This window comes from Apodemus sylvaticus, chromosome 2, assembly GCF_947179515.1.
Source record: "Apodemus sylvaticus chromosome 2, mApoSyl1.1, whole genome shotgun sequence".
Taxonomy (NCBI): Eukaryota; Metazoa; Chordata; class Mammalia; order Rodentia; family Muridae; genus Apodemus; species Apodemus sylvaticus.
Genome location: NC_067473.1, coordinates 166,926,074 through 166,998,162, shown reverse-complemented (window position 1 = coordinate 166,998,162; position 72,089 = coordinate 166,926,074). Strand labels below are relative to the sequence as shown.

The window sequence follows — 72,089 nt, the reverse complement described above, 5'->3', positions numbered from 1 at the left end:
CTTGGTGAGAAAATGAGTAGATTATGAAATAGGAGGAAATATTGCTGGTGGGAACGAGTGAAGGCTAAGGGTGATGACTACAGGCTGGCTAGAAGTTAGTAAAGTAAGAGAGAAGCAGGAGGTCACCTCTAGCCTTGTCACGTGGAAGCCAGGACTGTCTTTGCATCATCAGCTCCTCTTCTGTTCCCCAGCCCATTCCACAGCCGCCAGCCCCCAGTGCTCCATTTATTTTTGTCACTTGATTTGAAGAGCAAGTTAAATTTGCCTTATCAAAAACAAGCCAGTAGGCTTGAAAAACTGCAATCAAATTAACATAAAATTTAGGAAGAGATTGAACATATTCTGACAAGGGTTGGCTCACGGCAACACTCTAGAAATCAAATAGTCTTCCTTACTCCCTTTTATTATTGTTATATTACTATTATTGCTATTATTATTGTTATTGTTGTTGTTGTCATTTTATTGTGGTGCTTGGGCTCAGACATGCACATCTGAAGCAAGGCCCTTCTCTGAATCATACCCCTATCCTATTTGTTGTATATACAGACACACCAGAAGAGGGCATCGGATCCCATTACAGATGGTTGTGAGCCACCATGTGGTTGCTGGGAATTGAACTCAGAACCTCTGAAAGAGCAGACAGTGCTCATAACCGCCGAGCCGTCTCTCTAGGCTCATACCCCCATCCTAATGAAGTTTCTAAAATCTTCAGCATTTCAGTGTTAGATTGTGAGGCTGCACTGGCAGTATACATAGCAAGAGTTTTGGAATAAGACCTTTTGATACAAAAAGCAGCTTTTACCTTAAAAGGAATACGAAATAGTTTATTTTTGAGCCATTTTGAGTGACTATGACTCCATGTTCCAATATGGAAGCAATTCCAAGAAGATATTCCAAGGGCATCAGAGAATATTCTTATCTTTCAGGATGGTGACAGTTTAGTGGTCTGCTAAGTTAATAGATTTCAAAATGTTTTCTTCTATTAGGCACAGGATGTTAGGTTTGACACAGGTTAGCAAAGATTGTCTATTTAGGGACCTAGAGCTAGCCTGGGGTAAGGCAATTAGATCCTGGATTTACAACATTCCAGTTTCAACCTATAATGTTAAACAACTTCATTCTAGTTTAGTCAGTAAATCAGTCTTCTTTTCAGGAAGTCTCATCACAAACTCACAGAGGAAAAGATCACTTTATGTCTTCTCTAAAGAAAACAGTTGTGAATATCTTTATATACAACTGGTAGACTATAAATGAACTAGAGCTTATGTGATAATGTATATCAGTTTCTTAAATGTGTATCTGCTATGATCCCATGACTTCATCCATAAAATGTCTTTGTAAGTATATTCCAAGTTTATTCCATGTAGTTTAAACTAACAACAATGAAACAGGGGCAACAACTTAAATGTTCAACAGTATGCATTACATAATTAATTTATGCTGTATAAAAGTGATTAATAATTATATATGGTTTAAAAATCTTGTAGGTCAGTATTTATAAAGTGTAGAAATGTTTATTATTTATTATAAAAGATCAATCAGAAACAGGGCACACATTGGTATGGTGAAATACAGCTATAATTTCTTCACTGAAGAGAGTGAATCAAGCACACTGGGAGTTTGAGGGCAGCCTGGGCTACATAGTTTGTAATTTGAGACATAACAACTGTCTCAAACAAAACAAGACAAAACAAAACAACCAAAAGTTAACTAAAAACAAAAACAAAACAAAAAGATTGCCAAGTGTAGCTCAGTGGAAGAGTATTTGCTGAGCATGTTCACTGTCTTAGATTTAATATGCCACAAAACAAAACCAATAAGACAACCACTTTTGTAGGGATATCAATATTCACAATGAATATTATGAATAAAAACCTACAGGGATATACAGCAAGAGTTTCACAGTGGGCATATGAATGTTTTGAAGGCATTCCTAAAACACACTTTGCTGCTATAAACATAATTTAAAAACAAGAAGTAATTTTTTTCAAATAGTAACAGAATATTTCCAACAGCCTATTACAAAGCTAGGAACCTAGAAACTTCAGTCCCCTCTTTTTCCTAGTGGTTTTGCTAAGGACACTGGTTGTGCTTTCTCTGCAGGAGTGTTCATCTTCCTGGTCTTCAAATATTAATTACAGTCATTTATTGCAGTACATGGCATGATACATTGGTTCTGTAATTTCTGGCAGAGTCAACTTTCATTATACAATTTTCTCTTTTTTGTTTTTGTCAGGAGGAGGGGCAGAAAATCATGAGCTGTACCTCACTCAAAGGTAATTCAATTCTGCCTTTCCTCTTGAAGCCTCTTAGGAGATGCAAGCCAGGAAAGGCCAACTCCTCTCCCAATTAGTGGGCCAAGTCCCTCCACTAGAATAACTTTCTTATTGAGACATAGGTAACTACTTTTATTATTTTTTCTATCACATGATCATACATACTCTAGAGGATTTCTATAGCATGGTGTGCCTTGAAAGTAGAATACATGGGGATGCCATGTTGATTGTGTTAGATTGAATTAACTCTGGCAGCATGAGAAAACAGGAGTTTGGCACTGGTTATTTTCTTTGGGAGTATGCTGTGACTTGTGTTGTGTGCTAAGAAATTAAGGTAAAGGGATCTATGGAGTTCCTTACTTGTTAACTGGGTCATATGTTTATATAGTATCCATATTGAAGAAGTTATAACACAGGCCAGGTTAGATGTCTTAGTATAAAAACATACTTGCTACTCAAGCCTGACTGACCAATTGAATTTGATTCCTGGAACTCACACAAAGGTGAAATGAGAAGATTCAGTAGTTAAAGTTGTCCTTTGAACACAAGTACACCCTCTTCCTCAATAACAATAATATACACTAATTTAAAAAAATACTGTAATAGAAAGATTCCTTTTCCTCAACACATAAGGGAAATTTTGAATAATATTAAAAACCTTTATAAATTAAATAACTAGAAAGGAATGGTTTCATCTGAATTTTTCTATATTATCTGTTGATTATCATTTGACTTATTAATATAAGGGGAAAGTCAGTTACAAATATTTACTGTTTTATAATATATTGGTATGTGTTATCAGATGATATACTTTATGGTCATTAGCTAATGACTACATAGTGGCAAATTTATTTTTATACAGGCAGCATCATATACTAGAATATTATATGTGAAATGATCATGTACATAGGATAATTTGGGGATTAGATTTCAGGTTGCAATCTACAATGCCCCTGTCTACTGCTCCCATACCCCATCTCTGCAAAGCTCCTTTTCTACATTTTTCTACTTTTTTCTACTGGTTGTTACAGTTACTCCAGGTTAGGTAGAATGTCTGCATACTTGGAGCCAGGAGCCTCAGATGCAAGAGAATGTGTGGCCCTTGTCTCTCTCAGTCCGTGTTACCCTATTCAGTAGAATATTCCCTAGTAGTATCTATTTATCAGGCCCAACCCTGCAGGGGAATGTATAGAATGTGGCTGGGTGGAGGAGTTCACTATCCCAGCTGTTTAGAGCTTTAATACACACAAAAGTTATTTATTTATGTGACTTGGATCTCCTGCAGTATTAACTTTCAAATATTCTTTTGAAGTTTTTTTTTTTTCTGGGAAACTGATAGCCATGTATAACTGAAATGACTGCCACGGCATTTTTATATTTATGTGTATCAAAATGACTAAGTAATTTTAAAGCAAAGATTCTTATTCATAAATCTTCGAATTTTTGTTGTTTGAATTGATAGTTATAAAGTTTTTTAATGATTTGTGGTGGTACCGATTTTGCCTAACACTTTAATATATGTTGAATATTTTGAACAAAGAGGGTACGTCAATAGAATTCTCTGTATTTCCTAATGATAAGAGGTGTGATCATTAGAAGTATAAATGAATTTAATGGAAATCTGCAAGGGAGCTTTCTTCAGTTAAAATTAGGGGGTCAGTCCATATTAGGGGTTTTATATCATTAGAGGAGTTAGCCAGACTCAACACCACCAAAACCCTTTGAAACACTGGATCCAGATACCTTTCTGGAGGAGACATTTTAACTTTATCTTTAGAAATCACCAAAGGAGGGGGGAGAAATCACCCAAGGCCATGTTTTGTTTTTACACCCCCCAATCCCCCCAAGGCAAGATTTCTTTATGTAGCCTTTCTTGGCTGTCCTTGAACTCAGTCTAAGGCCAGGTTTTAACCTTTAGTAAGCATACTCCACTTTCTTCCTAGACGAGTCATCACAAGGTCACTTATTCGATGGTGAGATTTCATAAGTCTTTGGAGTTGCAGAACCCAGTGAGGATTAATGAGATTCAAGGGCCCATATACTCTGGCCACAGGTAAGTGTTTTAAGTGTCTAAATTCACCTGTTTTGTGCATTTTAAACTTTGACTTTTGAAAACAATATCCTACTGGCTTCTAGTGAAAACAGTAATCCTATTTCTAGTTGTTAGCTGATAACAAAAGAAAGCAAGATGGGCTGAGTAGAACAATGGGAAACAAGCAAGAAAAAGCTCTTGAGAATGGAGAAGTGAGAAGAGAAGCATTCTGCCACATCTGAGAATCCATCAAGAGGGGTTTCGGTTTGTTTTTGTTTTTGTCTAGTCAAGAAAAATTCTGAAACCTTTAAAAATAACAGAGAAGCTAGAGGCTGAAGAAACACCAAATGTTCTAGAAGATAAAATGAAAAGTGTGCGCTAGAAGCAATACTCTCACATTACTCTAGCATTAGGTGTTGTCATTGTCTTAAACATCCCTAGCATATAATGCAACAAGGCAACAACAGTCGTTATTCAGAAGAGGAAGTGTCTTTCTGGGAAGAAAGTCACAGAGGAAGAGAGAGAACATGAGAGAAGGTAGTGGGGATGGGAAATACCCCACTGTGCATTTTCTAAAATGTAAATGAGGAATTATGTTTATTTATTTATTTTTTGTCATTATATCTTTTTTTATTCGATATATTTTTTTATTTACATTTCAAATGATTTCCCCTTTCCTGGTTCCCCACTCCCCGAAAGTCCCATAAGCCCTCTTCCCTCCCCTTCTTCCCCCATTCCCCCTTCCCACTTCCCTGCTCTGGTTTTGCCCTACACTGCTGCACTGAGCCTTTCCAGAACCAGGGGCCACTCCTCCATTCTTCTTGGACATCATTTGATATGTGGATTAATACTTGGGTAATCCAAGTTTCTAGGCTACTATCCACTTATCAGTGAGGGCATACCATGATTGATCTTTTGAGACTGGATTACCTCACCTAGTATGTTGTTCTCCAGCTCCATCCATTTGCCTAAGAATTTCATGAATTCATTGTTTCTAATGGTTGGATAGTACTCCTTTGTGTATATATACACCACATTTTTTGTAACCATTCCTCCGTTGAGAGACAACTGGGTCCTTTCCAGTTTCTGGCTATTATAAATAGGGCTGCTATGAACATAGTGGATCATGTATCCTTATTACATGCTGGAGAATCCTCTGGGTATATGTCCAGGAGTGGAAGAAGACCTCAGAAAATGGAAAAATCTGCCATACTAGCCGATTGGCAGGATTAATATAGTTAAAATGGCCATCTTACCAAAAGCAATATACAGATTCAATGCAATCTCCATCAAAATCCCAACTCAGTTCTTTATAGAATTAGAAAGAGCAATTCTCAAATTGTCTGGAATAACAAAAAACCCAGGATAGCTAAAACTATTCTCAACAAAAAAAGAAATTCTGGGGGAATCAGTATCCCGGACCTTAAGCAATACTACAGAGCAATAGTGTTAAAAACTGCATGGTATTTGAACAATGACAGGCAGGTGGATCAATGGAATAGGATTGAAGATCCAGAAATGAACCCATACACCTATGGCCACTTGATCTTCGACAAAGGAGCTGAAAACATCCAGTGGAAAAAAGATAACCCTTTCAACAAATGGTGCTGGTTCAACTGGAGGTCAGCATGCAGAAGAATTCGAATTGATCCATCTTTATCTCCTTGTACTAAGCTCAACTCCAAGTGGGTCAAGGACCTCCACATAAAACAAGTCACACTGAAACTAATAGAAAAGAAACTGGGAAAGCTCCTTGAGGACATGGTCACAGGGTTCCTGAACAGAACACCAATAGCTTATGCTCTAAGATAAAGAATTGATAAATGGGACCTCATAAAATTACAAAGGCAAAGGACACCATCAAAAAGACAAATCGGCAACCAACAAATTAGAAAAATATCTTCACCAACCCTACATATGACAGAGGGCTAATATCCAATATATACAAAGAACTCAAGAAGTTAGACCCCAGAAAACCAAATATCCCTATTAAAAAATGGAGTACAGAGCTAAACAAAGAATTTTCACTTGAAGAACTTTGGATAGCTGAGAAGCATTTTAAAAAAATGTTCATCTTTAGTCATTAGGAAAATGCAAATCAAAACAACCCTGAGATTTCACCTCATACCAGTCAGAATGGGCAAGATCAAAAATTCAGGAGAAAACAGGTGCTGGCGAGGATGTGGAGAAGGAGGAACACTCCTCCACTGCTGATGGGGTTGCAAATTGGTACAACCATTCTGGAAATCAGTCTGGCAGTTGCTCAGAAAACTGGGCTCATCACTTCTGGAAGAATTATGTTTAATAGTGAAGACAAAAGAAATATCACTTTTCTCCTTTTCTGCTCATTCAACACACACTGTCAGAATTGAACTCTAAGCTGCGACACTTAACTTATTTGATTTAGTGGTAATTGACAGCTTGATTTTACCATTTGGAACACCTTAGACACAAAAAGATGTTTAGTATTGTGTAGAGAAAAATAAAACTTATGGAAAAACTTCTGGATTTCTAGGGCCCCTTAAGGATAGAGCTGATACAAATTGTATTCAGACCAGCCATGGTTCCCTATTCTGAAGAACATCCATCACTCTTTTCTTCCTATCCATCCTCAGTTATGCTGTCTTGGTGGACTACATGATCCCGTTTGGGGTCTTGTACTTGGACTGTGTCTGTGTTCCCAGTGCTCTATGAAGTATGCACTTTTGATTCTGTAGAACTCGGTAAGAGTACATGCCTGTCATCTAGCTCCTTCAGGACTGAGTTGGGAGGATTCAGAACACAAGGCAAGCATCCTGTGATATACATGTAGTATTTTTACACCACTTGCACTTTAGGCAGAAATCTACAATTTTCATACCCAGAGGATTCCCCAGCATGTAATAAGGATACGTGCTCCACTATGTTCATAGCAGCCCTATTTATAATAGCCAGAAGCTGGAAAGAACCCAGGTATCCCTCAACGGAGGAATGGATACAAAAAATGTGGTATATATGCACAATGGTGTACTATTCAGCCATTAGAAACAATGAATTCATGAAATTCTTAGACAAATGGATGGAGCTGGAGAACATCATACTAAGTGAGGTAACCCAGTCTCAAAAGATCAATCATGGTATGCACTCTAATAAGTGGATATTAGCCTAGAAAACTGGAATACCCAAAACATAATTCACGCATCAAATGAGGTACAAGAAGAACGGAGGAGTGGCCCCTGGTTCTGGAAAGACTCAGTGTAGCAGTATAGGGTAAAACCAGAACAGGGAAGTGGGAAGGGGTGGATGGGAGAACAGGGGGAGGGAAAGGAGCTTATGTGACTTTCGGGAAGTGAGGGGGGGCTGAAAAGGGGAAATCATTTGAAATGTAAATAAAAAATATATTGAATAAAAAATAAAAAAGAGAAAGCACATTATTTTTAGACAGTTTGTGTCATGGACTTGTGCAAAATATCCCCTTGTGTCCATGTACACAAATTTGTAATTAGTTTTGACATGTGCCCTTTTTATGGTGATGATGTTCTTGCTTTTTGTTGTTGTTGTTGTTGTTGTTGTTTGGTTTTTTTTGTTTGTTTGTTTTGTTTTTGATTTAAGAGTATTCAGTTCCAAGGCTGGTGAGATGGCTCAGTGGTCGAGAATACTGACTACTCTTCCAAAGGTCCTGAGTTCAAATCCTAGCAACCACATGGTGGCTCACAACCATCTGTAATGAGATCTGATGCCTTCTTCTGGGGTGTCTGAAGACAGCTACAGTGTACTTACATATAATAAATAAATCTTTAAAAAAGAAGAGTGTTCAGTTCCTTGTCAGATCATTGTGAAAGCCTTCTCAATCCTCGGTTCACTTCTTTTTTTTTTTTTTTTTTTTTTTTTAGAAAGGTGAAAGAACAACACAGCCCCAATTCTCTTTGTATCCCTACCAAGTACAAAGTCTTGTTTGGAAGCAAGTACAGCGTGCAATGAGGCTTTTCTTAATGCAACTTATTTGTATTTACAGTAAGAGTGGAACACACTCTGAGCCAAGGGTAGTGCATCAATGTCAGTGTTTTGGGTCCGCAAATCACTGATTATAAATCAACCATTTCACCTGGGCGCTCTGTACTCAGATTGTGTCCTCATAGAACTGGGAACTTGACCTATCATGATTCTGTAGCTTAATGGAAGTTCCATTGATTGATGAGATACCCTAAGCCTACCAGATGGCCTCATCCACGAAGGAACCCAAGGTTCGGCATAGCTGTTTGAAGTTTCTAATTGTTTTGCTTTGGTCTTGAATCTAGTTTTCTATAGTTTGCTGGCAATCTGTCTAAAGAAAAACTTCATCTTTTTCCAGAGGAATTGCAGAATGAGCGGACAGAGGGGGCGGGAGCATAGTCGGAGCTGTCATTTCCTTTGAAGACAGTCCATTTTAGCAGGACTATGGTACTGAATGGACCTCGGTTCACTTCTGCAGGTAATTTCTTAGTTAGGGTTTTGTTGCTGTGAAGAGACATTAAGACCAAATCAACTCTTATAAAGGACAAATTTATTTGGGTCTGGCTTAGAAGTTCAGAGAATCAGTTTGTTATAATTGTAGGAGGAATGATGCTGGTGTCCAGGCAGGCAGACTTGGCGCTGGAGGAGCTAAGAGTTGTGCATCTTGTTCCAAAGGCAAATAGGAGAAGACTGGCTTTCAAATAACTTAGAGGAGCGTCTCCAGCTCAGTTCTAAAATCACACTCTTCCTGTAATAGGGCCACACCTCCTAATAGTACCAATCACTGGGCCACACATATTCAAACTATTACAGTAATTGTTGCAGTATTGGTAACATACCATGAGCAATTTCTACACATCTTATTTCCCTTTCTGTTTGAGTAATAATTTTAGATGTTTATTATGCAGTTAACATATGTGTCCATTGTTCTGCCTATAATTAGCAGATGAGCCAGAATCTCTGGACTTTTCATATTTTTTCCAGTGTAAAATACAGTGTAAAAGTTACATACTCCAAGCACCTGATCTTAAGGTTTTAGGACTGCAGAAAATGTTACTTTGTTTGTCCTGACATTTTTCTCTTGAGAGATACTAACCATATTTGCTCTACCAATGTTAATGAGAGACCCCAACTCAAAATTGTAAAGGTTTTTAGACCCCTAGCAAACAAGCCTCAACATGTTCAGTCAACAGCTGCCTGACTTTGAGAAAGAGCCCCTGAGGTCAAGTACACCCAGACCTAGGAAATAGCCGACCTTTGCTTAACTGATCCTGAGAGCCCTGTTTCCGGAAGTAGCTGACTAAAAAGAATGTCTGAATGACTGCCTTGTGACTATCTTTATACTGTTTAACTCTACACCTTGCCCCAAGGATGTTTGCTCCAGATAATCTCTAACCAGCTTTAAGGCATAAACTAATGACTGACTTCCTCATTCTGTACTTCCCCGTTTTGTGCAAGGTTTGCCTTCCACCCCTTTGCCTTGTGAATTTTTTCCTTCACCACTTGCCTTGTGATTTTTCCTTTTAATACCCCTGACTCCAGTTACTCGGGGTCAATCTCCTCTGACCCTGCGTGGTTACAAGACGGCTGCAGTGCACTGGTTTCTCCTGAATAAACCTCGTGTGTTTGCATCAAGAACAGTCTCCTGTGAATTCCTTGGGTGTCACTTTATCCCGAGATTTGAGTGAGGGTCTCCCCTCTTCGGGGGTCTTTCATTAGAAGGTAATCCTATCCTAGTATCTGAAGTATTATGGGTTAATGTAGTGTTTCTGATGGTTTTTGCTCACGGTGCCATTTTTTTTGTGGCATTCACTGGGTTTCTTCTTCATCAGTTGCAGATACTATCTGAAGCATGGTATCCACAGCAATAATGTTCTCTGTCAAGGACCAGACCCTGCTTGGAGAATGGGGTACTGAGAAAGGGATGTTTGGGAAGAGCAGAAGAAATGACTTGAAGTCAGGGATTGATGCAAGCTGACAGTTTTGTTTTCTGCTCAAGACAGCTCTCTAGACAGCTTATCCAGAGAGCTCAGCTCTTGCAGAGCAACACCCAGTCTTTTATTTGCATATCAGTTCAGGCCTGGACCCCAGGTTCCCTCTTGTTTATCCCACAAATCAACATTTTATGACTTTAGCCTTGTGATTCTTAGAAACAGATAGCAAGTACATTTTTTTTTAACATAGCAAATGAATTCAGACATCTGCCTGCCTTTGTGAACACAAGCAATAAGTTTACCTGAGTGGGATCCCACTGAAATCACCACTCCCACCAAATCTGAATCTAAATTTGCTCTGTCCCAGGCTGGCTTTTAACTCAGAAATCTACCTCCATTTGTAAACACCCCATTACTTCCCGATACCCATTTATTACTTGAACCATGAGCCTTGTTTTTAAACTATTCCTTTCACTCTATTGATTCATTAACATAGCTGCCTCTGTTCTTTAGGGTCCATGAAAGTCCTCATACAATTCATATTACATCCATATATTTTGCATAGTTGAGAAATCTTGTTTATATATTCTTGAACTCATATTTTCAGAGTTATTTCTCACAGCCTTAAGGGCTGTTTTGAAGGTCACAACATTGACCACCTTGGTGAGGACCAGCAAACCCATCTTTGCCACCCAGAAGTAAGCTGTTTTTAATTATCATGGAGTCATTAACCTTGATAGGGAGAACATTTCCTGATAACTTTGGCAAGGAGAATATTTCCTGGAAGAGGAAGATGAAGCAAAAATATATACATTATTATACAAATGTGGTATGCCTACCCATGGCGAAGACTTGTGGAGACCTTCCCTGTGGCTCTGCTTCAGGGAGGGAACTGTGTCATGCTATTCCTTCTGCAGTCATGAAGGACTTGACATTTCTCAGGAAACTTTCATTTAGTGCCTGGGAACATGACAGTTCTGGTTCACTTCTATTTAATAGGGGCCTGCCAGACTGGACAACTAGTTTTCAAATCTGCAGGAAAATAACTTCCTGTTTGTCCTCCAAGCACACTACCAAGCAGGTTGTCATAGAAGTTTCTGGGAAACAGATAGCTTTATAATATCTATTGATATGTGCAGACAATACATATTATTTTTATTATTTTTGCTTCCTAAAAGAAGGATCATTTTGTATAGACCATAACTGCTTTATCTGCCTCCATACCCCAAGCACTAGGATTGCTGGAGTTTGTCATCATGACTGGGTATAGAGTTAGTGAATTTATTTATAACCTACAGCACCATACAAAGTCAGAGACAGGCAAATGGTAACATTTAGAATGAAGTGCCAGGGTCTGAGATGATGCCTGAATATAGGTTAAGAGATCTTTGTGGACCTCGACTATATTACAGAACTGCTCCCTGATGATTGTGTGCTTGTTAAGGCCATATCTGAGGCTTCAGTTAAGAGATTCAGTGGTCAAAAGGCTTCTATAGGCATAGCAAGCATTCTCCGATGGAAAGTTGCAATAGCTTCTGTTCCAAGTGCTTAGTTTGCCCTCACACTCTTCTTTTTCCCTTTTCTTGGGATCCAGACACAGGAAGGCTTTGCATACATACATGGTGCTTCCCTAGATTATGTTATCAGTTTTCATCATTCTTAATTCTGAGGTATTAATTGCCTCTATAACTTAGTCTGAGATGGGTAGTATTCCTTGTCTATGATTGTATGTGTGTGTTAATGGAAACATTTCTTTTGACATAGATCTTATCACATAGTTGTTCACACCAAGGATCTATAAATTTCAACCCACAGATGGATATGTTTTATATGTGGTGCTACTCACTACTCTGATGTTAATATCTCTCAAAGGTCTTGAGAATTTTATCACTGCACAGACAAAGCAACAACAGGGAACAGTAAGAAAGACTGGTGGAAATGATGTGTTCAGCAGGATCTCCCATAATCTCTTACTAATTTGTGCATTTTCTTCCTTTTACTCTTCAGGCTCTGCACCTCTGTGGGCAGTGAAGTGTGAAGGGAAATATTTTATCAGAGCCAAGCTGGTCTATATGTGAACATTTCTTTTCAGTTTTTTTCTTTTATATGCATGGATGTTTTTCCTGTGTGCCAGGTATGAGCCTGGTCCTTCTGGATGCCACAGAGAAAGAAAGAAAACACAGAATTGGATGTACAGATAAATTTACTCACAGTATGAATGCTGGGACTTAAAACTGGGTCCCCTGAAAGATTAGGCAGTACTCTTAGATGTTTAAGCAATACTTCTGTTCACTATGTGAACATTTTTATCAGGAATATGAATGATAGCTGAGATTATTTGCATATCCAACCATTAGACACCTGTGTTTTTACTTAAAATATGCGAGAGCTATTATATAGGGCTAAACTGTAAGTTGAACCATAAATTTGTTTGATTGTTAAAATAGCTGTATTCTTAGGCTTACTGGATAGTGAGCTAGGATAAAACATCTCATCAAAATAAGAAAAAATACACAATAAAATTAAAAGAATGCTACAAGGTCCCGGATCAGTGGCACATTCTGTAATCCAAGAACTCACAAATTAGAGGGAGAAGGATCAGGCGTCCAGTCAATTATGGGCCATCTTGAACTATATCAGATTATGCATTAGAAGAAAAAATGAAAAGAAAGAGTGATTTGAGGAGGGTGAGCTGGGGCCACAGACTCCAGAGAGGATGCAGTGGAATTGGAGAGCTGCTTAGAATCTCTCCTTTGAACTGTAGAATAGTAAGAGAACAGAGGCAAAGGCTTATTTACAGATCAGTGCTTAACTGTCTCCTTCAGCCTCTAAATGGATTTTTTCCCCTGGGTATTGGAGATCCCAGATAACTGTCTGAAACCCTTTTGGGGGGCCCTTTACCATTATTACTGTGTTCCCGAAGCATCTTTCTCATTTCCTCACTTTCAGTGCTTCTGGCCCTGAAAGGACTATGTGCGTAGGCAGATAGTGCAGACTGTTAGAATAGCTGTAATTATAAGTGCTGGGACCCACAGAGTGGTAATGGGCACAGGAAATCTCAAAATAGAGCTTTTTGGTTTTCTTGCTGTAACAACTGTGAAGTTCTGTGTTGGGAAAGTTTGACCTCAGGAGAGAAGTAGGGAGAGGTGGGCAGCTTCTAAAAACTGGCAGCTCCTCCCAGTGATGTGATTCAAACCAACCCTCTCTGTGGTCTCTTGGCCACTCCAGATATCCTCCTCAGCTTGGGCACAAAGAGCAGTTTGCGGCTGCTAAATGATAAAGCTACTGCTAAAGGCTGAGGGTGTGACCAGATGGTTAGAAGGTGTGACTACACTGATGTACACAGCTTCCAGGTAGCTGCATCATAGGAAGTGAGTGGGCACACGATGTGGTTTCCCAAATAAAAACGTTTTTTGCAGCACAACAGCCTGGAATGTAAATACATACTTGAATATATATTCATGTTTGTGTGTAAGAGGATGTTTTTGCATAAAAGTGAAGTGGAAACAAAATAGTTTTTTTTTGGAGGTGGATGGATAAAGAGAACTGGGTGGGAAACAGGGCTCAGGGATGGTGATCACGTGTGGGGGGAGGACTGGGAGTGAGAGGCACTCTGTGGGTAGGAAGCAGCTCTGAGACTAGCTGGAGACCTGGAATGGGAGAGGCTAAGGGGATGTCTAAGGGGGTGACCCTAGCTGAGATTCCTATTAGTGGGGAATATAGAGACTGAAGTGGCCCCTCCTGTAGCCAGGCAGGACTTCCAGTGGAAGGAGGAGGACATCAACCCACCCACATAACCTTCAACCCATAATTTATCCTCCCTACAAGATGTGCATGGATAAAGATGGAGCAGAGACTGAGGGAACAGCTAATGACTGGCCCATCTTGAGACCCAGCCCATGGGAAAGAGCTAACCCCTGACACTATTAATGATACTCTGCTATTCTTGCATACAGGAATCTAGCGTAACTCTCTTGAGAAGCCTCATCCAGCAGTGGATGGAAACAGATGCAGAGACCATTAGCCAAACATCATTTGGAGCTTAGGGAGTCTTGTGGAAGAATGAGGGATAGAGTTGAATTAGCTGGGGAAATCAAAGACATCACAGGAAAACGTACAGAGTAAACATTCCTGGACCCATGGAGGCTCACAGAGACTGAACCACCAACCAAAGAGCATGCAGGGGCTGGACCCAGGTCCTCTACACATTTGTAGCAGATGTGCAGCTTGGTTTTATGTGCCTCCAAAACTAGAGTGGGGGCTGTCCCTGTATCTGTTGTCTGCCTGTGGATCCTGTTCCCCTAACTGGCTGCCTTGTCTGTCTTCAATAAGAGAGGATATGCTTAATCCTTCTGGTTCTAGATTTCTCAGGGTGGGTAGGGTGGTACACAAGGGGAGGGGTAATGGGGGAGGGACTTGATGGAGCAGGACTGGGACGAGAGGAGGGAGAGGGACTGCAAACAAGATGTAAAATGAAAAAAAAATGAATTATGTAAAAAAAATAAAAGTGAGGTTAGAACAAAAGAATTCAAGAAAATGAAAAACGTTTTTCAGGCTTCTCACCTTTCTGTTTTATTATCTGGTGGGGATGCAGTTCAGTCTTTTCCATTAGTGTGCTGCACTCAGAACTGCAGTATGAGTGCCAATCACCTTTATATGAAAGGACACAATCTTCTAATGTCATTGTCTTCATTTAAAGATGTTTTATTTTCCTCAGAAACTCAGAGCTAGGCAACGGACAGAATGCTGAATTTGCAGCTGCTGCTGTATTCAGTTGTCCAGCTTTTGAGATTATTTTGCCTCTTTACAAAGCTGAAAAGTCTGCACTTTGTATTGGGTTTCTGTGTAGTTTATCATCCTGTTTTGTCAAGCGCATTGGTGGCACCATATCAGTTGTCTATTCTCCTGTCACAGAGATGAAGGAAAGGATTTAGTGTGTGCTCACAGACCTCCAGTGAGAAGACACAAATAACACACAAGCATGTAACGATGTGCTCCAAACTTGCTTAGTGCTCATCCCGGGAACAAGAGCCTCCTACCAGAGATAAGGATGAAAATGAGAAAAGTGTCTCAACAGCATTGACCTTGTGGGCGGTTTGATGTGACTCTCCAGATCTTACGTCATCAGTGGGTTTTTCTAAAGCAACAGTTGGTTTCTCATTGCTGTGGATTTCCTAGGTCCTGTTTCACTTACTGTCTCTACCCTGTTCTTCAAAAACACCTGCACTCCAAGTGTCTTAAGTTGTTTTTTCCCAGTTATCACATAGGTTTTATTCAAAAACATTTCAATGTGTGTCTGCATATGCTTTAGCACTAAGAAGAAAGATATAACCATTTTTATCATATCAAATAATCCTGACTGTATGGTATTCTTTTTTTATTACATATTTGCTTTATTTACATTTCAAATGGTATCCCCTTTCCTTGTTACCCCTCTGAAAACCCCCTATCCCCTCCCCCTCCCCCTGCTGTTCTTTTTCTGTTATTATAAAATAGCAGAAATATTGACAAAAGCAACTTTGGGAATGTAGGGTTTATTTTAGCTCACAGTTCAAGGGTAGAGCTCCCCTCACCATAGGGAAGTAAGTCACTGTAGTTGGAGCTTGAGGCAGCTGGTCGCATTGTATCCGTAGCAAGAAGAAGAGAGTGATGAATAAGAAAGAGCTTGTTCTCCGCTTGTGCTTTACATCTATATAGTTTAGGATCCTAGCACAGAAAAATGGTACCAGCTACAATGGATAAATCTTCTTTTTTCAAATAATCTAGCACAAGCAATCTTCACACAGGCTGGGCCAGAGCCTAATAATGGGCCAGAGCCTAACCTAATAATCCCTGAGTGGTGTGCCCAAGGCTTGTTCCATTCAAGTCCACAACACTGTCACTCTCAGTTAACACTGTAGGATAGATATACTAGCTCACTGTGTATGTTGGTTCATTTTTGATTGTTATAACATCACAATAGACTGAGTAATTTATAATGAAAAGTAGCTTATTTGTGTTCAGACTTTTTGGGGTTGGAAACTGCAAGGTTACATGTCATCATGTGGGATAGGACCTCAGATTTGCCAACTCATGACACAAAATGAAGGGGCATTGTGCAGATAGGCAACTGTAGAAGAACCAATATGATGGATAAACTTGCCTTATGATCCCTGCTTTCGTTCAGAAGGAGGGTTTTATAGATAAGATTTCCCTTAATAGCTTTAGGTGACCTCCAACTTAATATGTAGTAAACCAAGCTGTCCTTGCTTTTTTGAGTATTCTCCTGCCCATGCTTCCTGGGATTATAGGACCGTGTTGCCATGCTTGGTTGGTCATGCGGTTTCGTTCAGACAAGCCATATTCAAACCATCATGTACGTTCTTGTTGTCACCATCATCATCCTCTCTCTTTCTCTCTGTCTCTCTCTGTCTCTCTGTCTCTGTCTCACTGTCTCTCTTTGTCTCTCTGTCTCTGTTTCACTGTCTTTCTTTGTCTCTCTGTCTCTCTGTCTCTGTCTCTGTTTCTCTCTCTGTCTCTCTGTCTCTGTCTCTGTTTCTGTCTATGTCTGTCTGTCTGTCTGTCTCTCTCTCTGTCTCTCTCTCTCTCTCTCTCTCTCTCTCTCTCTCTCTCTCTCACACACACACACAGTATAAAGTGATCCGGTAATGTATAACCCAGAACCAAGGATGATGATGCAGAAGAACAGTGTGTTTGAATCCAGTCTGGGCTACATAGTGAGTTTCAGGCCACTATTTTTTTTTTTTTGCACTTAACTAATAGTTTATTTTTCACTTCTTCCATCTTTTTTTTTAATTGATATATTTTTGTTTACATTTCACATGATTTCCCCTTTTCTGGGTCCCCGCTCTCCGCAAGTCCCATAAGCCCTCTTCCGTCCCCCTGTTCTTCCATCCACCCCTTCCCATTTCCCTGTTCTGGAATTCCCCTATACTCTTGCACTGAGTCCTTCCAGAACCAGGGGCCACTCCTCCATTCTTTTTGGACATCATTTAATTTGTGGATTATGTCCTGGGTATTCAAAGTTTCTAGGCTAATATCCACTTATCAGTGAGTGCATACCATGATTGATCTTTTGAGACTGGGTTATCACACTTAATATGATGTTCTCCAGCTCCATCCATTTGTCTAAGAATTTCATGAATTCATTGTTTCTAATGGTTGAATAGTACTCCATTGTATAAATATACTACCTTTTTGTATCTATTCCTCCGTTGAAGGACACCTAGGTTCTTTCCAGCTTCTGGCTACTACAAATAGGGCTGCTATGAACATAGTGGAGCATGTATCCTTATTGCATGCTGAAGAATCCTCTGGATATATGTCCAGGAGTGGTATAACAGGGTCCTCAGGAAGTGACATGCCCAGTTTTCTGAGGAACCGCCAGACTGATTTCCAAAGTGGTTGCACCATCTTGCAATCCCACCAGCAGTGGAGGAGTGTTCCTCTTTCTCCACATCCTCGCCAACACCTGTTGTCTCCTTAGTTTTTGACCTTAGCCATTCTGACTGGTGTGAGGTGATATCTCAGGGTTGTTTTGATTTGCATTTCCCTAATGACTAATGATGTTGAACATTTCTTAAGGTGTTTCTTAGCTCTCCGAAGTTCTTCATGTGAAAATTCTTTGTTTAGCTCCGTACCCCACTTTTTTTTTTTTTTTTTTGGTATGGAATAGTTTATTCAGGGTAGAGGATGGGAGTTAGTGGTAGAGAAAGGCAGAGAGAGAAAGAGAGAGAGAGAGAGAGAGAGAGAGAGAGAGAGAGAGAGAGAGAGAGAGAGAGAGAGAGTAGGGAGTAGAGAAACAGACTGGAGGCCGGCCATGACCACATGGAGAGAGGGGGGAGGAGAGCCCAAGGGGCAGAGAGGTGAGAGTATGTGGGAGAGCAGAGAGAGAGAGCAAGGAGAGAGAGGAGGGGCAAGTAGCCCCTTTTATAGTGGGCCAGATCTGTGGGGTGGGGCATACCTGGCTATTGCCAGGTAGGTGTGGGGTAGAGCTCAGACAGAATACCAACACCTGGTGCTTATGAGGTGCCGTACCCCACTTTTTAATGGGGTTATTTGTTTCTCTGGGTTCTACTTTCTTGAGCTCTTTGTATATATTAGATATTAGCCCTCTGTTGGATTTAGGGATGGTGAAGATCCTTTCCCAGTCTGTTGGTTGACGTTTTGTCCTTTTGACGGTGTCCTTTGTCAGGCCACTATTATTTATACGACACAACCACATCTGTAACAAAATCAAGAGATCAAAACAAGATAACCAATCAACCAATCAGCCAACCAATCAACAACAAAACTCTCAAAGAATGAGTATGTAGGGATGTTCTTGGTACAGTTCTTGTAGGTCATCATGAGGCCTTGGGTTTGAATTATTAGCATCAACACAGTGACAGCCTTGAAGCCACCTAATGTGGAATGAAATGAGCTTTCATTGTAAATATTATGTGTGGTTTAAAAAGTAGCTTAGTATACACCAAGAAAATCACAATGGAAATGTGATTTTTCTAACATGCACTCCTAGTGTAATCTAATTTCAGTATACATAATTCGAAAAAAAAAATCAATCTCTCCTCTTTTTTCCATGTCATTTGTTTATTCTTTTGAAACATCATAAAAATATTCCAAATGTTTGCTCATGCCTTTTTTTCTAGAGAGTACACTGATTAATGAGTAGATTAGTCAAGCCACTATGCTTGAATTCTATTCTTTTTTTTTTTAATTTTCTATATTCTTTGTTTACATTCCAAATGATTTCCCCTTTCCTGGTTCCCCCCACCCCATAAGTCGCATAAGCCCTCTTCCCTCTGCCCATTCCCCAATCACCCCCTCCCATTTCTCTGTCCTGGAACTCCCCTACAATGCTGCATCAAGCCGTTCCAGGATCAGGGCCCTCTCCTTCTTCTTGGGAGTCATTTGATATGTTAATTATGTCTTGAGTATTTAGAGTTTCTGGGCTAATTAATATCCACGTATCAGTGACTACATTCCATTTGTATTCTTTTGTGATTGAGTTACCCCACTTAGGATGATATTTTCCAGTTCCAAATGTTTGCCTAAAAATTTCATGAGTTCATTGTTTTTAATGGCTGAGTAGTATTCCATTGTGTAAATATACCACATTTTCTGTATCCATTCCTCCATTGAGGGACATCTGGGGTCTTTCCAGCTTCTGGCTATTATAAATAAGGCTGCTATTAACATAGTGGAGCATGTGTTCTAATTGCATGCCAGGGAATCCTCTGGGTATATGCCCAGGAGTGGTATAGCAGGGTCCTCCGGAAGGGTCATGTCCAGTTTTCTGAGGAACTGCTAACACTGATTTCCAGAGTGGTTGTACCAGCTTGCAATCACACCAGCAGGGGAGGAGTATTCCTCTTTCTCCACATCCTCACTAACCCCTGCTGTCTCCTGAGTTTTTAATCTTAGCCATTCTGACTGGTGTGAGGTGAAATCTCAAGGTTGTTTTGATTTGCATTTCCCTAATGATTAATGATGTTGAACATTTCTTAAGGTGCTTCTCAGCCATTTGCAATTCTTCAGGTGAAAATTCTTTGTTTAGCTCTGTACCCCATTTTTAATAGGGTTATTTGGCTCTCTGGAGACTACCTTCTTGAGTTCTTTGTGTATATTGGATATTAGCCCTCTGTGGGATGTAGGGTTGGTGAAGATTTTTTCCCAGTTTGTCTTGCTGTTTTGTCCTTTTTTTTTATAGGAATTTTCTCTTTTTTATTTTCTATGTTCTTTGTTTACATTACATATGATTTTCCCTTTCCCAGTTTGCCCCTCAGCATAAGTCCCATAAGCCCTCTTCCCTTTGCCTGTTCAACAATCAACCCCCTCCCACTTCTCTGTCCTGTCACATATCAAATCATTCCCAAGAAGAAAGAAGAGGAAGGAGAGGGCCCTGGTCCTGGAAAGGCTTTATGCAGCGTTGTAGGGGTTTTCCAGGGATTTTCAATGGAGATTGATTTACTATGACACAGTGGTTTATTTAGCAATGCATATATTAATATAACATTAATTCACAGAGAAGCAAAGTATCTTCATTCCTAACAATAGTTCATCTTGTGATAAGTGGGAACCTCCTGAGCCCTAGGCACTCAGACCAACAGAGTCTAGGCAACAAACGACCTTTGTGTACTGGAACCACAAATGTGTTCTCAACACAATTACAAATAAAGCTAATTTCCATGGAATTCTTTGAGGCAAATTTTAAATCTCAATGTCTTTTTCTGTGTTTAGACAAGTGATCCTCAAATGTTTCCACCCAACTGGTCATATGTCATTTTTTCTTTATATTGCCACTGGGATTTGGACTACATTGCACACAACTCTCAAACACTCTAACCCAAGACAGCCTTGTACAATGCTGTGGTCCAAGTTGCTCAGATTTCTCAAGCCTGTATGGCCTACTGAAGATTCTGAGTCTTAGTTTCTGAACTTCTTAAACATCAGGAACTTAGTTTTCATTGCTCATGATCATGCAAATGCATAACCCTTCCATGTTTACACAACCACCCACAGATATGTTAGCTCTTCTGGTCCTGATTTCAATAAAAAAACTATTTGTAACCCAGCTCCTTATGTTGAACGTTCGCTCAGAGCTCTCTAGCACATTCATGCCTGGGCGCACGCACACACACACACACACACACACACACACACACACATTTGTGTATGTGTATCTATGTCAGATTCACAAACCTCTCTCCCCAAAGAAATTAGAGTCAATAGAACACCCCATGTGTCAATTCAGCTTCATACATTTAGTGAATATTCCCACTTTGGGATTTTTTATAATGCTAGTAAAGTGGTAGATTTTAGATTAGGGATGTTTTGTCCTTTTGACAGTATCCTTTGCCTTGCAGAAACTTTGTAATTTTATGAGGTCCCATTTGTCAATTCTTGATCTTAGATCATAAGCTATTGGTGTTCTGTTTAGGAAAATTTCCCCTGTGCCCATGTCCTCAAGGGTCTTCCTCAGTTTATTTTCTATTAGTTTCAGTGTGTCTGGTTTTATGTGGAGGTCCTTGATCCACTTGGAGTTGAGCTAAGTACAAGGAGATATAAATGAATCGATTTGCATTCTTCTGCATGCTGATCTCCAGTTAAACCAGCACCATTTGTTGAAAAGGCTATCTTTTTTTTCCCATGGGATGGTTTTAGCTCCTTTGTTGAAGATCAAGTGACCATAGGTGTGTGGGTGCATTTCCAGGTCTTCAATTCTATTCTATTGATCTTCCTGCCTGTTAATCTATTAATACCATGCAGTTTTAACACTATTGCTTTATAGTACTGCTTGAGGTCCAGGACACTTATTCCTCCAGAAGTTATTTTACTGTTGAGAGTAGTTTTAGCTATCCTGGGATTTTTGTTATTCCAGGTAAATTTGAGAATTTCTCTTTCTAACTATAAAGAGCTGAGTTGGGATTTTCATGGGGATTGCACTGAACCTGTATATTGTTTTTGGCAAGATGGCCATTTTTACTATATTAATCCTGCCAATCCATGAGCATGAAAGATTTTTCCATTTTCTCAGGTCTTCTTTAATTTTCTTCTTCAGAGACCTGAAGTTCTTGCCATACAGAACTTTCACTTATTTGGTTAGAGTCACACCAAGATACTTTATTTTGTTTGTGGCTATTGTTAAAGGTGTCATTTCTCTAATTTCTCTCTCAGCCTGTTTATCCTTTGAGTATAGGAAGACTACTGATTTGCTTGAGTTGATTTTATAACCAGCCACTTTGCTGAAGTTGTTTATCAGGTGTAGGAGTTCTCTGGTGGAGTTTTTTGTGTCACTTAAATATACTATCATATCATCTGCAAATATTGATAGTTTGACTTCTTCCTTTTCAATTTGTATCCCTTTTGACCTCCTTATGTTGTCTAATTGCTCTAGCTAGAGCTTCAAGTACTATATTGAAAAGATATGGAGAGAGGGGGCAGTGTTGTCTAGTCCTGATTTTAGTGGGATTACTTCAAGTCTCTCTTCATTTAGTTTCATGTTGGCTACCGGTTTGCTGTATATTGCTTTTACTATGTTTAGGTATGGGCCTTGAATTCCTGTTCTTTCCAAGACTTTTAGCATGAAAGGATGCTGAATTTTTTCAGCATCTATGACCATGTGTTTTTTTTTCTTTGAGTTTGTTTATGTAGTGGATTGCATTGATAGATTTCCATATATTGAACCATCCCTGCATCCCTGGGATGAAGCCTATATAATCATGGTGAAGGATCATTTTGATGTGTTCTTGGATTCGGTTGGCAAGAATTTTATTGAGTCTTTTTGCATTGATATTCATTTGGGAAATTGGTCTGATGTTCTCTTTCTTTGTTGGATATTTGTGTGGTTTTGGTTTCAGCATAATTTTGGCTTCATAGAATGAATTGTGTAGTATTCCTTCTGTTTCTATTTCATGGAATAGTTTGAAGAGTATTGGTGTTAGGTCTTCTTTGAAGGTCTGATAGAATTCTGCACTAAAACCATCTGGTCCTGTTATTCTTTTTTGGCTGGAAGACTTTCAATGACCTCTTTTATTTATTTAGGGTTATGGAACTGTTTTGATGATCTATTTGATCCTGATTTAATTTTGGTATTTTTTATCTGTCTAGGAAATTGTCCATTTCCTCAAGATTCTCCAGTTGTGTTGAGTATAGGCTTTTATAGTAGGTTCTGATGATTTTTTGAATTTCCTCAGTTTCTGTTGTTGTATGTCCCTTTTCATTTCTAATTTTGTTAACTTGGGTACTGTCTCTGTGCCCTCTGATTAGTCTGGCTAAGGGTTTAATTATTATTGATGTTATTTTTATGTTTGAGTAGTTATCTTCTTTTGGGTTTGATGAAAGAAATTTACTATCTTGCTTTTCCCATTGTGTAATTTCCCTTCTTGCATTGGCATTTCCCACCTATTATCCTTTGTAAGGATGGGTTTGTGGAAACATACTGTGTAAATTTGGTTTTATCATGGAATATCTTGGTTTCTCCATCTATGGCGATTGAGTTTTCCTGGGTATAATAGTCTCGGCTGGCATTTGTATTCTCTTAGAGTCTGCATGAGATATGCCCAGGATCTTCTAGATTTCATGGTCTCTGGTGAGTAGTCTGGTTTAATTCTGATAGGTCTTCCTTTATATGTTACTTGGCCTTTTGTTTAGCACATTTGGAGTTTTGATTATTATGTGACAGGAGGCATTTCTGTTCTGGTCCAGTCTATTTGGAGTTCTGTAGGCTTCTTGTATGTTCATGGGCTTCTCTCTCTTTAGGTTAGGGAAATTTTCTTCCAGAATTTTGTTGAAGATATTTGCTGGCCCTTTAAATTTTGAATCTTTACTATCATCTATGTCTATAATCCTTAGGTTTGGTCTTCTCATTGTGTCCTAAATTTCCTGAATGTTTTGGGTTACCAGCTTTTTGAATTTTGCATTTTCTTTGACTGTTGAATCAATGCTTTCTATGGTTTCTCTGACATCTGAGATTCTTTCCTCTGTCTCTTGTATTCTGTTGTTGATATTTGCATCTATGACCACTGACTTCTTCCCAAGGTTTCCTATCTCCAAAGTTGTCCCCCTTTGTGATTTCTTAGTTGTTTCTGGATTTTCACTGGCACAGATTGGTGATGGGCTGCCTTACTCTTGGGCGTTATTGGAGCCCTGGTGTGTCTTCCCCCAAGCAATGTTATACTCGGAGTTGTCTCTGTGTATCTGGAGCTGCCTCTCCTGTCTGACTGGGAGTGAAGATGGTGGTGGGAAGCTTCTCCAATTGATGATTACTCTGCAGGGCAATCCACCCACGACAGGCTGGCAGACAGACGAACCACAGAGCTGCCCAGGTCTTGGGTGCAGGCAGAAGCCTGGCAGTCTCTGTCCCAAGTGATGTTACACTCAGGATATCTTTGTGTCCCTGGAGCTGCCTGTCCTGTCCGTCTGGGAGTGAAGATGGTAGTGGGAGCAATCTCTCCTCTCATATCTTGATATGAGACAAAATTCCTGAGAACTATTAAAAAATGAAACTGAAACCTAGTCATCCAATTTCTTCTGTATACCCTCATATTTATAAAAAAGATGTTTTAGTTATGTCTCCTAACTGACGGGTTATTTTAGTAAGACTGCATTTTAGCTAAAGATATTGGCAATATTTTCTCTAAATATATGTTCCTTTTCTTTCCATCACCAAACATTATGAAATGTGAACCTGTGACACATGAAGTGGGGATCTTTTCAAATGCAGGAATGCACACCTCATGTTTCCTATCTGTAAGTATCAGCTCTCATCCTACAAGTTCTTCTTTTCAGTTTGGTCAAGAGGAGAGGCAGAACTTTAAGAGCTGGAGTATCTTTCAGAAAGGACACTCCTCTGTGCTTCATTTGGGGCATCCAAAGAGATACAAGACTGGAAAAGACAACTTATCTCTCTTATCATTGCTTCCCTCCACCTCCATCACTACCTGGCTGGGGTACAGGTAACAGTTACTTTGATCAGTCATATTTCTCTACCACATGATCATACTAGAAAAATGGCATTCACTACAAATGTTATGCACAACAGTGACACAAATAAGAATGCACACTCAATTGATCAAATTAGAACTGTATTAATTCTGGGTGTGAAAATTGGAGTTCAGCATTCAAGAAAGGTATTTCCTCTTACCATGCTATGACTTTTACTATGTGTTATCTAAAAGAGAGCTCAGTAGAATTAATTACTTTGTAATTAATTCAAGTATTTACGTTGTTTCTTATGCACTTTGTAGAATTCTTTAAAAGAAGCCAAATTTTGCATAAGGAGTTAGGGAAATGTTTTTATAAAATTTCACCAATTAACAATATGCTAGAGGTGGTAGAAATGAGTAGAGTCCTTCAACCATCTTTCAATATCACGTGTTTATTGATACTATCTTCAAATACTCATTAATGGAAGAAGAAATGTAAAGTGTAGATATTTATTACCTGATCATTTTTGTATTGATTGCTATAATCACATTGAATAATTTATGTATATTAATTGAGCCTACTTTTAAACTTTCTTTTTTTCTTGTTTTACTTCCTATTGTTCTGTCTTTTTTGTTTGTTTGTTTTGATGCTATGTAGCCTTGGCTGTTCTGAATTTCTTTATGTAGACACTATTGGAGTTAAATCACAGAGACACTCCTCCCTCTGGCTCCTGAGTGCTGGAATTTAAGTAATGTGCCACAATGCCCAGAGATAAATTTTATTTTAATATAGACTCTTCTAGCAAAGTCACAGAGGAGATATTATTTCTGAAATGTTTATTTTTATGGAATCATTTGGCATTAAATGTAAGTGTTTGGGCTTTAACCCATAAGTGAAACTCAAAAGAAACCTTATCTCTAAAATAAAATACTATTGTGAGTATATTCACATCCCCTACTAGACTAGAGGTCATTTGATAATCTATATCAGAGTTTCTTAAATGTATATCTCCTTTGATCATATGACTTCATGCATAAAATATCTTTCTAGGTATGTTCTAAAGTACAATTCCAAGGTAAGCACATGAAACCCTTTATTCATGTTAGGACTCAGGTCACAAGCCTCCTCAATGCAAGAGGTTAGGAAAGTGATACGTGGGTCTAGGGGCTTAGTGTTTATAAAGGGGAAAAATTGCAAGCAAGGGCTTTTAGGCTTTGGTGTTACATGATTGGATGAATGGGTAAATGAATGTTAACCTTTAAACTGATTGGTAGCATTTGTCCAAGCCACAGGGAGAGACTACACATCTAAAAGGGGGCATTTTGACCTTGGAATGATGCATTTTTCTTAACTCATCTCGTTATTGTGACCAGTTTTTCTGTTATTTCATGTTGGCCACAATTCTTACATTTATTTTTGACTGCTGGGAACATTTTTTGGTCTCTTTCCCAGAGCCTAAGGGAGGGGGCCATGCCCCTCTAAGGACAGCAGCTTAAAATGGAGTTTGGAGGACAAGATGGAATCTGTCCTGCTACTTTGGCCCCTTCAGTGATATAAAGCTGTAATTCCAGCACTTAAGAGACTAACTCAAGTACATTATGAGTTTGAGGTCATCATAGGTTACATAGTAAGTATGATGTAACAATTGTTTCAGAAAAAAACAAGAAAGAAAACAACAACAACAAAAAATTTCAACCAAACCAAACCAAAAATAAATTTAGGGTCTGTGACTCAGTGGAGGAATATTTGCTGAATGTGCCCAGTGTCTTAGATTTGATATCCCAGCATCATAAAAATATCAGCAATAAGACCACTATATATGGAATGACATCAGCCTTCATAGTAAACATTATCTACAAATGAAAAACTAGAAGGGTACATACCAGAAGTTTTACGGTTCAAATGTCTTTGAAAGGTATTCGTAAAACACACAGGTACAATAAGCATAATTCAAAAACAAGAAAAAAGGGCTTGGGGGCAGCGGTGGCAAGAGGCAGCATCAGCATCAGCATCAGCATCAGCAGCAGCAGCAGCAGCAGCAGCAGCATCAGCAGCAGCAGCATCAGCAGCAGCAGCATCAGCAGCAGCAGCAGCGTGTCCAGTGGAGAGGGCTGCCACCAGCGGAACAGAGGCGACAAGGACCAGGCAGGTCTTGCGCCCACTACCACTGGCCACCGCCAACCAGCCAGACTACGTGCGGGGGAGTTGCAGCACTTTTTACTGCACTGAAGCGCCATTAGACCTCTGCCTCCTGCCAGCCAGTTACGAGAGGCACTCTGCCATCTTGGCTTCTGGACGCCAGAGAGAACTGACAGAGCCAGGTACACAGACATAGTCTGAGGCTAACATTTCTTGGGTCTAAGCCTGGCAGGCTTTTACCTGCACCTAGGCCCTGGGCGGCTCGGTGGGCCATCTGTGTGCCAACCCTGCCAGGAGGTCATTTGCCCTGCAGACTGCCCAGCACTTGCAGGGGCACGCACCGCCTTCTTGGCTACTGGCCACCAGAGAAATCTAACAAACAAAGTCAGCTAGCAGACATCACTTGGGTCTAAGCCTGGCAGGCTTTTGCCTGCACACAGGTCCTGGGTAGCTTGGTGGGCTCTCTGTGTGCCAACCCGGCTAGCGGGTCGTTTGCCCTGCAGACTCTCCAGGAGGCTCACTGCCATCTTAGCTACCTGACAGAACCAGTTAGCAGACATAGCCCGAGGCAAACATTGCTCGGGCCTAAGCCTGTCAGGCTTTTACCTGGACTCAGGGCCTGGGCAGCTAGGTGGGCCATTTGTGCACCAACCTGGTTGGGGGATCTTTTGCCCTGCTGAGGGATCAGCACTTGGAAAAGGTCCCTGCAGCATCTGCCATCATCACTCCTTGAAGGAGCAAACAGGCAACACCAGGTTCACAGAGACAACTTAGGACAGGTCACAAAAGGATCCAAGGGTACCCAAGAGGAGGGCAGCACATCAGCAGTCTGTGCCAGAGGAAACCCAGTCAGTCATCCAGAGGTGCTGAAATAGCCTTACAGGCTCACAGGAGGTTCAAACACCAGCCAGTGATAAGACCAACTAAGGCCAGAGATAACAAGATGGCAAAAGGCAAATGTAGGAGTGTTACTAACAGAAATCTAAGCAATATGACAGCATCTGAACCCAATTCTCCAACAACAGCAAGTCCTGGATACCCGAACACATCAGAAAAACAAGATTTGGATTTAAAATCACTGGTCATGATGCTGTTGGAGGACATAAATAAATGGACATAAATAAATATCTTAAAGAAATACCAGAGAAAATGGATCAAAAGTTAGAAGCCCTTACAAGGGAAACACAAAAATTATTTAAAGAAATACAGGAGAATATGAATCAAAAGATAGAAGTCAATAAGGAGGAATAGCAAAAATCACTTAAAGAAATACAGAACTTGGGTCAAGAGGGAGAGGTCATGAAAGAGGAAACACAAAAATCTCTTAAAGAATTAAAGGAAAACACAAACAAACAAGTGAATAAACTGAGCAAAACCATCCAGGATCTAAAAACAGAAGTAGAATAACTAAGAAATCACAAAGGGAGACAACTTTGGAGATAGAAAGCCTTGGGAAGAAATCAGGGGCCATAGATGCAAATATCAACAACAGAATACAAGAGATAGAAGAAAGAATCTCAGATGCTGAAGATACCATAGAAACCACGGACTCAACAGTCAAAGATAATGCAAAATGCAAAACGCTTGTATTACAGAACATCCAGGAAATCCAGGACACAATGAGAAGGTCAAACCTAAGGATTATAGGCACAGATGAGAGTGAAGATTTACAACTTAAAGGGCCAGCAAATATCTTCAACAACATTCTGTAAGAAAACTTCCCTAACCTAAAGAGAGAGATGTCCATGAATATACAAGAAGCCTATAGAACTCCAAACAGACTGGACCAGAACAGAAATTCCTCCAGTCACATAATAATCAAAACCACAAATGTACTAAACAAAGAAAGAATATTAAAGGCAGTAAGAGAAAAAGGCCAAGTAACATATAAAGGAAGACCTATTAGAATCACACCAGACTTCTCACCAGAGACTATGAAAGCCAGAAGATCCTGGGCAGATCTCATGCAGACTCTAAGAGAACACAAATGCCAGCAAAACTACTATACCCAGCAAAACTCTCAATCACCATAGATGGAGAAACCAAGATATTCCATGACAAAACCAAATTTACACAATATCTTTCCACAAACCCAGCCCCACAAAGGATAATAGAGGGAAACACCAATACAAGGAGAGAAACTACACCATGGAAAAAGCAAGATAGTAACCTTCTTTCATCAAACCCAAAAGAAGATAATGACTCAAATATAAAAATAACATCAAAAATGACAGGAAGAAATAATCACTATTCCTTAATATTTCTTAACATCAATGGACTCAATTCCCCAATAAAAATACATAGACTAACAGACTTGATAAGGAAACAGGACCCTACATTTTGCTGCATACAGGAAACACACCTCAGTGTCAAAGACAAAAACTACCTTAGAGTAAAAGGTTGGAAGACAATTTTACAAGGAAGAAGTCAAACTATCACTATTTGCAGATGATATGATAGTATACTTAAGTGACCCAAAAAACTCTACTAGAGAACTCCTACAGCTGATAACTTCAGCAAAGTGGCTGGCTACAAAATCAATGCAAGCAAATCAGTAGCCTTTATATACTCAAAGAATAAGCAGACTGAGAAAGAAATTAGGGAAATGACACCCTTCACAATAGCCACAAACAGCATAAAGTATCTTGGGGTGACTCTAACCAAACAAGTAAAAGACCTATATGACAAGAACTTCAGATCTCTGAAGAAGAAAATCGAAGAAGATCTCAGAAAATGGAAAAATTTTCCATTCTCATGGATTGGCAGGATTAATATAGTTAAAATGGCCATCTTGCCAAAGGCAATCTACAGATTCAATGCTATCCCCATAAAAATCCCAACCCAGTTCTTCATAGAGCTAGAAAGAGCAATTCTCAAATTCATCTGGAATAACAAAAAACCCAGGATAGCTAAAACTATTCTCAACAGTAAAAGAACTTCAGGGGGATTCAGTATCCCAGACTTTAAACTTTACTACACAGCAATAGTGATTAAAAACTGCATGGTATTGGTACAATGTCAGGCAAGCAGATCAATGGAATAGGATTGAAGACCCAGAAATGAACCAACACACTTATGGTTACTTGATCTTTGACAAAGGAGCTGAAAGCATCCAGTGGTAAAAAGATAGTCTTTTCAACAAATGGTGCTGGTTCAGTTGGAGGTCATCATGCAGAAGAATGCGAATCGATCCATTCTTATCTCCTTGTACTAAGCTCAACTCCAAATGGATCAAGGACCTCCACATAAAACATGACACACTGAAACTAATAGAAAAGAAACTGGGGAAGACCCTTGAGGACTTGGGCACAGGGGAAAAGTTCCTGAATAGAACACCAATAGCTTATGCTCTAAGATCAAGAATTGACAAATGGGACCTCATAAAACTACAAAGTTTCTGTAAGACAAAGGACACTGTCAAAGGACAAAACGTCAACCAACAGATTGATAAAGGATCTTCACCAACCCTAAATCTGACAGAGGGCTAATATCTAATATATACAAAGAACGCAAGAAGGTAGAACCCAGAGAACCAAATAATCCCATTAAAAAGTGGGGTACGGAGCTAAACAAAGAATTTTCAAATGAAGAACTTCAGAGGGCTGAGAAACATCTTAAGAAATGTTCAACATCATTAATCATTAGGGAATGCAAATCAAAACAACCCTGAGATTTCACCTCACACCAGTCAGAATGGCTAAGGTCAAAAACTCAGGAGATAGGTGTTGGCGAGGATGTGGAGAAAGAGGAACACTCCTCCACTGCTGGTGGGAGTGCAAGATAGTGTAACCACTTTGGAAATCAGTCAGGTGGTTCCTCATAAAAATGGGCATGACACTTCCTGAGGACCCTGCTGTACCACTCCTGGGCATATACCCAGAGGATTCTTCAGCATGCAATAAGGACACATGCTCCACTATGTTCATAGCAGCCCTATTTGTAGTAGCCAGAAGCTGGAAAGAACCCAGGTGCCCCTCAACGGAGGAATGGATACAAAAAATGTGGTATATTTACACAATGGAGTACTATTCAGCTATTAGAAACAATGAATTCATGAAATTCTTAGACAAATGGATGGAGCTGAAGAACATCATACTAAGTGAGGTAACACAATCTCAAAAGATCAATCATGGTATGCACTCACTGATAAGTGAATATTAGCCTAGAAACTTTAAATACCCAAGACATAATCCACACATTAAATGAGGTCCAAAAAGAATGGAAGAGTGGCCCCTGGTTCTGGAAAAGACTCAGTGCAACAGTATAGGGGAATACTAGAACAGGGAAGTGGGAAGGGGTAGATGGAGAAACAGGGGGAGGGAAGAGGGCTTATGGGACTTGCAGGGAGTGGGGACCCAGAAAAGGGGAAATCATTTGAAATGTAAATAAAAATATATCAATAAAGAAAAAAAAAAAGAATTTTCACCTGAAGAACTTCAGATGGCTGAGGAGCATCTTACAAAATTTTCAACATCTTTAGTCATTAGGGAAATGCAAATCAAAACAACCCTGAGATTTCACCTCACAGCAGTCAGAATAGCCAAGATAAAAAACTCAGGAGAAAACACGTACTGGCGAGGATGCGGAGAAAGAGGAACACTCCTCCACTGCTCGTGGCTTTGGAAATTGGTACAACTTCTCCGGAAATCAGTCTGGCTCTTACTCAGAAAACTGGGCTTGTCACTTCTGAGGACCCTGCTATACCACTCCTGGGCATATACCCAGAGGATTCCCCAGCATGTAATAAGGATACATGCTCCACTATGTTCATAGCAGCCCTATTTATAATAGCCAGAAGGTGGAATGAGCCCAGGTGTCCCTCAACAGAGGAATGTATACAAAAAATGTGGTATGTATACACAATGGAGTACTATTCAGCCATTAGAAACAATGAATTCATGAAATTCTTAGACAAATGAATGGAGCTGGAGAACATCATACTAAGTGAGGTAACCCAGTCTCAAAAGATCAATCATGGTATGCATTCACTGATAAGCGGATATTAGCCTAGAAAATTGGATTACCCAAGTTATAATCCACATATCAAATGATGTCCAAAAAGAATGGAGGAGTGGCCCCTAGTTCTGGAAAGGCTCAGTGCAGCAGTATAGGTCATTACCAGAATAGGGAAGTGGGAAGGGGGGATGAGGGAAGAAGGGGAGGGAAGAGGGCTTATCGAACTTTCAGGGAGTTGGGAGCCAGGAAAGGGGAAATCTTTGAAATGTAAATAAAAATATATCAAATAAAAAAATTTCGAATAGAAAAACATTTCCAACATCCTATTACAAAATTAGAAGCAGGGAACTTCAGTCACCTTCCTCACCCCCCCCCCCACTTTCCTAGTGGTTTTTTAAGGACACTTATTTTGCTTTCTCTGAAGGAGTGTCATCTTCTCAGTCTTCAACTATCAGTTATAGACATCTATTGCAGCTTATGGCACAATATCTTGGTACTTTCTTTTGCTGCCAGAGTCTGCTTTCATCATGCAATTTCCTCTTTTTGCTTTGATCAAGAGGAGGGGCAGAAAATTGTGAGCTGGAGTATCACTCAGAGCTGATTCAGTTCTGTCTTTCTTCTTGAAGCCCTAAGAGCATACAGACCAGGAAAGGCCAACTTAACCCCCAATTAGAGGATTAACTCCCTCCACCAGAATCACTTCCTGTTAGAGACACAGGTAACAGCTGCTTTTAGTTTTTTTCTATTAGGATTTTACATGGTGTGACTTAACAGCAGGATTGATGGGGAAACTCTGTTGGTTGTGTTAGATCAGGATAACCCTGGCAGTATGTGAAAATTGGAGTTCTGTGTTCCTTATATTATTTCTGAGTGTGACATCTGCTGTGAGCTAAGAAATTATGGGTAAGGATCTATGGAGTTCATTTTGATACATTTTTAACTGTGTCAAAAGTTTGTATCTAAGTCATTTAGAAGAAGCTGTAATAGGAGCCCGAGTCAGTGTGTAAAGTATATGCTGCACAAGTCTAATTGGTCACCTGAGTTTGATCCCTGGAGCCTACTTGAAGGTAGAGTGAGAGAACTCACTTGGTAAAGTTGTCCTATGGAAATACATGTACCGCTGCACAGGCAATACTACAATAACAACAATAATATCAGTTTTTAAAAAGTATTCTGTAGTGGGAAGATTCCTTTTTCTTAAAGAATCTTGGCTGTCAGAGGTGGCACATACCTCCAATCCCAGCTTCATGAGATAGGGCAGGTGGATCTCTGTGAGTCTGAGGTGAGCCTGATTTGCAGAGCTAGTTCCAGTACTGTCAAGGGCTATGCAAAGAAATTCTGTCTTGAAAACAAAGAAATAAACAAACAAAAAGCCAATCAAAGAAAAAAAGAAAGAAAGAAAGGAGGAAAGAAAGGAAGGAAGGAGGAAAGAAAGAAAGAAACAATGAGAGAGAGGAAGAAACAAGTGAAAATGTGAATAATTTCAGGAAACTTTATTAAAATCGTAGGGAAGAATCAATCATGCAGTTTGTTTTCTATTTTATCCATGGGCTATTATCTCAGTTATTAATGTAAGTGGGAAGACTAGTTATAAATATTTACTATTTAATAATATAATTATTTATATTATCAGATTGGATTGTTATGGGCATTTTCTAATGATGGCATAGTGACAAAATTTATTTTTATATAGGCTCCTTGTTTGGCAATATCATATGTTAGAATGTAATATGTGAAATGATTGTGTACATGGAATAATTTGGGATTAAATATCAGGTTATATCCTACTATTCCCATCTCTATTGCTCCCATACTCCACCCTTGCGATGATCCTTTGAACTTACCTGGTTTCTTGAGGTATTCCATATTAGGTGGTATATCTGAAAACTTGGAGCCAGAGCCTCAGATGACAAATGTGGCATTTTTCTTTCTGGGTCTGGGTTATTTCACTCAGTAGGCTCTTTCCTAGTTGCATCGATTTACCAGGTTGGCCCTGGAGAAGAATATGTAGGATGTGGCTAGGTGAAGAGATTGGACATCTCAGGAGTTTGAACTTCAACTCAAGAAACACTTATGTTTTACTCCAAATTTTAGTTATCTTCTGTATTAACATTCAAGTCTTATTATGGTTCTTTCTGGGATACTTGAATAGATATGTTTAACTGAAAGGACTTAAAAACATTTTTATATTCATATGTTTAACAAAACGTATAAATAATTCTAAAGCACAAATTTTATTTTTTAAAAATGTTTTAATTTTTTGTTATTTGAATTAATAGTTTTAAAGGGTTTTAATGATTTATGGTGATAGCAATGTTGCCTAACTTTTTCATGTATGTAGAATATTTTGAACAAAGAGGCTGTTTCAAAATTGTAGTGACTTATTAGTATTTTTAAAGTTCTTTCCATATAAGAAGATTTAACAGAAATATTCAAAGAGGTCTCACCTGTGTGGGAGGAAATCAGAGTCTACATCAGGGTATTTGCATCATTAAGGGAATTAATCATACCCCACCCCTTCCCACTCCAATGCAGGGTCAGATCCAGGTACCTTCCTAAAGATGGACATTTTAACTTTTTCTTTAGAAATCACTCGAGGCCGCATTTCAATACAAATCGTACTTTACATATTCCCAAGATGACCGACCAGGAGGTCACTTACACAACTGTGAGATTTCATAAGTCTTCGGGGTTGCAGAACCCAGTGAGGCCTGAGGAGACTCAGAGGCCCAGAGAAGCAGGCCACAGAGGTAGGTGTTTTTAAGTATCTAAATTCACCTCTTTTTTCTGTATTGTAACTTTTGATTTTTGAAAACAATATCTTGCTGGCTCCTAGTGAAAACAGTAATACTATTTAGTTGCTAGCTGGTAAGAACAGAAAGCCAGATGGGCAAAGCCGACCAAGAGGAGATGAAGGAGAAAGCCCTTGAGAATGGAGAAGTGACAGGAGAAGCATTCTGTCACTTTTGAGAATCCATCAAGAGAGGCTTTTGTTTGCTTTTGCTTTTGTTTGTGTAGTCATGAAAAATTCTGAAACCTTTCAAAATACAGATAGATTAGAGTCTGAAGAAACACCAAATGTGCTAGAGAAATAAAATCTTAAAAAAATGAAGTGTGACATAGTAACAATACTTACACTCCAGCTGAAGGAGTTTTAATTATCTTTAATATCCTCAACGTCTAATGCAACACCACAGCAAGGCATCCACTGGAAGAGGAAGTGTCTTCCGGAGAATGAAGTCAGAAGAGAAGGGATGAGATGGGTAGTGGGTATGGGAATGAAAAAACCCCAGTGCGAGTTCCTGAAAATGTCAAAGAATAATTTTGTTTATTAAAGAAGAGGAATTCTCACTTTTCTATCTTCCTTTTCAGCTCACTCTGAACACAATGTCAGAGTTGAACTCCAAGTTGAGAACAATAACTTAGTTGTGATAATTGTGATAGCTGACAGCTTGAATTTTCCCATTGTGAACACCTCAGACACACAAAGATGTTCAGTATTGTGTACAGAAAATTAGAACATACGGAAAAACAGTGTTGACCTCTAGGACCCTTTAATGTTGGGTCTGGATACAGGTTAGAGCTGGAATAGCCACAGTTCCCTAACAGTTCTCAAGAACATCCATCTCTCTTTCCTTCTGCTCTGTCTGTCCTTATGCTGTCTTGTACTTGGAGTGTGTTTGTGCCTCCAGTGCTTTCTGTAGAATGCACCTTTGATCCTGTAGAACTGGGTAAGGGCACAGCCTCTCATTCAGCTCCTTCTAGGCTGATTCTGGAGGATTTAGTACACAAGGCCAAGGTGAAAAAAACATCAACATGCTATTAAATTTCATACATGTAGGATTTTGCACGGTGGGTGCATTTTAGGTCAAAATCTACTTTTGAAAGCACATTTTCAGTTAGTTGGTATCACATACTTCTACAAAATTTTTTTAGAGACCAATATTATCTTGTTTCTAATTAATGGAAAAGTATAATTAGTATGGGAATTCGCTCTTCTTATGGTGATGATTTTCTTGGTTTGTTTGATTTAAGAGTATTCAGTCCCCTGGAAGCTCATTGTGATTGTTCTCGGAATCCTCTGTTCCCTTTTGCTGGTAATTGTGGCAGTGTTGGTGACACACAGTGAGTAACTGGTATACATATTCTTTCTGCCTAAGTGATAACTTTAGACATTAATTATACAAATACACACTCTGTCTATTAACTTGCCTACAATCAGGGGACATTCCACATAGCTCTGAACTTCATTTTTTTTTTCTGACACACTGTAGTATCCTGTTCTCTTACATACTTATTCTGTTAGCCCTAGGGCTGTTGGGAGATGTTCTGTTCTGTCCCATTTGCGATTATGTTCTTTCTTTGGGCTTGGTGATAATCTGCCTTATGAGCTTAGATGATTGCGAATATTAGGTAAATATTCTGTGAGAAACTGCTGGGCAAAGGAAACGATAACTTTATTTTCATTTTTCCTTAGTGTATATCAAGTTAAGTGTATATATGGTTAAGTAAATAGACTAGATCTGTACAGAGACATTAAAGCTTTAGTCATATTGGATTTCTTTACATCTATAGAGGAAATCCAAGGCTGTGCTAATTCATAACTATATATCTGAATACTATGCTGTCCATCTGGCCCAAGTTGAATTGTGCCGGTTCTTCATGTTTATTATTTCATATTATCAGTGTGTGTAAACTGTTCACTGAATATTTTACTTAAGAATTTATTTGTAAGTTTTGGGTGTGAAAAAACGAAGTAATTAGAAGATATGGCATTTTCACTATAATTTAATTCAGCTGTATCTTATACTTTATACTGCAATTGATGATGGAGTGAAATAGATCTTTCCATTTCTGTAGCTAGCTAATCAAAGTGTAGCTTTCTAAATGTCTAAGTAGCAATTAAAGTAATTATGTGTTACTTGACAACATGGGCTTTATCTCTAATCTTATTTCAATATTCACACATTATGAACACTTTCGGTGTTATATATCTTCTATTAATTTCAGTTGTTCAGTATGGACATGAGAAACATGAACAGGAGAAAACTCTAAATTCCCTCAATCAAGAGTACCATGTCGTGAAAAAGGACATCTCCTTAAAGGAAGAAATGTTAAGAAATAAGTCTTTAGAGAATGACAAACTCAAAGATAGTCTTCACTCCCTCAAAGGAGAAAGGAAAAGATGCTATGAGAAAACCAAGATTGTTTTAGATTGCTTGCACCACGCAGGTATGGAGGGGATCTTGAACAAAGAATATTCTATATTGTTTCTTAAATCCAAGACTTGAAGTCTAATTAGTAGCTTATGATGCTGTTGATATGTGAGCTAATGGTTTTTGTTTTCCTTGTTTCATGTAGGGACCTGGAACCCTGGAAATACCTGTTTGGATTAGGAGAATCTTATAATATCTATAACTCAGTGGCCACATTTCTTTTCTTTATTTTTTTAAGAATATAAAATGCTATTTGATTTTTTTTGATTATTTTATTTGATTCCAAAAGTTGCTCCTCTTCCAGGTTCCTGTCCAGAGTTCTTCACCCCACAACTTCCCCCACCTCTCAGAGGGTTCTTCCCCACCTATCCCCCTCACCCCCACCAGCATCCCTCTTCCCTCAGGCATCACATTTCCACAGGATTAAGTGTGTCCTCTCCCATTGAGGCCATACAACATAGTCCTAAACTACACATATGCCTGGGGCCACAGACCAGCCCAAGTATGCTCCTTTGTTTTGGCTTAGTTTCTGGGAGCTCTGAGGCATCCAGGTTAGTTGACACTGTTGTTTTTATGGATCACAATCTCCTTTCAGTTCCTTCAGTCCTCCATTTAGCTCTTCCTTATTGGTCCCTGACCTCAACCTAATGGTTGGCTGTAAGTATCTGCATTTGTCTAGTCAGTTGCTGGTAGAGCCCCTCAGAAGACAGTCTTGCCAGACTCCTGTCTGCATGCATATTATGGCCTCAGTAATAGTGTCAGGGTTTGGTGCCTGTCCCTGGGATGGATTCTAAGTTGGGACAGGCTCTGAATGGCTTTTCTTTCATTCTCTGCTTCATTTTTTCGCCTGAATTTCCTTTAGGCAGGAACAATTATGGGTTAAACATTTTGAAGATGCGTGGGTGGTCCTCTGCCTCAACTGGAGGCCATGTCTATCTACTGGAAGTAGTCTCTTCCAGTTCCATCTCCGCACAGTTAGGCATTTTGATAGCTATACCAGTTCTGTGCATATACCCAAAAGACGCTCTACTATACCACAGGGATATGTCCACTACTATGTCCATAGCAGCCTTATTTGTAATAGTTAGAAGCTGGAAACATCCAGATGTTTCTCAACCAAAGAATAGATATAGAAATTGTGATTCATTTATACAATGGAATACTATTGAGCCATTAAAAACAAGGACATCATGAATTTTGCAGACAAACTAGAAAATATCATCCTGGGCGAGGTAACCCAGACCCCAAAGGACATGCATGGTATGTCCTCACTGATAAGTGGATATTAGCCAAAAAGTTCAGAATACTCATGATGAAACTCACAGAACATAGGAAGCTTAACAAAAAGGAAGGCCCAATTGTGGATACCTGGAATGCACTTAGAAGGAGAACAAAATAATCATGGGAGGCCAAGGAAAGGAGAAAATTTGGTGGGAGAGAAGGGGGAGTAGGGGAAAAGGAAGGGAAGGATCAAGGAAAGACAGAGGGGACACCCAGAGATTCAGAATGAATCAAAATATGCAGCAGTGAGGATTAGGGGACAGGGTGAACCTCTAGAAAGTCCCAGAGACCTGGGGTGGGAGAGGCTACCAGGACTCAAAAGATTCTTGAACATTTTTTTACGTGTTTCTTGACCATTTGAGATTCCTCTGATAAGAATTCTGTTTAGCTCTGTATCACATTTTTAATTGTGTTGTTTGGAGTGTTAATGTCTAGCTTCTTAAGTTCTTTATATATTTTGGATATTAGCCTTCTGTCAGATGTAGGGATAGTGAAGATCTTTTCCCAATCTGCAGGTTGTGGTTTTGTTCTAATGATGGTATACTTTGACTTACAGAAGCATTTCAGTTTCATGAGGTCCAAATTATTAATTCTTGACCTTAGTACCTGAGTCATTGGTGTTCTGTTTGGGAAGCTGTCTCCTGTACTGATGAGATCAAGGCCATTCCACACTTTCTGTTCTAATAGATTTAGTGCATCTGGTTTCATATTGATGTCTTTGTCCATTTGTTGAAGATACTCTCCCTTTTCCATTGTATAGTTTTGGCTTCTTCATCAAAGATCAAGTTTCCATATGTGTGTGGGTTTATTTTTGGGTCTTCAATTCAATTTCATTGATCCACCTGTCTATTTCTATAGTGTTTATTACTATTGCTCTGTAGTATAGCCAGATTCAGGGATATTAATACCTCCTGAAGTTCTTTCCTTGTTCAGGATCTCTTTAGCTATATTTTTTTTGTTTCTATGTACAAAGTTGAGAATTGATCTTTTAAGATCTCTAAAGAATTGTCTTGGAATTTTGATGAGGATTGCATTGAATCTGTAGACTGTTTTTGGTATATGGCCATTTTCACTGTTAATCCTACATATCCATTAGTATGGGAGATCTTTCCATCTTTTGATATCTTCCTTAATTTTTTTTCTTCAGAGACTTGAAGTTCTTCTAACACAGATCTTTCATTTGCTTGGTTAGTGTTACAACAAAATATTTCATATTATTTGTGGCTATTGTGAAGGGAACTGTCTCACTAACTTCTATCTCAGCCCATTTATCACTTGTAGTTAATTTGTACCACTTATTTGTATCATTTTGAGTTAATTTTGTTTTTGTCCACTTTGCTGAAGTTGTTTTTCAGCTGTAAGAGTAGAATTTTAGGTTGCTTATGTATACTATCATATCTCCTGTGAATAATGTTGGTTTCACTTCTTCCTTTCCAATTTTTGTCTCCTTAATCTCCTTTAGTTGTCTTATTGCTCTAGCTAGAACCTCAACTACTATATTGAAGAGATAGGGAGAGAGTAGGCAACCCTGTCTGTCCCTGACTTTAATTGAAATGTTTTAAGTTTCTCTCCATTTAATTTGATGTTGGCTGTTAGGTTGTTGCATATTGACTTTATTGTGTTTAGGTATGCACCCAGTATCCCCATTCTCCAAGTCTTTTAAAATGAAGGGATGTTGGATTTTATAGAATACATTTTTCAGCATCTACTGAAGATGATCATATGAGTTTTTTTTCTTGCAATTTGTTTATATGATAGATCACATTGATGGATTTTTATATACTGAACTACTCCCTGCATCTTTGGGATGAAGCCTGCTTACCATGGTGAATGATGTCTTCAATGTGTTCTTGGATTCAGTTTGAGAATACTGAAATTTGTATAATTTTGTATCAATATTCATGAGGGAAATTGGTATGAAATTCTCTTTCTTGAGTCTGTGTGATTTAGGTATCATGGTTGACTGTGGTCTCATAGAATGAGTTTGGCAATGTTTCTTCTGTTTCTATTTTCTGGAATCATTTGATGATGAGTATTGATATTAGCTCTTCTTTGGAAGTCTTGTAGAATTGAAAGTCTTGTAGAATTCTGCACTAAACCACTTGATCCTGCTTTTAATTTTTTTTATTGAATATATTCTTCATTTACATTTCAAATGTTATACTATTTCCCGGTTTCTCCCCTCCTAGAAAACCCCCAACCCATCCTCCCACCCCTGCCTCCAAGAAGATGCCCCTTCACCCAATCTACTCCTACCTGCCCCCCCCCTCGATTTTCCCATGCTGGGATATCTATCAAGCCTTCATAGGACCAAGGATCTCTCCTCCCACTGATGCCCAGAAAGGCATTCCTCTGCCACTCTTTTGGCTGGAACCATGTATACCACTTGATTGATGGTTTAGTCCCTGGGAACCTTGGAGCATCTGGTTGGCCAAAATCATCATTCTTCCCATGGGGCTGCAAACCCTTTCAGCTCCTCCAGTCCTTCCTCCAACTCCTCCTTGATCTCACACTTAGTCTAATGTTTGGCTGTTAGCATCTTCCTCTGTATCTGTAAGGCGTTGGCAGGGCCCTTCTGGAGACAAGCAGAACAGGCTCCTTTTGGCATGCACTTCTTGCCATCCATAATAGCGTTGTGGTTTGATGACTATTTATAGGATGAGTCCCCAGGTAGGACAGTCTCTGGGTGGCCTTTCCTTCAGTTTCTGTTCCATACATTGTCTTTATAATTGCTCCTGTGAGTATTTTGTTTCCTTTCTCAGAAAACCCAAAGCATCCACACTTTGGTCTTCCTTCTTCTTGAGCTTCCCGTAGTCTGTGAATTGTAACTTGCTTATTTTGAGTTTTTGGGCTAATATCCACTTATCAGAAAGTGCATACCATGGGTGTTCTTTTGTGATTAGGTTAGCTTACGCAGGATAATTCATTCTTTCTTTCTTTCTTTCTTTCTTTCTTTCTTTCTTTCTTTCTTTCTTTCTTTCTTTCTTTCTTTCTTTCTTTCTTTCTTTCTTTCTTTCTTTCTTTCTTTTTTGGATTTGGTTTTCTCAAGACAGGGTTTCTCTGTATAGCCCTGGCTGTCCTGGAACTCACTCTGTTGACCAGGCTGGCCTTGAACTCTAAAATCCACCTTTCTCTGCCTCCCAGAGTGCTGGGATTACAGGCGTGTGCCACCACTGCCGGTTAGGATGATACTTTCTAGTTCCATCCCAGGAGTGGTATAGCTGGGTCAGCAGGTAGTACTATGTCTAATTTTCTGAGGAACCGCCAAACTGATTTCCAGAGTTGTTTTACCAGCTTGCAATACTGCCAGCAACGGAGAAGAGTTCCTCCTTTTCCACATCGTTGCCAGCATCTGTTGTCCCCTGTGTTTTTCATCCTAGCCATTCTGACTGGTGTGAGGTGGAATCTCAGAGTTGTTTTGATTTGCATTTCCCTGATAACCAAGGATGCTGAACATTTCTTTAGGTGCTTCAGAGCCATTCAAGTTTCCTCAGTTGAGAATTCTCTGTTTAGCTCTGTACCCCATTTTTAATAGGGTTATTTGACACTCTGGAGTCTAGCTTCTTGTGTTCTTTGTGTACCTTGGATATTATCCCTCTATTGGATGTAGGATTGGTAAAGATCTTTTTCCAATCTGTTGGTTGCCATTTTGTCCTATTCACAGTGTTCTTTGCCTTACAGAAGCTTTGCAGTTTTATGAGGTCCCATTTGTCAATTCTTGTTCTTAGAGCATAAGCCATTGGTGTTCTATTCAGGAAATTTTTCCTTATGCCCATGTGTTCAAGGCTCTTCCCCACTTTCTCCTCTATAAGCTTCAGTGTATATGGTTTTATGTGAAGGTCTTTGATCCACTTAGACGTGAGCTTTGTACAAGGAGATATGAATGGCTCAATTTGCATTTTTCTACATGTTGACCTCCAGTTGATCCAGCACCATTTGTTAAAAATGCTGTCTTTTTTCCACTGGATGTTTTTAGCTCCTTTGTCAAATATCAAATGACCATAGGTGTGAGGGTTTATTTCTGGGTCTTCAATTCTATTCCATTGATCTTACTGCCTGTCTCTGTACCAATACCATACAGACTTTATCACTATTGCTCTGTAGTAGAGCTTAAGGTCAGGGATGGTGATTCCCCCAGGAGATCTTTTGTTGCTGAGAATAGTTTTCGCTATCCTGGTTTTCTGTTATTCCAAATGCATTTGCAGATTGCTCTTTATAGCTCTATGAAGAATTAATTTGGAATTTTGGTAGGGATTGCAATGAATCCGTAGATTGTTTTCAGCAGTTTTTACTATATTAATCCTGCCAATCCATGAGCATGAGAGATCTTTCCATCTTCTGAGATCTTCGATTTCTTTCTTCAGAGTATTGAAGTTCTTATCATACAGATCTTTCACTTACTTAGTTAGAGTCCCACCAAGGTATGTAATATTATTTGTGGCTATTGTGAAGGATGTCATTTCCCTAATTATTTTCTCAGCTTGTTTATCCCTTAATTAGAGGAAGGCTACTGATTTGTTTGAGTTACTTTTATATCTAGCCACTTTGCTGAAATTGTTTATCAGCTTTAGAAATTCTCTGGTGGAATTTTGGGGATTGCTTAAACATACTATTATATCATCTGCAAATAGTGATATTTTGACTTCTTCCTTTCCAATTTGTATATCTTTGACCTCCCTTTATTTTCTAATTGCTCTGGATAGGACTTCAAGTACTATGTTGAATAGATAGGAGAAAGTGGGCAGCCTTGTCTGGTCCCTGATTTTAGTGGGATTGCTTCAATTTTCTCTTCATTTAGTTTGATGTTGCCTATTGGTTTGCTCTATATTGCTTTCACAATGTTTAGGTATGGGTCTTGAATTCCTGATATCTCCAAGACTTTTATCATGAAGGGATGCTGAATTTTGTCAAAAACTTTTTCAACATCTAATGAAATGACCATGTAGTTTTTTCTTTGAGTTTGTTTATGTAGTGGATTACATTGATGGATTTCTGTATATCGAACCATCCCTGTATCCCTGGGATGAAGCCTACTTGACCGTGGTGAATTTTTATTTTGATCCATTCTTAGATTTGACTGGCCAGAATTTTATTATTTTTGCATCCATGTTCATAAGAGAAATTGACCTGAAGTTGCCTTTCCTTGTTTGAATTTTGTTTGGATTAGGTATAAATGTTATTGTGGCTTCATAGAATGAATTGGGTAGTGTTCCTTGTGTTCCTATTTTGTGGAATAGTTTGAAGAGTATTGGTATTAGGTCTTCTTTGCAGATCTGATAGAATTACCCATTGAACCGATCTAGTCCTGGGAGTTGTTTTTTGTTTTTTGTTTTGGTTGGGAGACTATTAATAACTGTTTTTATCTCTGCAGGACTTATGGGACTATTATATGGTTTATCTGATCCTGTTTTAACATTGGCACTGGTATGTGTCTAGAAAATTGTCCATTTTATCTAGATTTTCCACTTTTCTTGGGTATAAGCTCTTGTAGTAGGATCTGCTGTTTCTTTTTTAAGTTCCACAGTTTCTGTTGTTATGTCCTCCTTTTCATTTCTGATTTTATTAATTTGGGTAGTGCCTCTGTGCCCTCCAGTTAGTCTGGTTAAGGGTTTATTTATCTTGTTGATTTTCTCAAGAAACAAGCTCCTGTTTTTTTTTTTTTTTTTTTTTTTTAATTCTTTGTATAGTTCTTTTTGTTTCTATTTGGTTGATGTTGGTCATGAGTTTGATTATTTCCTCCCCTCTACTACTCTTGAGTGTATTTGCTTCTTTTTGTTCTAGAGTTTTCAGGTGTGTTGTTAAGCTGCCAGTGTGAGCTCTCTCCATTTTCTTTTTGAAGGCACTTAGAGCTATCAGTTTTCCTCTTTGGAACACTGCTTTCATTGTGCCCTACAAGTTTTGGTATGATGTGTCCTCATTTTCATTAAATTCTAAAAGTCTTTCATTTATTTCTTTATTTCTTCCTTGACCAAGCTATCATTGAGCAGAGCATTGTTCAATGTCCATGTATTTATGTGTTTTCTGTTGTTTTTGTTTGAAATTAAAACCTACCTTAGACTGTGGTGATCTGATAGGTTGCATGGAATTATTTCAGTATTTCTAAATGTGTTGATGCCTGTTTTGTCACCAATTATATGGTCAATTTTGGAGAAGGTACCATGAGGTTCTGAGAAGAAGGTATATTCTTTCTCTTTAGGATGGGATGTCCTATAAATATCTGCTAGATCCATTTGGTCAATAACTTCCATTAGTTTCACTGTGTCTCTTTTTAGTTTCTGTTTCCATGATTTGTCCATTTCTGAGAGTGGGGTGTTGAAATCTCCCACAATTATAGTGTAGGGTGCAATGTTTGCTTTGAGCTTTAGTAAAGTTTCTTTTATGAATGTGGGTGCCCTTACATTTGGAGCAGAGATGTTGAGAATTAAGAGTTCATCTTGGTATATTTTTCCTTTGCCCAGTATGAAGCATTCCTCCTTTTTTTTTTTTTTTTTGACAATTTTGGTTGAAAGTTGATTTTAACTAACATGAGAATGGCCATTCCAGCTTGTTTCTAGGGACCATTTACTTGGAAAATTGTTTTCAACCTTTGACTCTGAGGTAGTGACTGTCTTTGTTACTGAGGTGGGTTTCTTGTATGCAGCAGAATGTTGGGTCCTGTTTTATGTATGCAGTCTGTTAGTCTATGCCTTTTTATTGGGAGATTGAGTCCTTTGATGTTACGAGATATTAAGGAAAGTTATTCTTACTTGTTGTTAATTTTGTTGTTAAAGGGAGAATTCTGTTTGCATAGCTTTCTTTGTTTGGGTTTGCTGAAAGGAGATTACTTTATTGCTTTTTCTAGCATGTAGTTTCCCTCCTTGTGTTGGTATTTCCCACCTATCATCTTTGTAGTGCTGAGTTTGTAGAAAGATATTGTGTAAATTTGGTTTTGTCATAGAATATCTTGGTTCTTCATCTATGGTAACTGAGAGTTTTGCTGGGTATAGTAGCCTGGGATGACATTCATGTTCTTTTATGGTCTGTTTGACATCTGCTCAGGATCTTCTAGTTTTCATAGTTTCTGTTGAGAAGTCTGGTGTAATTCTGATAGGTCTGCATTTATATGTTATTTGACCTTTTTTCCTTACTGCTTTTAATATTCTTTCTTTGTTTAGTACATTTGATGTTTTGATTATTATGTGTTGGGAGGACTTTCTGTTCTGGTCTAGTCTGTTTGGAGTTCTGTAGGGATCTTGTATATTCATTGGCATTTCTTTCTTTAGATTAGGGGCATTTTCTTCTATAATTTTGTTGAAGATATTTACTGACCCTTTAAATTGTAAATACACTCTCTTCTATGCCTATAATCCTTAGGTTTGGTCTTCTCATTGCGTCCTGGATTTCCTGGATGTTTTGGGTTATAAGCTTTTTGCATTTTGCATTTTCTTTGCCTGTTGAGTCTATGTTTTCTGTGGTATCTTCAGCACCTGAGATTCTTTCTTCTATCTCTTGTATTCTGTTGTTGATGCTTGCATCTATGACTCCACATTTCTTTCCAAGGTCTTCTATCTCCAGAGTTGTCTCCCCTTGTGATTTCTTTATTTTTCCTACTTCCATTTTTAGATCCGTTATGGTTTTGTTTAGTTCCTTCACTTGTTTGTTTGTATTTTCCTGTAATTTTTTTTCAAATTTTTTATTTCATTCAATATATTTTTTATTTACATTTCAAATTATTTCCCCTTTTCAGGTCCCCCACTCCCCGAAAGTCACATAAGTCCCCTTCCCTCCCCCTATTCTCCCACTCACCCCTTCCCACGTCCCTGTTCTAGTTTTGCCTTATACTCCTACACTGAGTCTTTCCAGAACCAGGACCACTCCTCCATTCTTCTTGTACCTCATTTTATGTGTGGATTATGTTTTGGGTATTCCAGTTTTACAGGCTAATATCCACTTATTAGTGAGTACATACTATGATTGATCTTTTGAGACTGGGTTACCTCACTTAGTATGATGTTCTCCAGCTCCATCCATTTGTCTAAGAATTTCATTAATTCATTGTTTCTAATGGCTGAATAGTACTCCATTGTTTATATATAACACATTTTCCCCATCCATTCTTCTGTTGAGGGATACCTGGGTTCTTTCCAGCTTCTGGCTATTATAAATAGGGCTGCTGTGAACACAGTGGAGCATATATCCTTATTACATGCTGGGGAATCCTCTGGGTATATGCCCAGGAGTGGTATAGCAGGATCTTTCGGAAGTGATGTGCCCATTTTTCTGAGGAACCACCTGACTGATTTCCAGAGTGGTTGTACCAATTTGCAACCCCACCAGCAGTGGAGGAGTGTTCCACTTTCTCCAAATCCTCACCAACACCTGCTGTCTTCTGAATTTTTAATCTTAGCCATTCTGACTGGTGTAAGGTGAAATCTCAGGGTTGTTTTGATTTGCATTTCCCTGATGACTAATGAAGTTGAGCATTTTTTAAGATGCTTCTCAGCCATCCGAAGTTCTTCAGATGAAAATTCTTTGTTTAACTCTGTACCCCATTTTTAATAGGGTTATTTGGTTTTCTGGGGTCTAACTTCTTGAGTTCTTTGTATATATTGGATATTAGCCCTCTATCTGATGTAGGGTTGGTGAAGATCTTTTCCCAATTTGTTGGTTGCCGATTTGTCCTTTTGAGGGTGTCCTTTGCCTTACAGAAACTTTGTGATTTTATGAGGTCCCATTTGTCAGTTCTTGATCTTGGAGCATAAGCTATTGGTGTTCTGTTCAGGAACTTTCCCACTGTACTGATGTCCTCCAGGGTCTTCCCCAGTTTCTTTTCTATTAGCTTCAGAGTGTCTGGCTTTATGTGGAGGTCCTTGATCCATTTGGAGTTGAGTTTAGTACAAGGAGACAAGGATGGATCAATTCGCATTCTCCTGCATGCTGACCTCCAGTTGAACCAGCTCCATTTGTTGAAAAGGCTATCTTTTTTCCATTGGATGTTTTCAGCCTTTTTGTCGAGGATCAAGTGGCCATAGGTGTGTGGGTTCATTTCTCTGAAGAAGGAAATGGAAGAAGACCTCAAAAAATGGAAAAACCTCTCATGCTCATGGATTGGCAGGATTAATATAGTTAAAATGGTCATTTTGCCAAAAGCAATATACAAATTCAACACAATACCCATCAAAATCCCAACTCAATTCTTCATAAAGTTAGAAAGAGCAATTCTCAAATTCATCTGGGATAACAAAAAACCCAGGATAGCTAAAACTATTCTCAACAACAAACGAAATTCGGGGGAATCAGTATCCCTGACCTCAAGCAATACTACCAAGAATAGTGTTAAAAAGTGCATGGTATTGGTACAGCGACAGGCAGGCAGGTCAATGGAACAGAATTTCCTGTAATTTTTTAAGGAATTTTTGTGTTTCCTCTTTAAGGGTTTCTACCTGTTGACCCATGTTCTTTAAGGAAGTTATTTATGTCCTTCTTGACATTCTCTATCAGCATAATGATATGTGATTTTAAATCTAGCTCTTCCTTTTCTGGTGTGTTGGGGTATCCAAGAATTGCTCTTGTGGGAGAACTGGGTTAGGATCGTGCCATGTTGCCTTGGTTTCTGTTTATAATGTTCATTTGCCTTTTGTGGTCTGTTTATCTCTGGAGTTAGCTGGTCTTGCTGTCTCTGACTATGGTTTATCTATCCTGCAAGCCTGTGTGTATGTAGTCCTGGGATTCCTGCTCTCTCTGTGCACACAGGTATATAGGCACTCCTGGGAGACCATCTTTTCTGTGGTTGTGGTTGTGTATGTAGCTCTGTGGCCCAGGATCACCTCTGTGCTCTCAGGCCTCTCAACAGTCCTGGGAGGTTAGATATCTCTCTGTTCTACCTGGATATGGTGCACTGTGCTCCCAGGCCTCCCCTTGCTCCAAATCCCCTGAGTGCAGCTGATTCTCAAATGCCCTGATACCGGGCGGTGGTGGTGCATGCCTGTAATCCCAGCACTCTGGGAGGCAGAGGCAGGCAGATTTCTGAGTTCGAGGCCAGCTGGAGTGAGTTTCAGGACAGCCAGGGCTATACAGAGAAACCCTGTCTCAAAAAAAACCAAATCCAAAAAAGCAAAAACAAAAAATGCCCTGAGTGCAGCTGGTTCTCAAGGGTGTATCAGTAAATGCTGTCTTCACTGTGGCAGAGCTGGCAAAAATCTGCCCCTGCAGAAAGGACAGGAGGGAGGAGTAGGGAGTCCCAGCAACCATCAAACCCTTCCCCCTCCCTGTCTTCCCTAATACCATTCCCCTTCTAGTTCTCCTGCCCTTCCCCCCATTTTCAAGTCTTAGACAGTTTTAATCAAAACCCACCTTTGTTTGATTATATTTTCCTGTATTTCTTTATATTTATTTGCTTCTTTTAATATCTCTGTTTGTATGAATTTGCCTGTACTTCCTTAAGGGATTTATTTATGCCCTCTTTTTTTTTTTTAAATATTTTCTACTTTCTTTTTTTGATATATATATTTTTAATTTATTGATATATTTATTTACATTTCAAATGATTTCCCCTTTTCTGGACCCCCACTCCCCGAAAGTCCCATCAGTCCCCTTCCCTCCCCCTGTTTTCCCACCCAACCCTTCCCACTTCCCTGTTCTGATTTTGTTCTATACTGCTTCACTGAGTCTTTCCAGAACAAGGGGCCACTCCTCCATTCTTCTTGTACCTCATTTGATGTGTGGATTATGTTTTGGGTATTCCAGTTTTCTAGGTTAATATCCACTTATTAGTGAGTGCATACCATGATTCATCTTTTGAGTCTGGGTTACCTCACTTAGTATGATGTTCTCCAGCTCCATCCATTTGCCTAAGAATTTCATGAATTCATTGTTTCTAATAGCTGAATAGTACTCCACTGTGTATATGCACCATATTTTTTTGCATCCATTCTTCTGTTGAGGGATACCTGGGTTCTTTCCAGCTTCTGGCTATTATAAATAGGGCTGCTATGAACATAGTGGTGCACGTACCCTTATTACACGCTGGGGAATCCTCTGGGTATATACCCAGGAGTGGTATAGCAGGATCTTACAGAAGTGACGTGCCCAGTTTTCTGAGGAACCGCCAGACTGATTTCCAGAGTGGTTGTACCAATTTGCAACCCCACCAGCAGTGGAGGAGTGTTTCTCTTTCTCCACATCCTCGCCAACACCTGCTGTCTCCTGAATTTTTAATCTTAGCCATTCTGACTGGTGTAAGGTGAAATATCAGGGTTGTTTTGATTTGCATTTCCCTAATGACTAATGAAGTTGAGCATTTTTTAAGATGTTTCTCCGCCATCCGAAATTCTTCAGGTGAGAATTCTTTGTTTAACTCTTTACCCCATTTTTTAATAGTGTTGTTTGGTTTTCTGGAGTCTAAATTCTTGAGTTCTTTATATATATTGGATATTAGCCCTCTATCTGTTGTAGGATTGGTGATGATCTTTTCCCAATTTGTTGGTTGCCGATTCGTCCTTTTGATGGTGTCCTTTGCCTTACAGAAACTTTGTAATTTTATGAGGTCCCATTTGTCAATTCTTGATCTTAGAGCATATGCTATTGGTGTTCTGTTCAGAAACTTTCTCCCTGTACCAATGTCCTCAAGAGTCTTCCCCAGTTTCTTTTCTGTTAGCTTCAGAGTATCTGGCTTTATGTGGAGGTCCTTGATCCATTTGGATTTGAACTTAGTACAAGGAGACAAGGATGGATCAATTTGCATTCTTCTGCATGCTGACCTCCAGTTGAACCAGTACCATTTGTTGAAAAGGCTATTTTTTTCCATTGGATGTTTTCAGCCCCTTTGTCGAGGATCAAGTGGCCATAGGTGTGTGGGTTCATTTCTGGATCTTCAATCCTGTTCCATTGATCTGCCTGCCTGTCACTGTACCAATACCATGCAGTACCAATACCATGCAGTTTTTAACACTATTGCTCTGTAGTATTGCTTGAGGTCAGGGATACTGATACCCCCAGAATTTCTTTTGTTGCTGTGAATAGTTTTAGCTATCCTGGGTTTTTTGTTATTCCAGATGAATTTGATAATCGCTCTTTCTAACTCTGTGAAGAATTGAGTTGGGATTTTGATGGGTATTGCATTGAATCTGTATATTGCTTTTGGCAAAATGGCCATTTTAACTATATTGATCCTGCCGATCCATGAGCATGGGAGGATTTCCCATTTTTTGAGGTCTTCTTTCATTTCCTTCTTCAGGGTCTTGAAGATCTTGTTATACAGATCTTTCACATGTTTGGTAAGAGTCACCCCAAGATACATTACACTGTTTGTGGCTATTGTGAAGGGGGTCATTTCCCTAATTTGTTTCTCAACCTGCTAATCCTTTGAGTATAGGAAGGCCACTGATTTGCTTGAGTTGATTTTATAACCTGGCACTTTGCTGAAGTTGTTTATCAGCTGTAGGAGTTCTCTAGTGGAGTTTTTTGGGTCACTTAGGTAGACTATTATGTCATCTGCAAATAATGATAGATTGACTTCTTCCTTTCCAATTTGTATCCCTTTGACCTCCTTATGTTGTCAAATTGCCTGAGCTAGTACCTCAAGTACAACATTGAAAAGATAAGGAGAAAGGGGGCAGCCCTGTCTAGTCCCTGATTTTAGTGTGATTGCTTCAAGTTTCTCTCCATTTAGTTTGATGCTGGCTACCGGTTTGCTGTATATTGCTTTAACGATGTTTAGGTATGGGCCTTGAATTCCTGTTCTTTCCAAGGCTTTAAGCACGAAAGGATGGTCAATTTTGTCAAATGCTTTTTCAGCATCCAATGAAATGACCAAAAAATATGGAACGCTTCACAAATTTGCATGTCATCCTTGCACAGGGGCCATGCTAATCTTCTCTGTATCGTTCCAATTTTAGTATATGTGCTGCCGAAGCGAGCACTATTTATGCCCTCTTTAAAGTCCTCTTATTATCTTTATAAGATCAGATTCAAGATCCTCTTCTTGTGCTTCAGTTTCATTAGGTTAGCCAGGATGTGTTTCAGGATAGCTGTGTTCTGATGGCTCCATATCACCCTAAGTCTTGTTGATTGTGTTCCTATGCAATCCTTTGGGTAACTGGATTTCCCTGGTTTTAGCTAGATGATCCTGATGAAAGCAGGGCTTCTTGGGAAGGTGGGCAGGCATGGGCCAGACTATTGAGGTCAGAGTACCTGACCCTGCTGACTGTGTGTCAGGCAGTCCCCACTCTGCAGGCTGTGTCCACAGTGGACCTTACTCTGGAGGCTGTGTCCCAGTTGGACCAGACAGACATGGCATACAGATCTGGCTGGGATGGGATTGGTGGAGCAGAGTTCCAAGCTTCTTAGTCTTGTGGCCACAGAGCATTTCCATAGGAAGCAGTATGTCAGGGGTCCTCCAGACTGAAGAGCAAGCCCAGAGATACACAATGGGGTTCAGGGACCATATGTAACTTACCTCTGCAGGGTGTCACAGTCAGACTGCTTGATTGTATTTTGAAATGATTTTGAGGTGAAACTAACCATGAAGCAAGTAGGTAACAAACTGAGCACTTCAACAGGTAAAAGAGCCAGGTAAACTTGCTACTCAGTTCAACAAATGGTGAATATTTTATAGAATTCTGAGTCTGATAAGGGACAATTTAGCATTGATTACCTTTCTCTTTCTGATTCAAGTAATAGTTATATTGATGAAGCATTGAGTGAAAGTGGTGATTTTGAAAATAAAAGACACTGTTTTAGAAGGGGGTGTGTCCATTCCCCTCATCCAAGTGAGAGGGGAGATGCTGTTGTTATTCAGGCAGGTTGGACTATAAACTTGGCAGCACCAAGTTTGTATCTGAGATTCAGTGATGATGATAAAGGGCCAGTGAGCATTCCAGGTCATATCACTGAAAAAAAGCATGAGCATAGATTTTCTCTCCAGAGGCCAGGCATGGGATTAGTTATGCTCCAGGGCTCAGGAAGTGACCAACAAATTCCAGGACAACCTGAGCAACATTGTGATATCTTTTTATAGAAAAGCAAAGGCTGGTGATAAAGTTCACTGGTTGACCATGGCCATTCCCAGAACCCTACCAAACAAATAATCATACTTGAGATGTTGATACAATACAAACTATACGCCTTCTAATGGATTCAATTTGATGCCTTTGGGCATGTGGGGATACATACCCTTGAAAGTCTTTCCTCAATCACAAGACTATCACCTTCAAAAAGAACTTTATTTGTCTCTTAAGGCAAGAGCACTCAACAGAGACTACAGCACAGCTCCAAGTAGAATATGTGTCACTATGGGAACTGGGCATTGCTTCATATACAGAATTCTACCCTCCATGTATTGCTTCCAGCCCATGATGTTTCACAAGCTTCTGCTTCTTAGAGTTGGGCTGGGTTAGAAACCTTATCTGAATGGTGTCATAAAGGATGGACTTGGTGCTGACATGATTCACTTTGTATGAGAGTCTCCAATTCATCCATGCTTCTCTGATGGACTTTATTACATATTTGTGAGAAAGAGAGGAGATTGCAAAGACCCTGCAGTCTCCCTAGTTGCTAGTTTCCTTATAATAGATACTGCATTCTGACACTTAGTGAGCAGCAGGCAGGACTTGCCTGGGAGACAATACTGCAAATTGGTCACATTTTGTCAGGATCTCTTTTTTGGGGGTAGGTGAGGGTTGGGTGTGAGACAGGGTTTCATTTTGTAGCTCCAGCTGGCTTGAAACTTACTATATAGCCCAGGCTGTTCAGGAATTTACTACTCAGCTTAGGATAACCTCACACTGGTAGTGTTCCTCCTACCTCACTCTGTGGGATGCTGACATTATAGCAATAAAATGTCATAGGCTTTACTTCACTTTAAAGACTAAATAGTTTTCCCTTGAGTGTATGACCTACATTTTTTTTTTCTTTTTCTACTGTAATAAACAATGATGTAAAGAGGATGGGTGGGCAGGGGTCTCTGGGCATTCTACAATCTCAATTTCTGAGAGCTGTGAGATTTCACTTACTTATAGATATTTAATAATAAACTCATCACTATGATATCAGAATATCAGAAAATAGGAAGTTTAATCATTCACCCTTTCTGTTCTAGGCAAACGAGTGAAAAAACACTGGTTCTGCTGTGGCACAAAATGTTATTATTTCATCACGAATGATCAACAGTGGAGTGGATGTATAAAGACTTGCCAGTGTTGCAGCTTATCTCTTCTGACGATAGATGATGAGGATGAGCTGGTACTATAGACCGTAACATGTTTCTTTATCCTTAGAGTCTCTCCCTAACCCTTAGAAAATGAGATATGAGCTCACACAAATGTTTAAAAAGGGTGTCCGTCAGAGGTTTTATGTGGTGTTTCTATAATGTGAGTAAAAACAGTGCAGTAGGAATTTCCTAGTTGACTCTTTCCTGGTCTCCATTTAAAGTCAGGACTCATCATCAGTTATTAAGAGATTTATTGTTAATGAGTGGGTTGGGTGTTTGCCCAAGAGTGCTTCAGAGAAGCATGCCTTTTCCTGATGAAGTTTAAGCATTTAGCTCAGTACAACCTGTGACAGTTATGCCTAGGGTTTGCTCTTTGGAACCCAGGAATGAGAATTATTGAAATGAGTAATTAACCACACAGTCTGTCTTCAAATTAGAAATGATGAGAGAACCATGCAACTAAATAGTCATATCAATTAACTCCTGGTGATTTAACTGAATATATCTATAATATTTTTTATAATATTCTTTGCATCATAAAACACCTATCTTTAGAAACTAGTATTTAAAAAAACAAAGTGGTCAAGAAACTGACATTGTCTGTTTGCTTTCATTAGTAAGGAAATCTCCACAAATATGGAGATTATAGTTTTCTGGAGAAATGCTTGCAAGATCAATTTGAAATCTTACCATTTAGAACATGTCAGAAGCCGGGAAGTGATGGCGCACACCTTTAATCCCAGCACTTGGGAGGCAGAGGCAGGCGGATTTCTGAATTCAAGGCCAGCCTGGTCTACAGAGTGAGTTCCAGGACAGCTAGGGCTACACAGAGAAACCCTGTCTTGAAAAACAAAACGAAACAAAACGAAAAGAATATGGTAGATTTATTTATCAGTTTAATACATAGTTAAGCAATTACATTATTAATACTACAGCATTATTATAATTTTTATTATTTCTTCGTGTTTTACAGTCATTATTGTCCTCCTGTTCTACCCTCTGACTATTCCTCATCCCATATCTCCTCCCCAGTCTCCAAGAGGATGTCCCACGCCATCCCCACCTCCATCCCACCAGACCTCCCCACTTCCTGGGGCCTCAAGTCTCTCGAGGGTTAGGTGCATCTTATCTCATTGGCACCAGACTAGGCATTATTATAATTTTAATATTAACTAGTGATATAAAGTTCAATTAGGTACAGTATACATAGTTAAATTTAAACCTGTACTATGTTATATATTCTGAAATTTAGTGTGACATTATGCTACATGGATATCACATGTAAGATGTACTAAATACTTCCAGGTATCTTCCCATCTCCTCCTCAAGTTCTGTCTCTTCTGGATCTGAACTATGAAAGGCTTCTTCTCTGCAGAATGGAATTTAATACTCAGCTTTTTGCATAGGAATTTTCATCTTAGTAGATTTGCTCTGAATATAAGGGGGTCACTTATAATGAACACTTCACACATGCCTTTGGGAAAAATCACTTGTATATTTTTATAAAGTGTCAGAAATTATTTAAGGAGCCAGTGTGTAGTGTATACTTGGGGTTCTAAAGCAGGAAGATTGTGAGTCCAAACCCAGCCTTATCTACATGGCAAGACTTTGCCTAAGAAACACAGTCTCAAATTGTTTAACAAACCAAGTATCATTAGACACCTGAAGCTACTATGTTAAATAGCTTATGAAACTGACATTGGTTTTAACAGAACTGAGCTACTCATGTGAAATTACTTTAGACATTTTCTCCTGCACAACAGGACATCAGAGAACTTATGGAAACTTCTAGGAAGTTTCCTGCTTGTTCTTTTATCAAACTGATGAAAATTTTACCATAAGATGTGTTGTTTTCTTTGCAGAAGTTCCTTAAGCCCCAACTTCAAGGAGACAGATACTGGATTGGATTGACACACAATAAAAACAAATGGGAATGGCAGTGGATTAACAATGGCTCTTCTAAACTGTGAGTTTCCAGAACCCGTCACACTCTAATATTGGTGCAGGAGTTGAGAGGACTGTGTGCAAAGGCTTTCCTCCCATTTCCCACAGAGTTCCCCATTTCTAATAAAGCTCACTGGTAAGAACAACCTGCAGAAAGCAATATTTGAGCAAGCGTTAGGCAAGGAGGATAAACAGTCTAGAAGCTTCCTGTGAGCGATGCAATGTTGAACACAGGTAAGGATTCTGTGTTTTAAGATGTACAAGGCACAAGCAAATCAAAGGCTTAAGAGGATATGGAGTGACAATATCATCTTGACAGATTCAATGGGTATGAGTATCTTTACATTCACCAGGTTTATTTCTGTAGTTACTTATATGCTTTTTTATTTATACATATAAAAGATATTTATATATACATACTTATACACATACATATATCTATGTTTTGTCTTTCAAGGTATGGTACTGTGGAACATCTAATATTTATGTTCATTACTGATGTGGTAAAAAAGTTTTTGTTGATTTTCTTAATAATATTTCTTTTTTAATAATCTCTTTCAGAGGCATGCCAATTGTAGTGATACATGCTTTTAATATTTGCACTTGGGAGACAGCTAGAGAGACAGAGGTAGGCAGATCTTTGAGTGCAAGACCAGCCTGGTCTGCTGAGTAAATTCCAAGAAAACCAGGGCTTCAGAAAGAAACCCTGTCTTGAAAAACCACACCACCAACAAAATGTAATATAAAATAAAAAGGAAAGAAATTTCGTATGTATACAGAATGAAATTTGATCATATTCATTCTTTTTGTGCACTATTATGATTCACCTTCACGTGCCCTAACATGTATCCCTCTAACCTGGTTCTTCTGAATTAACTGTAAATAGGTTCATGGATGTAGGCCTTCCGCTGGAGCAAGGAAACCCACCAGAGGCCACACCCTCAATAAAGAATTGAATCTCCCTTTTCTAGCACCTAACAATAGTAATTCATTAAAGGTAGAGGCCCCCCCTCATCCATACAGGAAAGGGGATTCATGTCTCACTTGGGTAGCTACAGTTGCTGGCAATTTGTGAATGGTGGGATAGCCATGCCATGTTCAGAAGGCAGCAAGCATTTCACAAAGCTTTTCATTTCTCTGGCTCTTACAATTTTCTACTTGTTCTTTTATGTTCCTTGAGTTTTACTGTTTGTGTGTTTGGGGAAGGTGGTTTGTGAAATTGTCTGCTTTAGGGCTGAGTGCATGTTCTCTTCTCATTGAGAACTTTGACTAGTTCTACAGCTCTGTGCTGCCCACTGCATAAAGATACTTCTCTTACCAAGGCTGTGAGCAGCCCAGTTTAGGGTATAAACACAATTATGAAGAATGCCGTTTGATTTCCAACCACTTAGCAAAGTTGTGGTAGCAGGTTTCATAGTAGAGCTTGTGACTTCCCCCGTCATAGATTTTGGATTTCTACTACAACACCAAACATGACATTCCTCATGTGGTAAAGGCCTCAACTTCCGTAAGAAAGTAGCTAGTTATCCTGTTGTAATGGTAAAACTGGACAACCTTTTCCTAGAAGATCAGTATGGTGGCATGCAGGAATCAGTGCTGGGTAGGACCATTCCTATCTTTTCTCTCCTGCAGTCTGCAAAGACCTGACATTTTGAAAGCCAGTCCAGGGGAAAATGATTTCTGATTGGTGTGTGATGGATTTCTCTATGTCCTGACATCCAAGTTTGTGGTGTCTTCAGCAGCAGGTTGTTGCCATGTAATTGTGGTTGACAATAAGATGGTAAGGCCAATGTTGATAGCCTATGATGTTCTGGAGGTCTCTATGTTCTCCCTGACTAATAATTCCTCTGAATGTATCCCCTTCCTTATACTTTGTGTTTCATTTAATACGTCATACTTCCTGTGGTTCTAACTTCTTTTCAAAGTTATATTTTTATTTTTAATATTTTTTCATAGACTACATTTTGATCAGTTTTCCTACCCCTTAAGTCTTCACATACTGGCCCCACCTCTCTATTTACCTAACTTCATGTTCTTTGAACTCTCTATCCCACAACTAAAAACAAAAAATTGAAAATCTAATCAAATAAACAAAAAAATAAGAGAAAAATATTGAAAACAATCAACCCCCAATCACACACACACACATACAAAATATGGATTTTTTTGTGTTGTTAAGCTCTGTGCTTACTATCTAAAGGATTTCAATAAGGTTTTTTTTTTTTATATATCCTTAGTTTTGGTTAATCTACCCTTTTTCCTTTTTTATTCTTCATCCTCCAGGACTCATCTTTATTTGATTTTTAACAATCAAGATTCCTTCTTCTACTTTCTTTCTTTTTTTTTTTTTTTTGGATTTGCTTTTTTCATGACAGGGTTTCTCTGTATAGTCCTGGTTGTCCTGGAACTCACTCTGTATACCAGGCTGGCCTTGAACTCAGAAATCTGCCTGCCTCTGCCTCCCAGAGTGCTGGGATTACAGGCGTGCGCCACCACAGCTCAGCTTTCTTCTTCTACATTCATATCACACATTTATTATTCCTCTTGTAACTGATGTTTTTAGAAATACTAAATATTGAAGTATCTCCCTAGGAATTCTATGTCTGTCCTTAAATAACATTGTTATCTGGTTATAAATTTGACTTCATAGAATTTAAAACTCATTTATTGTCTTTTGTTGTTTTGAGTTTGGGATTCATTTCAGCCAGGCAGCACTCCAGAGTCTTATGTCTCCAAGGGCCTGAGATTACAAGCAGGTGTGATTGTGTCTTGTACTATTCTTTTTCTCTTGAAAGATATCAACCAAACTTATTTACAATTGTTATGTGGTGGTGTTAGTATCTGAAATTCCATGGGTTTCTGCTTATGATGTCACTTTCTTTATGCCATTCTTTGGATTTCCTCTGCCACAGAGGAAGAAACTATCTGACCCATGGTACCCACAATGGTAACTTTCTCAGGATATTTCATTCAGTTCCTGGGAACATGGCATGTCTGTTCCTTTCTATTTTAATGTGGCCCTACAAGTGTGGACAGCTAAATTCCAAATAAGAAATAAAAATAACATCCACCTTTTCCTCCAAGAATATCCTCAAACTAGTTTTGATAGTGAATGCCAGAAAACAGGTGGTCTTATAAGTTGTATTAATATGATGAAGCCATGCAGATTAATAGTATTAAAATTAATTAATTTTGGTTTTCAGAAAGAAGGATCATTTCACCTAGGCTAACTCTACTCCACCTGCATCTATTCCCAAGCCTGAGGATTTCTGCTTTTTTCCAATGTTATTGGTCACAGAGTTTATAAATTTTTTTGTAGCCTGAGAGTAAAATTGGCAGATTGTAGCATTTGGCATGAGATGACAGGGATATGAGATAATGCCTGCATCCAGGTTAAGAGATATTTGTGGATATTGACTATGTTTTAGAACTGTTCCTTGCTGATGGTGTGCTTGATAGGCCCAGGATTGAGTCCTTAGTAAGGATGCCCAGTGGTCAGAAGTCTTTTGTAACTACCACAAGCATTTTATTGTGGTATGTATGTTGGTGTCCTCTGCTTTCTCCCTCTGAGGGTACCCAGATGCCATTGTACTGGGTGGCTTGGGAATGGGTGACCTTCTCTGAGGATATTAATACTACAGCTCTTTTAGGTGAAGGCCTTCTCTGATATTCAATGAAATAGCTCTCTTAGAGGATCTGATCTTGTGTACATACATTTATCCAGGGAGGGTTTGCATGGATTTAGGATGAACCAGGGGTATATATGGACTTTGAAGACTGGGAAGGAGTTTTGAAGGTAGATGAAAATCATTGGTTAGAGTTTAAAGTTCTGTGAATGCCACATTTGTATGGAGTGCCATTCCAGGAATCTCAGGTACTTGCTGGGTGAGTTCTTATCAAGAGGGGAGGAAGTTTGTAAGTCTGCCATGGACTACCCAACCGTCCCCTAGTAGAGGATGTGGGGAGTCAAGATCTCCAAATGTGGTCAGAGAAGGGGAGGCCCTGCTGGTAAAAGGAATTTTCCATTTGGTTCACATGAACTGTCAGGCCATGGTCGGCTGCCAGTTTAATTAGGAATGTTTCTTGACATTTTCTCCAGTGAGAAGGTACAGAAGCTTCTACATCTATTACAATGGTAGTTTCTAATGACCTACTGAATAGCTGTGACCCTAACTTGAGTTTCTTGTATAGAGTCTATGTGGGCTTCACCATGGAGATAAAGTCAACAGCTCATGATTCAGAATATGTGCTTAGTCTGTATCTGTGTCTAGTTAGTGCATGCTATGTTTTTTCCTCTTTAGTTATGTTCAAAACACTGCTTTATTGATTGTACTCATAATTATATTTCATGGTTGGTTAATGCATATTCTCATTCCCACTGTATCCTCCCTGTTCTATTTATGCTTCACAGTCCTCTTAGTTTTGTTTATCTTCTCTTTCCATTCCTATGATAAATATAAGTACTCTACTTCTCCTTGGCTTATTCAGGGCTCAAGAAGGGAATTTTTTTGTTGAAGATTTGTCTCTTTTCCATTGCATCCTTGTGAAGTTCTGTGGATTTCTTTCCCTGGTTCATATTCTCTGATACAGATTTTCAGTCTGTTATCCTGATTCAATCTCACTGTGTTGCCCAGTGAACAAATTCTGATCCTCTTGCCTCTGCCTTCCATATTCTGAGACAGCAGTTGTATGCCAGTGCATTGGTCTGTATTCGTTATTTAGTATTTGAATGTTCATTTCCATAGACTAATTATTTAACCTTTATGTTAGGATAAAGACTGTCTGCCATGTTCTGCTGACACTTTTGGAGTCTCAGCTCTACTGCATTTTCAGTCTGTATAAGACCAAGCTGCACATTTGCTACATATGTGTGTGGGGAGCATGAGGCTAGATCCCATCCATGTATAATCTTTGGTTTGTATTTCAGTTTCTGGGATCCCCCAAGTGTCCAGGTTAGTTGACCCTGTTGGGCTTCCTATAGAGTCCTAACCTCCTCAGGGTCCTTCAATCCTTCTCCCAACTCTTCCACAAGAAGTTCTGAAGTCTGTTGAATGTTTGGCAGTGGGTCACTTGATCTGTTTTAGTCAACTGCTGGGTGGAGACTCTCAGAGAACAGTTTTCTTAAGTTCCTGTTCGCAATCATAGCAGAATATCCTTAATAGTGCCAGAGATTAGTTCTTGCCTATGGGATGGGACTCAATTTGGGCCAGTCATTCCTTGACCATTTCCTCAGTCCCTACTTCATCTTTGTTCCTGCAATACTTGGAGGCAGGAGAGAGTTTGGGATGAAGGTTTTGTGAGTAGTTTGATGTTCTTATCTTTCCCCTGGGAGTCCTGCCTGTCCATATGAGGTAGCCATTACATGATTCATATCTTCATTTTAAATTATTTTTCACATGAATGAATTTTTAGTATCAATGTATCATCCTACAGAGATTGAAGAATGTTAAATACAGGGAAGTCAGTTAATCACATTGTTTCAGACCAGATTCATTAGTTCTGAGAGGGGATGGGGGAGAAAATAAACCAAAAGAACAATCCCTCTTCTGTGATTTTACTCCTTCTATACCTTTCTCTTAAAACACAGGCACAGAAGATCTGTTTGCTACACATTTCTTTCTTTTTATTTGTAATTATTGCAAAAATATCATAGAGAAACATACTTTAAAGTCATCTCTTAGTGGTACTGAAACTATGTATTATTTGAGAATTAAAAATCAACAATGTGGAAGAAATAAGAAGTTGAGTTGTGATCAAATTTCTATCTTTATTACATTTATTATTTTTGGGTGAAGATATGCACATATGTGGGTACATGTCACAGCACATGTGTATAAGAGGGAAGTTGAAGGAGCCACTTCTCTCATTCTACTCTTTATTATCTGGGGTTTGATCTCAGATTGTCAGACTTGTCTCGAATGGTCTGTATTCACTGACCCATGTTACTGGCCCAAGATTATTTTTATGAGTTTAGAGAAAATGAAAACCTTTTAGTGATACACTTACTAATTTTGTATTCTCCATACTTTAGTCAATAAACTTTAATTTAAAAATAATGTCTAAATCAGTATAAGTTTCAAATGTAAATAACTGTCCATTATTTTTGTTTGTTTTATAGTGATTTGGCAGGAATGAATTCAGTATATCGCAGAGGAAGCTGTGCATTTCTAAGTCCTATTAATATACAACATGATGACTGTGCTAAAACCTATGGCTGTATATGTGAAATGAGACCAAGTAAATTCCATATTCCAGTGAGCTATGTGAAGAAAAGGTACAAATGGGATGTTATCATCTTTGTTTGTTTCCTGTGCAGATTTGTGACTACTTAACAGCTGAATCATTTATTCACAGAGCTCAATCTTCTCTGCAGAATGATGAAGTGAAAAGTGAAGAAACGTTCTGTCATCAGACTTAACAGAACAGAAGCCATCTTCCTTCCTGGTAAATAGAGACACTTGTGTCTGGAGAATGGACACCCTTTGTTCTAAGCCTTGAAGAATCATTGTTTCCAGTATTACACACAGACCAAATACAGAACTTAGATAATCACACACATTCTTCATCATCACTAGGATAATCCATTTCCTTAACCTATAGCTCTGACATCACACTTAAGAAATAGGATGCAGTTGCTGTTTGTTGGTTGGTAACTTTATATTTTTGGAGGTAGAAGGATTAACCTGAAAATGTTTTTATTTGCTGTAAAATATAATTTTAGACTTGATGAATAGTTGCCAAGGTAGTATAATGAACCCATACAACCTTTCATAGTTCATGTCTTCTCTCTCTCTCTCTCTCTCTCTCTCTCTCTCTCTCTCTCTCTCTCTGTGTGTGTGTGTGTGTGTGTGTGTGTTTGTCTCTCTGTCTCTGTCTCTCTATTAATCTGATGCATTTGGCAATAAATAGAAATCCCATAGTTGTAGTAATATTTATTTAGGCCTACTGGATGTAATGGTTCAGACTTATAATTTTATAGGTACATGAATTTGAAGGCAGTCTAGGGTACATAGTATGTTTGTGGACATTGTGAGCCTTATTGTGTGACTCCGTGTTATGAAATCTAATTATGATGATGATGATGATAATAATGTTAAATTGTCCATAAATATTTTCTAAAAACAAGCAATTTTTCCTTTTTTTAAAAAAAGATTTATTAATTTGCAGCTAAGCAAATAAGCAGTATAAGTACACTGCAGCTGTCTTCAGACACACCAGAAGAGGGCATCATATCTGATTACAGATGGTTGTGAACCACCATGTGGTTGCTGGGAATTGAACTCAGGACCTATGGAAGAGCAATCAGTTCTCTTAACCACTGAGCCATCCCTGCAGCCCTCAATTTCTTTTATAGCATCACATTGAATGGTAAACTGAAGAAATGTGGTATTTTTGTAAAAATATGATCTAATCTATAATCCAAATTTATATTTGTTAGTTTTCTGATCATGTCACTGTCACTATTTCCTCATGTTTAGGATTATGCCATGCATTCACCTGTAATGTCCTTTGGTTTTAAAAGTCTTAATGACTTTTGATTTTTTTCTAATATTAAAAATTAAAATATTGCTGGGCAGAATGCATATAATAAAATGTACTCATTGTAAGCTATAAGAAAAATAAGTTTTAACAAATATGCACATGTCTTATAGAGTCATTGAGCTTAAGAAGATCACAATGTCAGCTTGACACATGCTAGAGTCATCTGAGAATAGAGGACCTCCATTGATAAAATGCCCCCTTAACTTTTGGCTTTAGACAAGCCTACAGTGCGTTTTCTTAATTAGATGTTGATGTTGAGAGCCCAGCCCATTATGGGTATTACTACCCCTGTGATGGTAGTCCTGGATTGTGTAAGAAAGCAGGCTGAGCAAGCCACTTTGAGCTTTCAGAAAGATGCACCCACCCATGGCTTCTGCATTAGCTCCTGCTTGCAAGTTTCTGCTGGGCTTTAGTATTTGTTCTGACCCCATCAGTAGTAGACTCCAATGTAGAAATGTTAAGTAAAAATGATCCTTTTCTTCCCCAAGTTTTTTCTTGTTTTGGTAATGGTATTTCATCATAGCAATACAAAACCTAATTGAGAAAAACATTAAACCCTTACAGGGTTTTGTATCTCTCAAAATTCATTTCAGCCCAGTACTTTGAACTCTGGCCATATGCAAGCAGGTATATGTTCTCTTTCCTGTAAATTAATATGGTCTTGTCCAGAGTGTTATATACTATGCTGTTGTATTTTCTGTATTTTCTCCATGTACTGGATATTAAAACATACTTTACTTCTCAGAGAAGTTTGTTCTATTTTATTTTGAATATATTTTTACTTGAAAGTAGATTTTCTTAAATGTAATATATTCTTACTATGGTTTGCCCACCATTTCTCTTCCAGATCCTCTTCACTTCCTACACCCAGCCATATCCACATCATTTCTTTCCCTTTATATTTAGGACACAAACAGGCATCCAAAATATTAATAATAAAGTAAAATTAGATAAAAGAAAACACAATAGAATAGGATAAAACAAACAGACAAAAAAGATTCAGAGAAAAATTCCGAGACGCAAAGGACTATTTTACTAGCATACCTTACAGGCATGTCACTCTTGAGGACAAGGCTTAGTGAGGCACATACAATTGCACACATAGAAATTCCATAATTGGTGCAGCTGGAAGATAGATACCCAAGTACCCACCTCAGTATCCATGGCCCAGGACAGCAGGGACCACTTTGATGAGAGACTGTGTGATGCATAGATGGGAAAGACGGAGTATGAAGTGTAGGAATGGAAGAGAAAATGTAACTGAGCATTTTGTGTTCTGTGGAGAGAGGTGGAACTGGAGACATGATGATGGTAAGGAACAAATATACATGAGGAGCCTGCTCATTCTCCTTGGGCCATGGTGATGTTCAGGCCTGGGCTTCTGCCTAGGGACATGTCTGGGTTTGCTGTAGTACTATAGCTGGCTATGTATTAATATCTGTGGCTTGAGTTACCACCAAAGACCATGTGGATGTCAATGTTTGGGATGCCACCTGAGAACCTGTGAATGTTTATCAGTGATGCTGCTGATAGGTTACATACTGATCTGAATTATTTGTGCTGCCATCTGAGGCAATGATGATATCTAGTCCATGCTGCTGCCAGGCCATGTCGGTGTCCATGGTCCTATCACAGTCAGGGTATCTGAAGCTTGTGTTACTACCAAAGACCATGTGGATGTCCATGGACTGGGCTTATGCCTGAAGTCATGCTGATATCTTTGCAGTAAGCTAATGTGCCATTAACTTGGGTAGCATGAAAGACATGGCTCTGGTGGTGTGGGACTAGGAGAGCTGGATCTGCAGCTTGCTAGCTGTGATACTCAGGAGAGATGGACCTAGTCCTCACGTGAGGAGGCCCAGAGGACATGCCCATAGGAGAGCCTTCTCTTCGCTTCTTCTGATGTGTGGTGGCATGGGTACAAGCTTGCTGCCTTTGGGATTGTGAAATCAGGAAAGCTGGCCCTGCACTTCAACAGGACAAAGCAGGAGGGGTGCCTCTAGTGGCATAGGCAAAAGAGAGCCTGTGGTCTGATCTACTGAGTGGTCACCCAGGCCCAGATCCAGGGCCAGAGTTTTCCCACACTAACATCAACACTGTCTATGAACTTCTGGACTAAATGAAGTATCCTAAACATCCAAAACTCTAAGATCTCAATGACACAGGGGAATAACAGGATATCTAAGAGAGGTCCTAGTGAGGATTCAATATTAAAATGTAGCAGAAGTCAGAGGCCTCAAACCAGAAAAATGACTCATCACAATGAACATTTACAAGTAATTCTGTCTGGCAAAAATAAGACACAGACCTGTGAGTATATAAGAATGTTATTAGAAGTCATTTTCATACTGTATTCCTTTAGTACAACAGTGATATTTGGTTTTACTCTTGTACCTTGGCCAATCTAGTCTCAGGTACTTGGCCACCCAAGCACAATTGGGTACAGGTTTCTTCTCATCAAGGAGCTCTTACCACCAATCAGCTATTTGTTTATTCATCCTACAAGCTTTGTGTGACTTACACACCACCATATCTGCAGTCATGTCACAACTGTAGCACAAGTATTTGTATCTGGTTTAGAGTTTTCCCCTTGTCTACTGGTAAAATACAGAGTATTTTCTAGTATCATGAATCCTCATCAGTAGGCTTTAATGGTTTTGGTAGAAAACACCTAGACTTCTCTGGTTTAAGAAATTCTGCAGGTGTTGTCATCAGCAATAGGCCACTACCATCTGTATTTGAAGAGCAATCAGTCACCTTGACAATGGCATTTTTGTTTGGGAGTCATATCAAGCTCCTTTGTCCTACAAATTGATGAGATATAATGCATTCTTGATACTAGAATCTTCATTTTGTTTGTTTTCTCTTGACAGGAGGTATCAAGTTGGGGCTCTATCGTCCCTATTATTTGAGATTCCATTTAGATCACTGTATGTATGTATGTATGTATGTATGTATGTATGTATGTATGTGTATGTATGTATGCATGCATATATGTAAGTATGTATGTATGTATGTATGTATGTATGTATGTATGTATGTATGGGTTTTCATATGATCCATCAAATGGGCAAAGACTTTTTTGACGTTTGCATCTGATGGAGGACTAATATCTAAAATATATGAAGAGCTCAAAAAGCTTGAAATCAAGAAAACAAACAACCCAATAAAGAAATTGGGTATAGATCTAAACAGAGATTTCTCAAGTGAGCAATCCAATGGCTGAGAAGCACTTAAAGAAATAGTCAGCATCCTTCGTACTCAAGGAAATACAAATCAAACTACTTTGAGATTTTATTTTAACCAGTCAGATTGGTCAAGATCAAGAAACACATAATAGCTCATGCTGACAAGCATTTACAGAAACAAAAATATTGATTCATTGATGGTGGGAGAGCAAAGTCATACAGCCACTATGGAAATCAGCATGGCATTAAGAAGCTGGATATTGATTGACCTGAAGGTTCAGCTGTGTGACTCTTGGTCATATATCCTAAAAGTTACTTAATTCTATCACAGAGACATTTCTCAACATTTTTTTTGCTGCTTTCTTCATAATAGGTAAGAGTTAGAAACAAACTTCATATCCATCATGAATGAGCAGAGACAATTTTGGTTGACCATAAAATTGGTGACAATTGCCCTTTCCTTATCCTTAGCTGCTTAGTCCTATCTTCAGCCAACATAGATTAATATTGAGGACTGAAGATTTTAACTTCACAGTTATTCTGGTGGAGATAATAGTATATTTCTCTTTGTCTCAATGGAGGTGTTTAAGTGTGGAGTGACACAGCTTCCACTTTATACTTCTAGTACTTGCACAGTGAAATTTACCAATCCTCCACAATCCTTGCTTGTCAATTTTTGTTGACTACTCCACTTCCATTCACTCTCTCAAAATCTCTGTAAAAATGCCCATGGGATTTTACTGAATCTGTAGGATGGTAGCATAGCATCCATATACGTATGGAACTATGAAAAGTCATAGCTATAGTTTTACTCACGATTTGGTGAGGTCTTCACTTCTCTTAGTATTTTGTGATATGTCTTACAAATATTGATAATTTTATGATACTTTATTTAATTTTTTCTACATGTTCCTTTCCCATGTTAATATTTTTTGTTTACATTGGTGTCTAAGTAAATATAACAAAGGCTGTTTAATTTACTATGCATCAGTCTAGACATTGAGTCAAGTCCTCAGTGAATGTTATTGTTTGACTTAGGAGGAGTTATTCATGTCAAAGGTCAAGGCCTCAGGTAAAGCTCAGAAGAATTGCAAAGCACACCTAATGTATGACTGTGAATGTTGTCAGTTTGTGCAGAACATGTCCACTGCCTCTTTTTTCCCCCAAGATTTTATGGCCTGAAGTCTCTTCCCCTACAGAGATTGCACCTACTGAAATAAATTAAACTTTGCCCCTTGTTTGGCTGTATACCATAGATTTGCCTACTGCTCAGCTTCATGGAATAAGTGCCTCACTGTTCAGCTTTCTGTAATAAATATACCCTGCTTTCATGTGCTGCATATTCTTAGAGAACACACAGAACCCGATCACAGCTTTTCTGGGTCAATGTGTCTATCATTTCTTCATTTGCTCACTGCTCCAGTTAAGTCAATCCCTGGAGCACGGAGAGTACAGGTGAAGAACTTTATTTGTAGCAGGCTCTTCCGGAAGTGGTGTGCACAGTTTTCTCAGGAACTGCCAGACTGCTTTCCAGAGTGGTTGTACCAATTTGCAACCCCACCAGCGGGTTGTGGAGGAGTGTTCCTCTTTCTCCACATCTTCGCCAACACCTGCTGTCTCCTGAATTTTTAATCTTAGCCATTCTGACTGGTATAAGGTGAAATCTCAGGGTTGTTTTGATTTGCATTTCCCTAATGACTAATGAAGTTGAGCATTTTTTAAGATGCTTCTCAGCCATCTGAAGTTCTTCAGGTGAAAATTCTTTGTTTAACTCTGTGCCCCATTTTTGAATAGGTACCCCATGTTTGGTTTTCTGGGGTCTAACTTCTTGAGTCCTTTGTATATATTGGATATTAGCCCTCTATCTGATCTAGGGTTGGTGAAGATCTTTTCCCAATTTGTTGGTTGCTGATTTGTCCTTTTGATGGTGTCCTTTGCCTTACAGAAACTTGGTAATTTTATGAGGTCCCATTTGTCAATTCTTGATCTTAGAGCATAAGCTATTGGTGTTCTGTTCAGGAACTTTCTCCCTGTACCGATGTCCTCAAGGGTCTTCCCCAGTTTCTTTTCTATTAGCTCCAGAGTGTCTGGCTTTATGTGTAGGTCTTTGATCCATTTGGAGTTGAGCTTAGTACAAGGAGACAAGGATGGATCAATTCGCATTCTCCTGCATGCTGACCTCCAGTTGAACCAGCACCATTTGTTGAAAAGGCTATCTTTTTTCCATTGGATGTTTTCAGCCTCTTTGTCAAGGATCAAGTGGCCATAGGTGTGAGGGTTCATTTTTGGATCTTCAATCCTGTTCCATTGATCCTCCTGCCTGTCACTGTACCAATACCATGCAGTTTTTAACACTATCGCTCTGTAGTATTGCTTGAGGTCAGGGATACTAATTCCCCCAGAATTAATCCTCTGGGTATATGCCACTCCTGGGCATATACCCAGAGGATTCCCCAGCATGTAATAAGGATACATGCTCCACTATGTTCATAGCAGCCCTATTTATAATAGCCAGAAGCTGGAAAGAACCCAGGTATCCCTCAACAGAAGAATGGATGCAAAAAATGTGGAATATATACACAAAGGAGTACTATTCAGCCATTAGAAACAATGAATTCATGAAATTCTTAGCAAATGGATGGAGCTGGAGAACATCATCCTAAGTGAGGTAACCCAGTCTCAAAAGATCAATGATGGTATGCACTCACTAATAAGTGGATATTAACCTAGAAAACTGGAATACCCAAAACATAATCCACACATCAAATACGGTACAAGAAGAACGGAGGAGTGGCCCCTTGTTCTGGAAAGACTCAGTGTACCAGTATAGGGCAAAACCAGAACCAGGAAGTGGGAAGGGGTGGGTGGGAGAACAGGAGGAGGGAATGGGGCTTATGGGACTTTTGGGAGTGGGGGGCCCGGAAAAGGGGAAATCATTTGAAATGTAAATAAAAAATATATTGACTAATAAAAAAAGAACTTTATTTGTTCCGATGTGCTGCTTGATAAGGACACAATAGAGGAAAATAATTATCCCTTCCCCAACACTGTCAATAGCTTATAGTTTCCAGGGAGAGATAATGTCTTATGAATCTTTTCTCCACTCAAGACTGACTGTTGACAGATTGAAAGTTCTGCAGCCCCAGTAATGACAACTTTGACTGAATGGAGCTACTTCATGATGTTTGGGAATGACTATTTCAGGAACCACAGGCCATCAAAGAAAAATCCCAGTGCAGATGTCAGATACTTCCCTATGGTCTGTTTGTCAAGAAGACCTTACAACCCTCCCCTTGCCCAAACAGCACAGGATATTTGTATTCCTTTTTTTTTTTTTTTTTTTTTTTGCCTTAGAAGAACTATGTTATAAGATGGTACTGCTGAATACCTGGATTGCATGAAATAGTAAAATCAAGTTGGAGTGAGAAATCACAACTCAAGATTTTTTAGACCCCTAGCAATTAGCCTAACACAGAGCAACTTGTTTTTTCTGCTCTCAGCCTAGGAAACCTTTTTTTTTTTTTTTTTTCCCGAGACAGGGTTTCTCTGCATAGCCCTGGCTGTCCTGGTCACTCTGTAGACCAGGCTGGCCTCGAACTCAGAGATCCGCCTGCCTCTGCCTCCCAGAGTGCTGGGATTACAGGCGTGTGCCACCACCACCTGGGGGAAACCTTTAACATTAACCTTAAGATAGCACTCCCTGCTCCAGGAACTCTCTGCTCCAGGAACTAGCTCCCCACATTCCTGAGATATATGGTGCCTAGCTCAAAGTAACTATGTTTGCCTAAGATAACCTGTAACCTTCTGCTGAACCATGAACTGCCGCTTGATCTCCCCATTTATTATGACATAGATCACTGCCTAAACCTCCCCTTTTCTTTGTACTTTGTTCTTTAAAAACTCCTGACTGCAGCTGTGTGGGGTTGAACTCTCCTGTCCTTGCACAGGACATGAGCTCAGCCCTAGTACATTGACTCCCTGAATAAACCTCGGTGTTTGCATCAAGAATGGCCTCTTGTGAATTTTTTGGGTGTTGTCTTATCCTGAGACTTGAATGAGGGTCTCCCCAATTCAGAGGTCTTTCAGGAGCACACCTGGAAGTTTCCTTGATGCGTGCTAGTATGCACAGACACATAAGGTGACATATAGGCAAAGGATGGAGAAAAGCCCCTAGCAGTTTTATGCAGCTGTAATCTTAAGTTTAGAAAAATACCCTGCCAAGCAAGCTGGCCCTACAGGTGCAATAGTGCTCTGACAAACATGGAGGAAAACAATTACTTTCTGATGAACTTGAGCCCTGTATTTAGAGTAGGTTTCTTTGGTACTACGAATCTAATGAAATCCCATAGATGGACAGGTCATTTATTTAAGTGGGGACTATATACTGTTGTTTAGTTCAATTGCCAAAACATTAAATAGGCTTTTCAATATTTATGTTTATACCCATAAACAAATGCAGTCTTTATTTTTTGACTGTTAAAATAGCTTTTCATGTGGAGGAATCATATTAATCTATTTTTATCATTTTCCACTTTATATAGCTTTTCTGCTTGAAATATGTGTGTTTATAAACATGTTATTATTTATTTTATGAAACATAAGTTCACATCTGTATTTAATTCATTCTGGTCACACTTATCCTTCTGTCCTCTGATGTCTGCCTACATCATCAGCCCTATGAAAGTGAAGTCCTAACCACACTGTCACTTTTTTTTTGTGGGGTTCTTTTTTAGGGGGGGTTGTTTTCTTTTGGGAGCGACTGGATTTAACCTGGAGTTGTGACTAGGGCATGGGTTTGGGCTATGCACTGGATCAACAGTAAATCAGGAATTGTCACCTCACTGAAGACAGTGCCTTCATCTCCTCTTTAAGCCATAGAGAGACAGAGTTTCTCTTTGGAATACAGGCCTCATAAGCTCCTTAGTGACTGTTTATGGCTGCAGTGCTGTACAAGACCAAAGATGCTATAAGTTCATGGGTGCCAACTCCATACAACCAGGTATCTGTGTCATGGCATACTCTCCATGGCTATCTCTAATATTTCTAAAGGATGTTTGTGTTGACATTTATAACACATTGGTCCATAGCTTTCTCTACTTCCCTTCTACACATTTAACTCGTTTTATATTTTTAGATAGGGTCTCATATTGTTCTGAAAGTCATTATGTAGCCTGGGCTGGACTTGATGCCTGACTTTGGTCAAACCTTCTGTTCAAGCCTCTTAAGTGTTATAATTATGTATATGATCCATTTGCTTTGCCTTAAAACCCTTTTTTGTTGCCTGCCTGTCTATTTGTCTATCTGTCTGTCTATCTACCTTTCTGTCCATTTGTCTGTCATTCAAAAAAATTTGAAGCATATTATCATCTCAGCTGGCTTGCTATTCATTGTGTAAGTCAGATTGGCCTCTTATTTGGAAAGCTCTGCTCACCTCTCCCTCTTGAGTGCTGGGATTAAAGTTTTATGCACCTCCTGAACTGCCCTTTTTCTGTTTATGATATGCAGAAAATACTGTCCTTAAATGTTTATTTGGAAATTTTAGAATTCGTTCCTGTCTTTTTGAAAGTTTAATTTCTGGCAGAATCTGTATCTTATTTTCTTACAGATTTGACCATGATGGGATGATTTGGGCCTGAAGACATCTTTGGGGGTAGGCATGCAGTTGATTAGGAATAACATTTTTTAAATAAACTTAATTTGATTAAAATGTTCTCCACTTGTTATTTCAGTGACTTTTGTCTTTTAATATATTTGTGCCTCTTGTTAAATTGTTAAATTTCTCATATTTTTACTTATGGTAGTATTTAGGGCTTTTCTAATGAATAACACAAATGCCAGCAATATAGCTCTTCTCGTCTTTCTTATGAGCTGTGAAGTTAATTATTGTGAAAGCTTGACCTTGCATGAGACATACAAAGAGGATGCTTGCCAAACCTCTCAGCTCCTCCCAGTGAAGTAATTCAGAACTTGCTTATCCGGTGGGCTGTCAGCCATT

The 72,089-nt window shown here is 39.0% G+C and overlaps 1 protein-coding gene and 1 non-coding gene across 3 annotated transcripts; one reads left to right on the top strand and one right to left on the bottom strand.

The window, feature by feature from the left end:
- The first annotated feature begins 32,321 nt into the window (after positions 1-32,321).
- Positions 32,322-63,644, top strand: LOC127679306 (killer cell lectin-like receptor 2). 2 transcript variants are annotated; one of them, XM_052175070.1, is made up of 8 exons: positions 32,322-32,454; positions 34,323-34,486; positions 35,772-35,861; positions 36,747-36,968; positions 53,310-53,452; positions 55,283-55,386; positions 61,483-61,638; positions 61,719-63,644. In XM_052175070.1, exons 2-8 carry the CDS (start codon positions 34,375-34,377, stop codon positions 61,780-61,782), a joined length of 891 nt encoding a protein of 296 aa, XP_052031030.1. In that variant the 5' UTR covers positions 32,322-32,454; positions 34,323-34,374; the 3' UTR covers positions 61,783-63,644. The 2 variants fall into 2 exon arrangements, with proteins under 2 accessions (XP_052031030.1, XP_052031031.1); XM_052175071.1 differs by lacking the exon at positions 36,747-36,968.
- LOC127679653 (U6 spliceosomal RNA) lies at positions 51,026-51,132 on the bottom strand. Its single transcript, XR_007976899.1, has one exon. It is a non-coding gene; the product is annotated as a U6 spliceosomal RNA (small nuclear RNA).
- Positions 63,645-72,089: the final 8,445 nt, after the last annotated feature.

Coding starts and splice junctions, on each gene's coding strand:
- LOC127679306 (XM_052175070.1), top strand. CDS start 34,375: ATGACCGACCAGGAGGTCACTTACACAACTGTGAGATTTCATAAGTCT. Junction 35,862..36,746: donor GGCAGTGTTGGTGACACACA/GTGAGTAACTGG, acceptor TATTAATTTCAG/TTGTTCAGTATGGACATGAG. Junction 53,453..55,282: donor TAGATGATGAGGATGAGCTG/GTACTATAGACC, acceptor TTTTCTTTGCAG/AAGTTCCTTAAGCCCCAACT.